The following is a 72,089-nucleotide window of genomic DNA, read 5'->3' as shown; positions in this document are numbered from 1 at the left end:
TAGACGGGGAGCTACCCGATGAAATTCAAAGACCTAGACGAGCGAATATTTGAAGAATCATGACCTCGCGATCGATCTGTATTGAAACAGCAATTTGCGGTGGCGAATTTCAAGTGCTTTCTTCAAGTGGTCAATTAGTTTGGTCACCGATTACGTCGATTGTTACTGGACTAGTCATTTTTATTTATTCACAGAAATGATTCCTAATTTTACCGTCTGAAATTATTTCACAAGTCTTGAATTTTTAATAGCTAATTAAATGATACAACAATTAAAGCATCAGCAGTATAGGCCTATAGGCCGACCCAAAGTATGCTAATGCAGACAATGTTTATATAAAGAACAGTGAAATGTTTAATTGGTTGAGTTGAAGAATAGTTTGGAACTTTGAGCGGAATCTTTATAGATATGAAAGATTTCTAATTAAAATACTTTTAGAACCTAAATATAAGGTGGGAATATTCATGATGTTGGATTTTTTTTAATAAAGAAATATAAGTGGTATTAGTTTTCTTCAACATGATCAAATAAAGCTATAGTACTATTTTAAAAATTAAATTTCAAAAGATATAACTATAATGTGAAAGACACGTTGACTTTCTTTAGACATTAATATTTTATCATGATTTGTTGTTAATAAGTCTCACAAGGTAAAGCAGTTTCAAATGTTTTCTTTTATATTTATACTTTTGACTGCAAAATGCAATTTCATGCGGTCAGTTTCCCTTTGTGTTGTCATAAGTGGTTTTGAGAAGTTATTGCCAATTATAACAATAGCATCGAGTACCGGCAATTTACAAGATCGATTCTCACAACGGGCGGTCATGATACTCATCTCAATTATCTGGTTTATGAATTGACCTTTGCATTCTTCAGTGATTCCAGAGGACGATGATGTATAGAACGCGGGACGATCAAGTGATTATCAATAATAATTTGATCAATAAACTTGACGTTAAACTTTTATAAAAGCCAACATTTTTACATTACATTTAAACGCGAGATTCTAATGAACTAGAAAGAGGGTATGTATGATATCTTTACGTGCAGCTTGCTTGCAATCACGTGATTGTAAACACCGAATCTGATTGGTTAATAAGCTGCACGTAACGAGAAAGAAGCTGCACGTAGCAGGCTCCACGTAATGAGCCGCTTAGCTTGCCATACTCGCCCACCCAAGAAAACCAGTGAGTCTAAATCGCATCCATCCCTTACACGATATGAGATACCACAGAGTTTCTATTCTACACGTTTTTACAATTTGCGCATGCTCAGTACCCCATATGATGTTGCCATTACAGGAAAATTCGATTTGTTGTCAGGTAACACCCAGGGTTTTTTTTTTCAATACACTAACTGGAAATTCAATACACTCAGCGGCGACTGCTGTTTTTATTAAACGCATATATATTACTGCATTTTCACCATAAGGATTTTTAAATCGTACATTAAAAATGTGATAAATTCACCTGTTTGAGAAATAGAAATAGAAAAGGAACACGCATAGCCCATTCAGCTCAGATCCACGTGCTGTATAGAATATTAAATCACAAGTCTATAAAACAATGCACTATATCGAGACACTGTGCAACTATCTGCGTCAATAATAGAATATTGATTTAAATATTGAATACATCTCTACATTTTGAGTTTGTACTTCATCACTGAGCGATCTAGTGATCGATTTCTAGCCAATCAGATAGGACACCTTTTCTTGCGTTCGGTGAAATACCAATCACCCGTCGCTCACCAACGGAGTATTAAGTTGCAGGGAAAAATATTTATAATACAGGGTGTCGACACTGTGCATTACACTCCCCATAATAATAATGTAAGTGCATAAAATTGGGAAATCTTAGTGGTGTTGCTTGTTACAATGCCAATTCTTCCAAGGAGGAATGACGCAGAGTGCTATAACATGTATCATAGTATCAACCGTGTCTCTCTTATATTCAGTCTAAACCGCTCTGAATCACATTCGATTTTCAGTCTATATCGCAATGAATATAGACGAATCCAAATCCACGCATTCCTACACCTGACTAGCAGCCTTTAGTTGGGTAGCCGTCGGCTACAATGCACCCAAAATGTGAAATGATTCGGCCTTGGCGGAAATTTTAAACTGCATTCCATCACCCGTTTTACACCTTCCGCGAAAACACAGGTAGACAAAAGAATGATTAAAGTTTACAACACAATAGGCCCTATAGTTCCCTTTGGCAAAACACACAGCTTCTACATGGTCTATTCGCTGTTGAAGTGACATAATAATCGGATTAACTACACCATATCAAACGCTACAAATGGATGTACTTGCGAACAAAAGGACTATGTATGAATAGATGCGACGGGATTACCTGTATATTATTCTATTAACCCTCATCGTCCTTGCATCTTCTCTAGGTGTTAGGCGGCTTTTATTTGCACAATGGGGCGCTCAAAACACCAGGTTGGTGCTAGCGGCTACCCAAAGATGGCCGACCAAATCCTGACCATGACTGGCTCGTTGGATTCGTCTATACGTCATAAATACGCCCTCTGTTGGGGCAATGTTACATTAAGGTTACTGTTGGTCAATGTTACATTAAGGTTACCTTTATCTCGAAATTAACCCCTCTGTTGGGCAATGTAACATTAAGGTTACTGTTGGTCAATGTTGCATTAAGGTTACTCTTGCTTTCTGGCCCTGTGGGCCCTTATATTAGGTCCCAATTGGAGTATTTATCATCGTATTAGTTGGCACCGGCCTCTGTCGTTATTGACAGCCAGCACCCATTTCACACTTTTTACTTTTTTTAAAACTTTTAACGCCATAATATTATTTCCCTCATTCTGGACGCCCTGCCCACTCTCTGGGGCTAATACCGTATATAGTTTAAGCTTGTTGGATATCCATATTTCGTGGTTAGTGATTCTTTGTAGCCATGCCATGTTGCATGCGGGGAAACTAGTTTGATATCCACATTTCGCGCTTGTGATTCTTGTTTTTACGGCCCGTAGCTACCCCAACCAGCCCCATACCCAGTAGCGTAGCCAGAATTTTAGTGCCCAATTTTGTCCCCATTTGTCAATTTTTTGTCCCATTTTTAGTCATTTTAAGACATCTTACTCTTTGCAGTCGCAATTTTATCCGTGAATATTTTCTGTTGGGGCAGTTTGCCCCCGGTTCCCCCGGCTACGCCCCTGTTAATATACCATTATCCCTAGTCCTCTTACCCATTGTGCACTGCATACTCTGGCTATTACATTATGCATAGAACTCTGATTTGCATTAATTTGTGTACAATTGATTGACTGATCTTTTCAGTCACGTACTCCCTCTGTTTGCTAGCTTCCAAAATGATATTTACTCGGGGATTCGCGATCCATAAGCTGGTTGATCCAAAAAATCAGAATTGTTCAGTAATTGAGCCCCCGGAGCTGAGCCCAAATTATAACTTTACTTTCATTGTCATTAGGTCTGGGTGCTTAATCTCGCCGATAAAGTCTGCGGCGTGCCCGCAACCCAAGACGCAGACCCAAGCCGATGCGCCTATGCTGAGAAATAAAATACTGTTGCGATATGCACTAACAAAATGTGTGTCTGCTCGATGAAAAGCCCTGTTCAGTCACCCGTTCATCGGCTTGATCGGCCCAACTCCTACATTTCTCGCAACCTGCTTATAACACTTGACAACAATACCCTTACAAATTAGTGTCCTTGAGTGCGTTGATTCTTTGCCGGATTATATCGACTGATCCGCAAATTGCTCACGGTGAGTAAACTCAAGTACGTACTACAATAAACATTAATATAAAGGTTTTGAGTAATGAATGGCAAACCGCAGAGCAAGAAGATGGCAAGATGTTGCGAACTCGATGCCCAAAACTGCTCGCGAATTCGCAACCAGGTATATGGCTACACTATATTAATTCGTCGGCGTGCTGCGGCTTGAAACTGCAAGACGCAGTAGAGCCATCGAAATGCTGCGAGACGACGCAGAGGTAATCGGCGAGATTAAGCACCGGGTCCTTATATAAACGTTTTATGACCATTTATTGAATACTTTAATTTTGTATAATTTCGAGTATAATTTCGAGTTCAACTGAATGCGTTTATCTTGATTATAACATATTTTTATTTATCAAAAATCGACTATGGCATAGTCTAACCCTTTGTATTACCCGACATTGAAATTGGTTTGCAAAATATTTGTGTTGCCCAAACTACAGATTGAAGAACCATGTATAACAATAGAGAGGCAAGTCAAACAGTAATTATGTTTTTCGACATAAAAAATAATTTTACAACGTTTTATTATTTTTTTACCATCTTCGCACGATGAAAAGGGATAAACTCATCGCATATATCCTGACCAAAAATGAACTCATTACAATGTCCCTGTGTCTTACAAAAGGACCAGGGGTTGTTACAATGTTTACTACTTCCGTGTATAAACAATTTGCCTAGTAAACATGGTAAATATATCACATAAAAACTTAATATAACCACTTACTCTGTGCACACAAACAATGTTTTATTCATGTTATTATCCATTTTTTATCTTCCTTTTACCAGTGTTGTAGTCGAGTCCTCAATGTCCGAGTCCGAGTCAGAGTCCTTGGTGTTTGAGTCCGAGTCCGAGTCCCTACCAATTTCTGATGTCCGAGTCCGAGTCCTTATGTATCAAATTCAAGCCCTAGGCTTTTCACCAAGTATATTAAAGGGATCAGCCGGTCATGTTATGTTTTGTCCTATTATCATTGTCATTGAATTAATAAACAACCTGGTTCGTTTAAAGTACAAAAAACCTCCCCGTTATAAAGAAATAAAATTAAAACAGCCCAAGTATCGATACAGTCGAGTGGGCAATGCTAGTTTTTCCTATGGAGGTTATCCACTTCACTCATGTGTGACTTCTAACAAAAGGAGCTGGTTCCTGTAGTATTCCTTATTCAAACCAATTCAATGCATGACCTCGGAGGCAACTGCATGACTTTGGCGGGCTATTTTGAAACAGTCATGGTTGCACATGTACGTTAAATGTTTTCAATTTTCTTGTTCCATTTCGCACTTTTACATCACATGATAGGTTTTTCTGGTATCTTGAACATGTAATGTTATTTATGTCTTTTTACGACTAACTTTACATGGTGGCTCAACATAATCGGCGCATGAGATATTGAGATATCACAATATCTCATTAACACTTTAATTAATGTTTAACGTTAATAATAGATTTGACGATAAAAACCTATTGATCTTCATTATCAGAAGAAGTGAGTGTTTACCCGATTTCTTTGGTTCCTTTGGATATGTCGAAACAAATCGGGGGACATGCCCCGGTTTCCCCACAAAACAAAGCGCAAACATTCACACACACACACCCCCCCCACACACACACCCCCACCCCCCCCACCCCCACACACACACCCCACCCCCCACATACTCCACCCCTAATTAATTGAAATATCAAGTCTAGAATCGCTCGGCGTCACCAACCCCCATATCCTCAAATTGTGTTCGCTAAAATGAGCACAAGGGATGGCCCTTAGATAGGCATGATCATTTGGTTGCTTATATGATAAGACAGTTTTCGTGTGATATGATTCTATAACAGCAGTGAGTTGAGACCAAAGCTGAAGAAAGTTGTCCATACCTATCTGATCTGAAATGTGTCGTTTATCAGAGTTGAGTGTTTACAATTTCATTGCCTTTATCTTCTATACATTAAGACATTACATCGTTGCTCAGAATACCTATATTCTGAATCTGGTACCAAATTCTAACCAATCATTACATGAGTTGGTTCTCTAATACAATAGAGGTAGTCATTGTGACGTCAACGCGTATTCGGGGGCGTAATGTCTAACGCGTGACATGCAGAACAGCAGTACCCACAAGATCCGCGGAAAAGGCTGACGGCCTCTATTCAGTTGAGTACAATTATTATAAATGTTCCGACTCAGTTGAAAGCACTTCAGTAGTTTCATCATTACCAATTGTGGTAGTGTTCGTTTCCAAAACGTTACAACTAATTGTCATTACTGTAGGTACTCTGGGTCTACTCTTAGGTCCAGCGAAGTAGACTCTTCCTTTATGTCTATATAAACAAAACACCACGACAATTCCTTCTCTAAATTGTTTGTATTTGAGACAGTAGACCACCGGATTGACCACAGAATTAGCAAGAGGAAAGACGAAGAATATTCTTCTTAATGTTGCACTAGCATCTAAGTATTGTAAACCAAAATGTGCTCCTACAAATATCAATTCTGTTGGAGTCCAAAATAGGATATACATAATAGTAACAATAAGTAGAATTCGTATAACTTTCCATTTTGCAGAAGATATTTCACTTCCGTTACCAAGCATTTGTCTCTGGTTTATCTCACTCTTTCGAATGGTGAGTATGATTCGAATATACATCATTATAAGCGCACATAGAGGTATAACGTGAGTTAAAGATAGCGCCCAAATTCCGACTAAAATTTGGACAGATTTCTCAGAGATATCGTAAACACAAATTTCTCTCGTAGAATCATAAAAAGTAAATATTATCAGATAGCTTTGTACAATAAACGCTGATATCCAAGCGACGCAAAACATTATTCTCACTCGACGAGATGTGTATATGGTGAGATAATGAAACGGAAATACAATGGCGATGAATCTTTCTAAAGTAACTCCAATAAGATTGTACGTTGACGCAATAGCAGTTGCCCAGAAGAGATATTTGTTGACAATAATCCGACAGAAAACTTCCCGCGCTAAAATATTTTCTGGTATAAATTTGAACACCAGAAGCATGACTTGGTTGTTGAAGATGAGCGCTAGAAAACACATAAGAAGATCAGCCACAGCTAAGGAAGAGATGAAGTAATTCGTTTTGTTATGGAGGATATTGGCGCCAAAAATGGTCACACAGACGAGTAAGTTTCCAATGATACCAGGTATTGCAAGAGTTAATTCCATTGTTAGGATTGTGATGTCGGCCAACCTTGTGTCATTATTAATTTCTGAAGTCAATTCCCACGTCTCCATGTTTTAATACTACTTTTATGTAAGAGAGCGTTGGTTGTCCATTAAATTAAAATGCGAGTATAACAGCTGTAAGAGACCAAAGCTGTGCAGAATATTCCATTCCTGATCTTGCCCTATCCTAGATAAATACCTTCGTTTATAAATTTACTTCCTTCTTAATGCGTAGAACTTACGAAAGCTCTATTCTAGGGTGTTTTTAATGTAAGACTTATAGCAACATGATTATTAGTGTTTGTATAGTAATTTATTAGCATCAAGTACCATTTTAGTTACATAACAAGAAACAGAGCTGCTAATTACGCATCACTGAGACCAATAAAACGTGCAAAGGTCGAAATCAGGCTCCAAAACTGTAAACCTACACTTTAAATTAATAAATAAATGAATAATGAAGATTATGATTATTACAGACGCGAATATAGTCCCACCTTGAAAATGAGGGAGTTTCGTAAAATTCTTATATTTCAAGAACGGTATGGTTAATTGTCACAATTCAAAAAAGTATGTGATAGCTGATTTATTTCTCAACCACACCAAATATTTAGTTATGTTTATTTGTGGCGTTAAAATACCCAAACAATTACGTTTCCGACGATACAGTTCTTTCATCAGAAACACCCTGTATAATAACCATCTGGCTTAGTTTTAATATGATTTGCAATTATCGTGAAATCGTGCTTTGTTGATTTCATGTATTCTTTTAGTTTTTTTAAATTGTTCTTATGTTGTTGACATTTAAAATGCAGAAGTTATTTTCTTTAAATGCTAATGTACAGCTTAATTGATCAGGCAGCACATACAGTAACATAGGTACACTTTCTACATTTGAAGTCACCCCTACTTGTATCATTGGTTTTGATATATACCCAGCAAACACAAAACGTTTTCGACATCATTCGCAAAAGGTTAAAAAAGGTTGTCAGAAATCGTTTAAATGTCGGGTTATATAAAGGGTATATTAAGGGTATAAAACGTTTTCATAACATTAAAAAACATTTTTTGATAATCTACTGCTCAGCAAACACATAATGTTTTACAGAAAACGTTTAAATGTCGGGTTATATAAATGTAGAAACGTTTTAATAAAATTCAAAAACATTTTTTTGAAAACATTCTGTTATTTTGGGGTTGAAAAAATATTTTGCGAAAAATGTTTGCCCAAAATATTTGCTATAACGTTTTAAAAACGTTTTCATGACCTTTATACAACCCGACATTTAAATGTTATTAAAAGGCTTTGTAAAAACATTTTAAGAACATTTCTGTATTTGCTGCGTGCAAATATTTTAAAATAATGTTATTTAAGTGTTGACAAAATATTTGGCAAAAAATGTTTGCAAAAATAGTTTACAATTAAAGTTTGAAAACATTTTAAAAATATTGTTGTAGTGTGTTTTCATACAAAACGTTTTAAAACGTTTTCATGACCTTTATATAACCCGACATTTTAATGTTATTAAAACGTTTTTACCTAAACCAAAAGCCAAAATATAACTTATTTAAAACGTTTTTAAAACGTTTTTGTGTTTGCTGGGTATGAGGATCAAATATCATCATATTATATCTTGATAAGAATATCACATCAGATATGCAACTGGTATCAACATTGTTATTACCAGTATCTTTACGTTGCATACATTTATGTTGAATAGATTTGTTACAAGTACTACATTTTAGTTATGTTGTGATTAGCATGAAGTTTCTTAGAGCAAGACAAACAAAAAGCATCAGAATTACTAAACATTTCAACCATTTATAACACAGATATTAAATGTACAATAATATACTTGATATAAATGTGATAATTATATAAAGTTATTACTGTTTTATATAATACATTTTGGCTTCCTGTATGTTGGCTTCTGTTTTGGCGTTTGTCTTACCAGTGTGTAAAATTCAGACAAAACACGACTATTATCCTGTCCGACCTGAAAGTATTCTGTCCATATATTATATAGGGTTCACAACTTATAAATTCCCCCGAAATACTTTTTGAAATAATTCGAAAAATAAAATATTTGACAAAATTCAAACGTGTAAAAAGGTATGGATAGCCGTATTTGTTTGACACATATGGACCCAAATTATAGCGTCACACGTCATTGCGTTCAGTCACAATGGTTCATTATGTAAAAAAGAGACCGTTTTAAACAGTGTTAAAAAGTTGCATCGAGTCCATATGAGTCAGCTCTCAAACAATACAGCAGACCAGGTCTATTTATGTGTTAATTAAAGGCCCATTCAGTGATTTGCTCATCCGGACGATCGTAAAAATCATCAAAATTCAGATTTTGGTACCTTTGTAATTGGCATAGATGTGCTAACATAGCCTGCTAGTGGTTCGGTCGAAAGCCGTGTATTTTAGACAAAATAAAGCATTCACATGAATCTGGACTTTTGATACTGACAGTACAAAAAGTCCGACTCGAGATCGAAAGAAGCTCACTCTCCACGTACCAACACGCGTTGAGTATTGTTTCTACTACTCATTACATCAGTAGCTACTATTTTAAACAAAATACACAATTTTAACTGTTTTTCATATTTGAATTGACCGTTAGTTTGCCTCGGTGACCTTTAATTGCTTATTTTGTTTTCTACTACAAAAATTAAGCGTCTGTCACAGTTTTAAATCAATTTAGACTCTACTGCCCCCGTGTTAGAAACACTGGACTAGGAAGTTTTTCCAGTCGATTGGTGGCGCACTGTACGAAAATCTCGATTTTCTCGAGTCGATCTGAGTTGAAGTAGAAAACCTTTCTAAAACTTCTGTTTTTGACTAATTTGTCGATGTATTCAGGGGAAAGTGGTTTAATGAAATTCTGTAGACTTATTCTTTATTTCTAAGCAACTCTGACAAATTTCCATTTTTTTAATGTTCCTGTGAAATCACTGAAAGGGCCTTTAAAGAAAACCTGACTGCTATCATAGCATGGAATCGGGTGCCACTTTTAAAACGGTCTCTTTTCTTACACAATTAACCATTGTGACTGAACGCAATGTCGTGTGACGCTATAAGTTGGTCCACATGTAAAAACAAATAGGGCTAAACATATCTTTTACATTTTTAGATTTTGTAAAGTATTTTTGACTAATTCTAAAAAGTATTAGGGAAACATAAGTTGTGGACCGTATATGTGTAACCTTGGTGTTTATCTATTTTATCTCTATCAGAGGACAAAGTTACCAAGATGGGCGAAATTGGAATATTGTCCTGCTAGTTACCCGCTATGACTTTACCGGGACGTGTGCGCGCAGAAATTTATTTCTTGCAATAGACCAAAGGGTAATTGTGGCATAAAAAGGCCAAAGATAAACATCATAAATATGGTCAATTTTGCCCTGGTATTCCAGCGGTCGGTAAGCTACGTCGGACGGGCTGGTTAGTAAAATCCACGTCCGAAGACCGGGCTGAAGACAAAGTAGAGAGATTGCGATTTCTAAACGCAGGTATCGGACGTACGTTGATCTATTCAAAACCACTCGCCTGTATCGAAGCAAGGTCACGTATTTAGCCAGTTTTGAAGATTTTCCAGGTGCGAAATCAACGTAGATACATCGTTGAAAATACACATTATTATTATGATCCTTTTTGTTTGTACAAATCATTATAATAAAGGTACAGCGATGTGTTAAAAATTGACCAAATTTATACGCGATGTCCATACGCAGAGATTGCCCATTAAAATGTGTGTGATACTTTGCGTATAAAAAATGACATTGCGATTTCACATTTTGGATACCAACGTCGTATAAAAAACGCAGGTGGTACGTAACAATATGCTGATTTTACGACATGTCGAAGTTCATGCAATGCGCCTTATTTTCAAGACGGAAAAGTCTCATTTTGAAAGTAAAGTCATGATATATGGATGTAGTGATCCTTAATCTACCAAAATATATGTTTTGGGGCAACTATAATATTTGGGAGCACAAAACTACAATTAAGTTTAAGTAGTATGTTAACCTTGGTTTTAGTCAAAATCAAAAGCGTGCTGTTTGAATTAGGCAGAGACTCGGTAGCCTGCGGTTACCATTATCTTTTCAATCACTATGCCCTCTATCGACCTAGATCAGATATTATAGTCTTTGTTCCAGCCGCCTTGTTCTCCTTCGTGACGAATGAGCACAATCCAGTTTGGAACCGAGACTAGCAGTATTTAACACCGTATTAACGTACGTAAAAACGTACGGTCCACGTGCTGCGTATGGAACATCGCAATTTCTCTAGAGTAGTGTATTTTACACATTGGTCTTAATCCACTCTATCACAAACTTGCTGTTTATGTCTATTGGATATGCTTGCTCTACTTTACGGTGACTTTTGTAGTACCGAAGAAACGCCATGCACCCACGTTTCCCTTGCTAAACAGGTAATCAAAAACACAAATTCAGGAAGAAAACGTAAGACTAAATACCAAGCAAACACAAAACATCATTCGCAAAAGGATAGAAAAGGTTGCCAGAAAACGTTTAAATGTCGCGTTTAAATTATAAAACATTAAAAAACAACCTTCTGCAAATATTCTAACATAATGTTATTTAAGTGTTAACAAAATATTTACCAAAAAATGTTTGCAAAAAATATTTTACAATAACATTTTCAAAATATTTTCAAAAATATTGCTGTAGTGTGTTTTCATACAAACCGTTTTAAAATGTTCCATGACCTTTATAAAACCCGACATTAAATGTTATCAAAACGTTTTTGTCTAAACCCAAACCCAAAATATAACATATTTAAAACGTTTTAAAAACATTTTTGTGTTTGCTGGGTACAGACCTTATCGATTAAATTCAACTGGAACGGTATAACGATTGAAATGGCAGACATTTTGGTTAGAAGTTCTAAGTGACATAAGGACAGGTTACTCGTTCGATTCCACAACCATTCATACCTATCATCACCTTTTTATTGTATTATCATACGAATTGCTCCGTTATACCTTGTAGCGGGCAGACTATTATTTTAATGAGGACAAGTGACGTAGTATTCGATAGGGCTAATATCTAATTAAATATTAAATTCACAATTTAAATATTTTTGTGGAATCAAAAAAAAAAATATCACGGATGAGCCCAATGATTGGGGCTTTTTTATTCTAGTAGTAATTTACAATACCTTAAGCATGTATTTCTATCTTCTTCGTCCATTTCTAAGTCAAAAGTACCGATGTATCCTGTATCAACGCCAATTGTCCTGGACAGATCATCACGCTAGAAAAAAGTAAACATTGCTATGTAATAATATAATATAATATAATATAATATAATATAATATAATATAATATAATATAATATAATATAATATAATATAATATAAATTATAATATAATGAGAATGATCCTGATATACACTTTTAGAGACCGGATACAGTGTGTTTTTGAAAGATTGATACTGCGTTCATTTGAAATGAAACTCAGAAACACAAAGTATGAGGCTTTACTAATATAACCCTTTTTAATGAATTCATCTGTCTACCAATGTTTTATACCATGAGGTGTTTGTATAAACCCTCTAGATTACTGCTATGGGGTAATCATCATGCAGTTATTGTTAACTACATGTATGCACACAACACAGGGGCACTCACAATAGGCAATTGAACCCTACTGGTAGCGCTGTGTTGTAGATATATGAGATGAACTAGTTAGCGTCATGAAAAAGTGTAAAAGCTATGATTTTAGTACTTTCTCTATGTTTCAATTACTTATTCTTTTCAAAATATCTGAATTTTTAACCCGGTACAAGCTTTAATAACGGGGGACCATACATTTGTATGAGAAAGAAATATACCATCTATATCCAAACTCTCATGTTATTCCAATGCACATTTTGCTTCACCGGGCCGCCCTGGCTTGGTCACATTTGCCAGAGGAGTGTCACGAAACCGTAAAAGGTACAAATTTAGTACTTTCTGTCAATCAAGTATGGTTTATTCTCTACATGTCACTCTTTAAATCATTAGCATAGTCCATAGTCAGTGGAGCTCCGCTCGTACATGTCAATAGCGTCATTCAGTCATTATCAATTGGATCGCTCATTGGATTAATATTATCACGTGGTAATAAATTTGCGTTGGACAATCGATTACTATAATGGTTTAGTACTGCATATCTCGGTTTAATCTTCACTAAGCGGGTTTATGGCGGGAAAGGTCACGTGGACATAAGTGCACTATGTGGACCCAATTGTAGAGTACGTTTTGCGCTAGAAGTCACAAAAGGTCACGCAGGGGTAAAAAAAACTGAAAATGCTACGATCTTGTTAAAAATCAAATTACTCGTCTGATGACAAGAATTAAGAAGAAAATGTATAGTTTGTGCTATCTACGACCTATCGTTATTGAGCTATCATACGACAACCTTAGCAGTGATCTAGGGTCTATCCCATCTCATGGTATTAAATATTGGTAGACATTGGTGTTGAACTCAATCCTTAATTAATGTCCATAATGAGATTTAGTTATATTTCAGTCGGACCGACTATTTCAACAAACGGAGTCTTTCGGGAAAACTCAGGGGCAGCAACAATATTATGTGAACTTACTTTGAAAAATGCTCTTTTAGAACTTAACATTATCATGGCGAGAACAGTAGAGAAATATCCTTTGAAATTTTTGATTTCTTTGCCAGCGAATCCTCGAAATACGTTTCTAAATTCAATTCCTCTACTTTCGGCATGTTTGGTCAACTCTCTGACAGAAAAAAAAACATAACATTTACACCTTCTTGCGTGTGGTTTCTTTTCAGAGTGGAGTTGAAAAGACGTATTTTTAGATTGAGATTTCTTTTTATAATAAATTGCTAAAATCGTGTAAAATCAGCCATTTTGATTAATTTTGGTTGAAAAGTTTAAAAATCTTTTTTCAGATTTGACATATTTTGGTGAAATTTTAGGGTAATTTTATCCTCTAGAAAAAAACCCAATACTTTCTGAAAAAGCATTTCTTTTTGAAAAAGGAAGACACCTTATCCCAGTGTCGAGGAGCTGAAAAATACCTTTTGCCAGCATTTTGGCACTTGTACCAACTCTTTCCATCTATGCTGGAATTTTACAAAATGGGTACCTATACCTTGTCCCATACTCCTACCTACACTACTCTATATTTTCCTTTTTTCAACCTGTCCACTACCTTCTCTACCTTGAAAGTTCCTTTCGTAACACAGCTGGTTAGGAAAGGTGAGCCAAATTAGTTGGCTTGGTAGCTTGTTTTTTTGTCTGGTGTTGTTTTTGGATAGGCACTTTCGTCCTAAGTTTCGTAGAGGATGGGAGTTCTTATTCCACTACTAGGGTAAAGGCGCTGAAATCCAGCACAGATGGGCACATAATCCATTTCACACTGGTGGTACAGGACACAGGTCACCAGTGTGAAGGTGACGGCGCAACCCCACACTGACATGACTGACATCAGGAAATCAGTGATGCTGTCAAATTAAACCCGGACTGCGGACTAAAAAATTGTCCACAGATGGACAACATCGTCCTTATCCTTCGTCGGGTAAAAGCTAGTGTGGGTGCGAGCTTGTGTTTAGTGTAGGAATTTGGATACATATGGTGGTTTTTTTTTATATTATCACTCAGGGGGCGCTGAGACCTCCTGTCAGTATAATAGCAAGAGCTGACTACAAGAATCCGAAATTGGAACTGTGTTACTTTCAGTAGTGTACTGCCATCAAAAGAAAATAAAAGGAGCACTTGCGTAGTATGACAGATACCTAGACCACCCTGCTATCCAGAACGAAGGACAACATCTGCATCCTAGATGGTGATTTTAACTGTCACCATCGGCAGCAGATCTCCAACTGATGAAGAAGGCAGGATTGCACTGAATCTGTGTAATTCTCATGGACTGACTCAAATTGTCAATGGACCAACCTACCAACTGGGAAATCGTCTTGACCTCATCATGACTGATGCACTAAACCTATTCACACCAACTGAGATCGAGTGCAACATGGGTACTTTAAACCATCTCCTTGTCAAAACTGCCTTAGAGATTTCTCCTCTCTCTCTGAACCATCCCCTCCAAGACATGTATGGATGTACAAAAAGGCTGGCTGGATCAACTTAAGAAACGACCTGGCTGCCGTCCCGTGGAATGTGCTTTTAAATATTAAAAAACTAATTTCATGTTATTTAAAAATAAACATACTAGCTTTCCCCCGTCAACTATTAAAATTTGCAATGATGATAAGTTAATTGAACAAGTTAATGTAACTAAATTTCTTGGCATTCTAATAGACGACGACTTGTCGTGGAAATCACACACATCCCATGTTACAATTATTATCTCGAAATACAATGGTATCATTAGGAAGGTTAGACAAGAACAATTCCCATCTCCATACACCTTTTTTTTAATGCAGAAGAAAATTATCAGAACATGTACCTATTCAGTTTGGCTCGCCAAGTCTCTCCGGACGCTTAAAATCCAAGACCTTTACATTTTCCAAACTGCCCAATTTATGTTCAACTACCTTCATGACCAACTACCATCTCGTACTACTGACCCAGACTATTTTATAACCAACAAAGACATCCACACCCATGACACCCGTTTTTCGAATGACCTTCATGTAAGCCTTACCAATACCAGGCTGGCTGAAAATATCCTTCGGATTCAGGGTGGCCTGCTCTGGAACTCACTCGATCAATCATTGAAACAGTCTCCAACATTGGCTATTTTCAAACTATCCATCTCACTTGGGTCTGTCCCGTCCTGTCCTGTCTTGTACTGTTCAGTCTGTCCCCATTAATTTATTTGGCACAATATATTTGATTCCGATCTTGTCCAAATTATCATTTAATTTATGTGATTGAATCATCATACGCTTCTCCTTTCATTCAGCTTTGTGTCAAATATTTTTTTTTTTTTTTATTATACTTTTTAGTATTATATATTATCTGATTTGATGATTCCGTTCAATTAAATTTCATTGATTCTTATTCGGCCACAAGATATCATCATTGTAGTACATATTAATATTGTAGCGGAAGTTAAATTTCCATCTTGTTCAGATTGGGTGCCACAAGCTTCACGCTCTGCGTCTTTGCGGCATCAACATCTCTTCACTTCCCATGTTCTTATATTGTGTTTCTATAAGTAATTATCATTAAGTATTTCTTATCTTGCATTTCCATTTGTATAACTTTTTGTGAATTGAGATGAAAACAAATAAACTTGAACTTGAACTTGATCTAAAGAACCGATCCATCTTGTATACAGATGATGTCATCTGCCCTCCGTCGAATCCAGTGAGAATGGTCTTCCTACTGAAGCATCTCTCAATCGGGATTTAGCTAAGATTGAGACATGGGCTAAGACATGGAATGTCCTGTTTGGTGCTGCCAAATGTAAAACCACTACCATCTTCAATCGGAGAGATGCTGATGGCAACCATCCACCACGTCACTTTTTCGGTGTTACCCTTGAAGAAGTTGACAGCTTGGACCTTCTAGGTCTTACATTGAATAACAACTTGTCCTGGAACCAAGTAGTCACTAAAATATCCAAGACAGCGACTAGGACTCCTCAGAAGAGCTTCGCCTTACATTCTACCTGCCCAGAGAGCCATCATCTACAAGGCCATGATACGATCAAAATGGAATGCAGTGCTTGCTGCTCCTCACCTCACCAGCTCAGCACATTGCATCTCACTAGCTCAGCTTGACTCCATCAAGAATAGAGCTAAGCATGTCACTGGTCTGCCAATGAATGAGTATGAAGATCATCCTATTCAGCCATTGAGCCACCGCAGGGCAGTTGGAGCAGCCACCCCTCTTCTATTGTATGTTCTACAAGGAGGCCCCTGAGTTGTTATGCCAGCTGATGCTAGACATCCATGTCAATGACCCCAGGTTGCGATGGTCTGTGAGATTATGAAATTATGGAATTCTTTTCCTGCCCCAATTTCCAGCAATTAGATCAAGGACCAGCTTCAACAAGGAGATTAATCGCTTTCTGGTGGTGCCTCGTCAACAGATTGTTTGTCTCTGTTGTTGATGCCCAGTTATGCCATGTCGTAAAGAAACAAAAAATAACAAAAACCAAGATAACTCGAAAAATAAGCAAGCAAAAGGTGAACTTGTTGCACTATCGTTTAAAGTACATCAAAGTCTAGGGAACGTTTTCTCATTTTTCCAAAATATTTCTTTTAGTAAATATACAGCATTATCAAGATTATGTTCAATAGAGGGAATCAAGGACCAGCTTCGACAAGGTTAATCGCTTTCTGGTGGTTCCTCGCCAACAGCTTCTAAATGATTGTTTGTCTCTGTTGTTGATGCTGAATAGAGTGACAAAAAAAAGCAAAGCCATTTTGTTTGGTATTGCATTTTCGAACAGTTTTGTTTACATCTGACATTGCCATAGGATTACTCGACCGTTTCCATTCCAAAAAATGTATAGTTTTATATACTTTGGAAAATTATCAAAGTTAAAGTTTTTTTATAGCCAACTCTGTGGTGTCCGGTCACAAAACCCGGGATTCAATTGCATCGTGTTTTATAACGAAATTGTTCAAGTTTCATGAACACTCAATGTAGCTGCAGCGTAGCCAGCAAGAGGGGGGGTGGTTAGGTGGGACAGGGTGACCCTGACAAGAAATGTAAGAGAAAATCGTGACGGCAAAGGTAAAGAAAAGTGATAAGAAGCCCGTTTTCCACCAATGGACCAAAATAGTGTAAAATACCAAATTATGGCGCGCTACACGCGCATCGATGTCCCAATAAAGTGGAAAGTTAGAAGACATTACATCACATGCAGTGTATCTATATAAAACAAAACCACCCAACTGGTATGATATTTGTATCCCACTGATAATACCGGGCAAAATGATCCAACCATCTTTCCGATTTTCTTATTTGCCCCCCCCACCACCAACAAATATGGCTACGCCCCTAACTCAGTTATTATTACCTGATCCAGTGCACATTTAAAAGCATCTTTCGGTATCGTGTCTTTCTGAACATCGGTATGTTTACCCAATAGCTTAAAGAAAGCTGTCATAGCGTTGACAAGGTCCGCATGTTCTTGCCGTGCTGCATCTACTCTATACATTTTTTTCTTGCGATCCCTACATAATAAGTTAAATGGAACAGAATAGTAAGTTAAATGGAACAGAAAAAAGGAAGAGTCTTACGCATCATACACTGACATTATAACATTCAAACATAATACAAGCCAGCGCACGAGTAATATTAATATTAATCTTAATATATCACTATACAGGGGAAAGAAGAACCAGAACAATTATTAACCATGGAATCACAATGAATACATAACATGCAAAGCCAGAAAAACCAAAGAAAAAACGCCGGACATACAGTTTGTCCCAGAATGATTTATACCGGGAAAGTTGTATTTTTTAAGGTATGAAGGGCATTAGTATTGATAGTATTGTTTTAAATTCTAAAAATCCTCTTCGTTCTACGAGGTAGACAGAAGCTTAGATGGACTAATGGAATTAAACAATTAACAGGCCTTTCTCTCGTCGCAGCCCACCGTCTGGCTCAAGACAGAAGCTGCTGGAATACCATCATCAACAGGGTCACAAAGGGTCAGTCATGACCCATAGGACCACGACGACGACGATTCTTAGGAATTTTAGATTTTAGAAATTGGTCGTTTCTAATATGAGCCACAGGATATTACGTAAAAATGTTGAATTCCAAGTTTTGACAAAACTACCTATTTTAAAAACCTGTAAAATTACTAACCGTTCAGCACAAAGTTATTTCGAAAATGTTATGCAGTATATTTGTTGTACCCTCTTCTTATTTCTACTAAATAGTCGATATCTGTCGATTATGTTACGAAGCAATCCTTGTACGGAATAAAGGAATTGTTTCGATTGAGTGACCTTAAACTGTTCTTTCATTGCATTGACGGCAGTTTTGAAGACAATTATTCCAGTGTGTGAGTTTCATCATTTGAAATGCCGGCAGAGATGGCTTTTTTATAAAAGTATTGAGAGGGTTCGTCCTTAGTGTCAGCATGTATGTTCGTCCACAGTATATTGGCAAACCCATCGCTAAGTAACGGAGAAGATTAAAATTTACTGCGGAGGATACTTTGAAGAAGTTCTATCCTCTGTAATAATGACATTTTTGAGTAAACATTGTGGTAAAAATCACATAAAAAGTACGTTTTTCAACCTAAATATCTGAAGTCATATTGAAATGTTTCACTTAATCCAATATCAAGAATTAGTCAGCATTTTACGCTCTACATCTATTGTGTCCGATTTGAGCGCTGACATATTAGTGCTATTGATTTCAGTTAGCATGCACTACAATCGTGCGATTCATTTGTCATATTTGGAAGAAGAATAGTACTTATAGTGCTAATTAATCTAGGCTATGGAGGATGGAGGCATTTTAACACAGTACCCTCATCCTAGTAGAAAAAGGTCAATGTACTTTGCACAGCGGTACAAATTCAAAACTAATCAGACCTGTTCAGAAAAATTATACTTTGACCTATCTATGATGTACGGAGTAACATTATGACGTCATAATGTCCAATTTCCCCCCCCCCCGTTTATAACGGTATAAAACATAAGTTTTACCTTGCTAGCTCTGTCTTTTTGGCATTTCGGGTGTTGCATTTGGAGCATGTTCCTTTGCCCTCCTGTTCAACTCTTCCTTGAACAACTCTTTTTCATTAGCAGAGTACTGAATGGTAAAATAAATTTAGTGGTTATACAAATATTTAGTACAATGAAATATAAGGTTTTTAAACATTGTGTTATACTTCCCACTTCACCCACCACACTCAGAGACAATAATATTATAGGTTAATATAAATTATATACCAGCACAACACCGATGGTTTTTCCATTTGGTTGGTCTCCAAATTGGGTATTTGGGTCCCAAGCAGCCGCAAGATTGCCAAATTCTGGAATTCGTATGAGGAAATTGTCTTGTGGTTTCATTGACAGGTACCAACCTGAAAATATATCAAATAAATTTTTCATTCATATTAGATAACGTCCATTTTTATAAATAAGCAATGGTAAGAAAGATACATATGCCTCAAATCTTGCACCATTAGTTATCAATGAAGGGGGCTGGGTAGTTTTTTTGAAAAAAAATTGCCTCGCCATCTGAACCTTCCCCCAAAAAAAAAATGCTCCAACTCGAACCAGAAAAAAGTTTTGGTGCCAGGGGTGAAAAAAAATGTCACATACAGTTACTGAGTTAGTAAAGAAAAAATAACCTCGTAGCTTTTAAATTGCAAATTTGTACGCGCTTCCATTTTTCATCATATTCATGTTTACGAACTGGTAAGTATTTATACGTGAAAAGCACTTGATTCACTCTACTTCACAGATTTTCACCAATGTCCACCCAATATCAAAAATAAATCTATGCCATATGACTGATGGGAGGCTTACGTGCGCACATTGTTCCATATATGCGCAATGAACACAAATACAATGGTAACATACCATCAAAAACTCGTATTGGATAATTATTGATCAACCCACCATCGACAAAGTATTGATCTTTATGTTTCACTGGGAATAGCACACCTGTAAAGAAAAGACAAAAGACAATTATTAACTTAGTGCAGTTTTATAGACGAATCCAACGAGCCAAGTCATGGTCAGGATTTGGTCGGCCATTACTGAGTCCCCGCAGCACCAAACTGGTGTTGTGACTGCCCAATTGGGTGGAATAAGCCGCTTAAAATTCGATGTTAGATTCTTTTGTGTTGTAAACTGTCTTCATTCTTTTGTCTACGTGTACCACGGGTATTAGAATACAGTTTAAAATACCCTCCAAGGCCGCATCATTTCACATTTTAGGTGAGATGGAGCTGACGGGGGTAGACGAATCCAATTTCACGCATTCCTACACCTCAATGGCAGCCATAGCTGGATCCCCCCTTAGGTCTATCCCACCTAAAATGTGAAATGATGTGGCCTTGGCGGGGATAGTAAACTGAATTCCATTACCCGTGTTACACGCAGACAAAAGAATGACGAAAATTCACGCAGACAAAGAATGATGAAAATTCACAACACAATACTATTATTCAACATCGATTTTTAAGCGGATTGAATCCACCCAATTGGGCAGTAACAACACCAGTTTGTTGCAGACGGGACCCAGTAATGGCCGACTTAATTCTGACCATCACTTGGCTCGTTAGATTCGTTTATAGTCAGTGGCGCCCTTCGGTGACGCGTTCTATGCCCGGTTCTCATGAATTTATTAACTCGGATAAACAGGAATTTATTAGCTTAGATACTTCTCAGTATATTTTCGTTATCAAACTGTGAGAAGAATGATTACCTGGAATTGAGATTGACATGCGCACTGCTTCTTTGATTTTCATACAAGGTGTAGTCTTAACATGGCAATAGAGACAGTCCAGTTGATTTACATTGCTCACCACAACACAGAGTTCACGGTTGTACTTCTTATAAAGCTGAAAAGATGAAGTAGTTAAATCAAGGAGCTTATGATAAACATGAAGAGGCAATACATTAACGTACGGTATTGTTCCTTTGATGCTGAATTGATTTGCCGACAAGCTAGTGGTACCTTTTGTTTCGGACTAAATGATAACGTCATAAAATTGGTAATTGACCTGACAACGTATTAACGCTTTACCTGGAAGGCTACTGCCAATATGCGATCAAAAGAAAGTCATGTGAAAGCGCCCTCTTGAGAAACAACGCTGTGTTGGAGTCGTCGCACTGCACAAAACACACTTTATGTGGCCCATACACGATCAATTCGTCAGGTGCATCACATACTGGTCATCTTGAATTTATGACTTTTCTGAGAAAATTGGTATATGGTTCTTTTTATGGAGCTCGAAAAAAAAACACACGCATTTCTAGAAAATCGCAATTGAAAATCTTCGTATTAAGATTACCTTTCTATAATTTAGTTAGACTATGGCTTTTAATGAAAGTGGTTTTAAATTAAAGCATAAACTTAACAGATTTATTTAAGTGGAATCTTTAATTATATCCGTATGCAATATTGCTTAAAATTAAACTAAAGTTGTAGTTCTGTATGTGAAATTGTTAATTTTCCGATATCGTATTTCATTTCATATCTCGAGATAGACCAGTATGTGATGCGTCCAAAGTCACGTCACCGTTCGTGAAATCGAGATAGCCCCGAAGATAGACCATTATGAATTGCACTTCATCTAACTGCAGAGGAGGCTTAAAGGCATTCCTACAATGCACTATAATTGGGAAATTACACACACAAAATGGTAATTTTAAAACTGCAGCCAACGAGGTAATAGTTGAGACTTATAATTTATATTTGAATTTCTTACAGGAAACATTCATATTGTCCCACTGCAATAATTTTATTCATAAATCTCAATGTTTTGAATGTTAAATAAAAGGATGAAAACACCAGATATTTGCACACAATCCCAATGCAAGGTATGGTCAACTATGCCATTTGTGTACAAAAGGCAGACATACCAAGGTCAGAAACCCCATTGGGTTATGGGAATGCCTTTAAACATCCTCTGCTCTAACTGTGTCCTCTAACCAGCAGCGTAGCTGCTTCCCCCTTTGTATCATCTTAACCTTGGCCCGCTTTGCCGTACATATACTCCTATCCTAGGACACCCAGTAAAAATGTATCTCATTTTGCCGTACCTACACCTATCCTAGGACACTCAGTAAAATGTATCTCATTTAGGTTATTGTTTCGAACTCGCACACCTTTTCAGTGTAGTGCTCTAGGTATGATATTCGCTGGATGTTTCACCTACTTTCTTTTATATATTTAGTTCCTATCTTACGTCTTCAAATGTTGCGTTAGCGTTCCCAAGCTTTTCTTTCAGTACCTCTCCAATCCCCTTCTCCATCTATTTTCCAGGATGCCAGCCATAATGTGTCAACATATTTGGCAAGAATGCGAGATATTTGCAAGTAGCATCTTGTAATGATAAACAATAATAATAATAATAATAATAATAATAATAATAATAATAATAATAATAATAATAATAATAATAATAATAATAACAATAGTAATAACACTAATAATATTTATAATAATAATAATAATAATAATATTTATAATAATAATAATAATATTTATAATAATAATAATAATAATAATAATAATAATAATAATAATAATAATAATAATAATAATAATAATAATAACATTCGCTTTTTCTTTGCTCGTACAATTTAAATAATATTTGTTACAACGAAAAAGGTAAGAATTTATATTTTGTATCATCAATTTGACGATGATGAAGCGTTTATGTCTTACCAAATACTTTTGCTTGGACCTCCATCAGCCATTTTCTGCTCCATTTCATGCGAGTCATAGCCTAGTGCACCACACATTGCAACCATAGCACCAGCGCTAGTACCAGCAAAACGTTTCAAATTTTTCCACACTCCAATTTCTTCCAAAACCTGAGGATGGCAATAATGCGAAACAAAAATTTTATCTTATTATTATGGTACATACTATCGGAAGGATCATATGAAGCATCCGAATACTCCGTCCTTTGCGGGACACGTTAAAGGCCCATCAGTGATTTATTCATCGGGAGGATCGTAAAAATTAAGGTTCTGGCACCTTTGATATAATAGTGTCATAGCCTGCTAGTGGTGAAACTGAAAGTCGTGTATTCAAGAAAATAGGAGACATTTTATTCAAATCTGCAATTTCTCCACTTAAGTAGAGAAATTAGCTATGATGTATTTGAATGTGGCTTCAACTATGTCGATACTGATGTTTTCTTCGTTTTTGCCAAATGTTTAATTTCAAAAATACCCAATGACAATTTGAATGACTTATCCTTCACTTTCAGACAATTTATTTACAATTTGATTTTTTTAAACATACGATGCATGGGATCACTGAAAGGTCATTTAAGGTCATCGATTCTGGATGCAGGAATGGTCCTGATGGGTACTTTATGATAAAATGTTGATGATATGCAAATTTGTGTTTCTATCCTACTGTGCTATATAATAAACATATTGAATGGGTGCACATCATGCGGGTACTTTTTGGGGGGCTTTGGGATCGCGAACCCCCGGGGTAAAAGCAGGGGCGGCAAAAAAAATGGGCGGCGGAAGATGAAGGGACGGCAATAAGAATTATGAAAGAAAAAAGGGCGGGCAGAATGGGCGGTAAAAAGAATTATTAATTAAAAGGGCGGACAATTATGAAAACTAATGTAACTATGCGGTACCTTTTTGGTCGCTAACAGAGCCACATTGGGGTAATTGGGGGAGGGGAGGGTAACACTGTAATACTTAGTCTTCGAGAGCCATTCTAGCTGGGAAAAAAATTGGGTCAACCTTAATCACTCAAAAAGGCGCTTTTGCATAGTCCTATCGAGAGGGTAAGACTAGGGTATTATTTGCCTGTCCACGGCCCACCAGAAATAACTTCATTGTCGTTGAAATCGTAACCTCTCAATTGCTGGCACATTAAACATGCTAAACATTAGCTAACGATGGTAAAAATTATACGTCTCTTCTTTGCTTTATATCAGGCTCTTTCTTGTGGACATTTGAAAGCCACTTCTTGCACCAGCTAAAGCAGTTACCAAATGTATAACCCATAGTTAATAGTAGGCTATTCTAAATCATTTTCGCAATAACTTACCCTAACAGCTCCAATATGCGCAGTGCCTTTGCTACCTCCTCCTTCAAATGCGATATTTTCAAAAGGAAATTTGTCGTTTTCAAATTCCTTCAATTCTCCTGGAGTTAAGATGTTAGGTATGTGGGTTGGTATGGAGGTAGGTTGGTGGTTCTGGTCACAAAAATGTGTTTTGCTTACGGCTAGTTCCCGTAAAATTACAGAAAATTTCGAAATACGGACGTCCGATAATTTACGTTCCTTTTTTGGGTCATTCTTCGGTAAGGAGCACAATTGCAGTCCCTCCACTTTCAGGAGTCATAACTAAAATATGAAACATGATTTCGAATTTTATTTTTTGCAGTTGTTTAGTATTGACGTTCCAATGTTGCGTTAGCGTTCCCAAGCTTTTCTTTCAGTACCTCTCCAATCCACTTCTCCATCTTTTTTCCAGGATGCCAGCCATAATGTGTCAACATATTTGGCAAGAATGCGAGATATTTGCAAGTAGCATCTTGTAATGATAAACAATAATAATAATAATAATAATAATAATAATAATAATAATAATAATAATAATAATAATAATAATAATAACAATAGTAATAACACTAATAATATTTATAATAATAATAATAATAATAATATTTATAATAATAATAATAATATTTATAATAATAATAATAATAATAATAATAATAATAATAATAATAATAATAATAATAATAATAATAATAATAATAACATTCGCTTTTTCTTTGCTCGTACAATTTAAATAATATTTGTTACAACGAAAAAAGGTAAGAATTTATATTTTGTATCATCAATTTGACGATGATGAAGCGTTTATGTCTTACCAAATACTTTTGCTTGGACCTCCATCAGCCATTTTCTGCTCCATTTCATGCGAGTCATAGCCTAGTGCACCACACATTGCAACCATAGCACCAGCGCTAGTACCAGCAAAACGTTTCAAATTTTTCCACACTCCAATTTCTTCCAAAACCTGAGGATGGCAATAATGCGAAACAAAAATTTTATCTTATTATTATGGTACATACTATCGGAAGGATCATATGAAGCATCCGAATACTCCGTCCTTTGCGGGACACGTTAAAGGCCCATCAGTGATTTATTCATCGGGAAGATCGTAAAAATTAAGGTTCTGGCACCTTTGATATAATAGTGTCATAGCCTGCTAGTGGTGAAACTGAAAGTCGTGTATTCAAGAAAATAGGAGACATTTTATTCAAATCTGCAATTTCTCCACTTAAGTAGAGAAATTAGCTATGATGTATTTGAATGTGGCTTCAACTATGTCGATACTGATGTTTTCTTCGTTTTTTGCCAAATGTTTAATTTCAAAAATACCCAATGACAATTTGAATGACTTATCCTTCACTTTCAGACAATTTATTTACAATTTGATTTTTTAAACATACGATGCATGGGATCACTGAAAGGTCATTTAAGGTCATCGATTCTGGATGCAGGAATGGTCCTGATGGGTACTTTATGATAAAATGTTGATGATATGCAAATTTGTGTTTCTATCCTACTGTGCTATATAATAAACATATTGAATGGGTGCACATCATGCGGGTACTGTTTGGGGGGCTTTGGGATCGCGAACCCCCGGGGTAAAAGCAGGGGCGGCAACAAAAATGGGCGGCGGAAGATGAAGGGACGGCAATAAGAATTATGAAAGAAAAAAAAGGGCGGGCAGAATGGGCGGTAAAAAGAATTATTAATTAAAAGGGCGGACAATTATGAAAACTAATGTAACTATGCGGTACCTTTTGGTCGCTAACAGAGCCACATTGGGGTAATTGGGGGAGGGGAGGGTAACACTGTAATACTTAGTCTTCGAGAGCCATTCTAGCTGGGAAAAAAATTGGGTCAACCTTAATCACTCAAAAAGGCGCTTTTGCATAGTCCTATCGAGAGGGTAAGGCTAGGGTATTAGTTGCCTGTCCACGGCCCACCAGAAATAACTTCATTGTCGTTGAAATCGTAACCTCTCAATTGCTGGCACATTAAACATGCTAAACATTAGCTAACGATGGTAAAAATTATACGTCTCTTCTTTGCTTTATATCAGGCTCTTTCTTGTGGACATTTGAAAGCCACTTCTTGCACCAGCTAAAGCAGTTACCAAATGTATAACCCATAGTTAATAGTAGGCCTATTCTAAATCATTTTCGCAATAACTTACCCTAACAGCTCCAATATGCGCAGTGCCTTTGCTACCTCCTCCTTCAAATGCGATATTTTCAAAAGGAAATTTGTCGTTTTCAAATTCCTTCAATTCTCCTGGAGTTAAGATGTTTCTTTTCTCCATCATGGAAACCATCAATGCCATTTGTTACGTTATCGTTAGACAAAAGTAGACACAAGGACACAAAGTCATTGGAATGCTTTGCGCCCGGGGCTTTGAGAAAGAATTGCTTAAAAGGGCATTTCGTGATCCACAGCCTCATCCCCCTCCCCACTTTTTTCAAAAAAAGCTGAGATTTTTATACCACTGGAAACCTCTGGCTACATAATGTTTATGTACCAAAAATTTCTTGCAGATTAATTCGTTTAGCAAAAATATCGTCAAATTTGAATTTCGTTCTGGTAATTACAACAGTGGCCTATGGAGCAGTGTAATACACATATTCATTCATAACTCGCGAACTCAAAATCGGGATCAACTGAAATTTTGGGAATAAGCTTTTTTCGTGGATATCTACTGAAAAATGTCACAAAAAGAGGATGCTAGGATCACGAAATCCTCCTTTAAGATAGCACATTATTTTTGTCTTTACTCACAGCGCCCTCATTGACGTGCAGCATTTTGTTGATTGAAAAAATAGCATATGCTAATAGAAATTAGTACTCTTTTTATAGACTGCATATCATATTTATTTCATTCAATTGGAAACAAATATAAAATATAATCAGTACATTAAGGGCTGGGGTATGAGCGACCTTGAAGTTCCGGTATCTGGAGAGGGGAAGCAATGAGTTACCCCAAATCACAGCGGCAGGTAGTGACTGGGCCGCCGAGTGCTAATATATATTTATTTTGGAAGGTTCGTGTTTGTTTTAAATTTTGGGGCGTTTTTCCAAAATTTGATATTTTTGGTCATATTTCAAAAAAAGCGACATGCCAAAGACAACTCTTTGGGCACATAGTTTGTTATTGTTATTGCAGTTCTTTTCCACATACCTACGTTAACATTCGATTGGGTGATTTACTAATATTATATATTTTATGACTGCAATTTGGCGTTTTCAATGCGTTTTACACGTATCATGAAATTAACGCAAATATCTAGTCACGCTGCTTTTAGAAATTTTACCTGATCGTCGGCTTTTGCAGGCAACAGAATGCAGATTGGCTCACGATAGATGTCGTATTCCTCTATGTGGTTCACTCATTGATAAAATGAGTTTGCATTCCTTGTAACAACACACACATTGCCGTCTGGAAACCGGGTCTGGTACTGATTTTGGGACAGCCAATAGACTTCAGCGCCGTATCAAATCTCATAAAAACCACACGACTGACGACTATGTGTTTATGTTTCCCGCACGAAAGCTTGTGTCTACACATCTATTACTATACTTCTTTGGAAACGTTGACCTTTGACCATTCTTTGTATAACGCCCTGATATGACCTTGATATGTTCGCTTGATTGGGTACGTTATAGCATCCATTTCATTGAGGTGTTAGGACTTGGTCAGTACTATACTTGCAGGGATACAATACTTTAACATGGTGTGTGAGCATGGTGAAAGACTCATTATTGATTAGGCGCGGACATATTAAAGGCACAGGTCCTTTGCGTGTATAGCAGAAAATTATAATAGAATGTGTGAATAGAATGTTTGGAATTTTGCAACTAAAATACTAACTGCATTCTGCATTATGTATTTATTTATTTATTTAGGCCTATGCCTATTTATTTATTTACTGACTTATTTATTTATTTTATTTATTTGGTATATTAGTTAGTAGGCCTAGTTAGTAATATTCCATGATAGGCCTACGTCGGTTTATTATTGATTGTTGATAACTTGACAACTTGATTGATTGATCGATTGATAGTCATTTCACATTATATTCCTAGTTTATAGGCCAATTTGAATAACATCGTACATTAGATAAATAGACCTATCAGTATTGATTTATTCTATTCAGCAATATCAAGGATTACTATCAAACTTCTCATAGCTGATTGTAAGTTGGCTCAGTGGTAACGCAGTAGGTTTTACAACACCGAGGTCCCGGGTTCGATTCCCACCTCTGCCTATTTTTTGCAAGGCTGAGAATAAAATGAAATTTCTGGACTGCAAACTTATTTGGCGCGCGATCTGAGCTGGTCCTTTTCTGGTGGCTGTGTCTGTTACAGGCACACTCCCTCTGCATCCAAACCAGGTTCACGCTCATTACACCTCCCTTAAGTGTAGCAAAAATAATAGAAAATCATGTCTGATAACTACTGTCAAAATGCTGTATGTAATAATCAGCAATAGCTAAATCTATATATATTAAACCAGGAAAGTTGAAAAAGAAGGAGGAAGAACGGAATTATATCCTTGAGATAATCCCGTAGGTTATCCTGTCGCACCTATTCATAGTCCTTTATTCTCAAGTAGTTACACATCTACTTGAAAGTAGCCTTTGATGTGATGTGCCTTGCCGACTACGGTTGATTAATTTTCCGAACCATATCCAATGTTTCTATAGATAATTCCTTGAAAGTATGACACGTGTGTGTTAAGAACCTGGTGTTGCTCTGCAGGGATACCGCACGTGGATACTATAAGAAAGAAATGTAGTTTTGTAAAGATTCCAAAAAAATCCGCCCATTTTGGAATATATATTAATTATTTAGGAGAGTGTTTTAGGATTTTGTTAGAAACGGATGATTTTTGATCATCTATATTTTATTGTTTTAATGTATTTTCCTGTCATTTCCTGCAAACCTAATAAAGATATTTTGATAATTGAAAATAGTCTGTATCATAAATCGTAGAGGTTGAAAGCGTAATCAAGCGTGCAAAATTATTATTTGCCATGGAACTTCGGTCATATTTTATTTGAAATAAACTGGATGTTAGGATCTGCATGCATGGTATGCATGGTATTGATGGTATACAGACACTGACCTTTCCCTAAAACCAGTAAGCAGCAACTTGTGTATCACACCCGTCGTGGGTTCGAACCCTTTTGTTGTATTTTATTGTTAAACCTAAATAGCGTGATTGCTTTTGAATGAGCGGCAACACACATATTTTGTTTGAGGATAGCTGGATCTATCTCCTTCTTTTACATCTTCTCTGATTAAACATATGACAGGGCTTAGAATCAATATGCCCTCTTGTACTCAGTCACAGGTCAATGCAATATCAGTTTATGTTCACGTTCACTATACTCATTAATTAATCTCCCATAATATGACAGATAACCTGATAAGCTACATGTGATGATGATGGGATATTTGGACATTGAACACGTTACTTTTCTTTTAACTTTACAAATGTGTTAATTGATATACGACGAGCTCCCATATCAATCTTTAGGGAAAATGTGATTGATGGCGGTATGATTGGATTATTTACATTAATTGTGAATCAACTTCAGGGATAATGTCCGCTGTATATTTCTTATCAACGTAGATTATTCGATGCAATACCTTCCCCCGGGGGGGGGGGGCACTCAAGTTTCACAGTGTACACAAGCGTGACCACACATTTTCAAAACATACCCTAAACAGGATTTGCCCTTTTGGGTAAGAAACACCCCTAAACAGAAATTTCGCGCGGTTTTATAACAAATTTTACCCCCTAAAACAGGATTGCACACTGTAAAAGGGTCATTCTTCGGTAAGGTCCACGTTTGAAGGTTTGGAAAATAGACATTTCAAAATGATTTTTCTGTTATTTTTTTACAGATTAAGAAAGAGACATGTCTCCAGTGTAGTAAAAAAGTGTTTGGCTCAATCTTTATTAACAGCTTGATGTAATTTTTTGGCTTTTTCTGCAGCTAATGTCATCTCCATCACCGTCGTCATCTCCGTCACAATTGCAACGAAGTTCAACTGATACCAAAAATGTGTCGCACATTGAACATTTTGTTTTTTACCTACAGAGGAATGGAGTATAACCAAGATTATGCAACATATCATTACATTTCCATTTTACCAGTTTTAAGGTCAAAGCAGGGCATTATCTGTAGAGTGGCGGAGATGATGTCAAGGAATGGAAATTCTGCTGTTTCATCTCCGTCACGTGACGGAAATGATTCTCTCATAGTGAAAATCACCTCCAAACGTCATATCCATCACAAAATTGTGATGGATATGACGTGACGGTATATTACGAAATTAACAAACTTACGACCCTAGTGGTACAACTATAACATACACATGGTCAATAAAGGAGGTGAAAAGAAATAAACGTACAACTGTTGTAATTTTGACAAAAGTAAAATAAATAATGCGAACATTTTAGGTATCAGAAGCGTTCGGAGATGATGATTAATAAAGGTACCCACCCGTATGAGTGAAGAAATGGTTATAGTTTTGATAAAGTTATTGCGCCAACATGAGGAATAAATGTCTAAATGAATTTACTGCATATTGACTTGTACTCTCTAGGTCAAATAAATGACCTTACAAAATTAGTATTTTTCTCCAGGCGCTTCTAAATTTTCGTGACGGTAGATGACGCAGAAATAGGGACAGGAAATTTTAGACATATAGGGTGAAATTATTTTTACTCCTGGCTATGAAAGATGTGTTACAATAACTTTTTCTACAATATACAATAAATAACTTGTATTTTGTACTTGGATTTTGGGGGTTGTGACACCCTGTATAAGCAATTTTCTCGAAAATAAGAACTTCTTTTAATATTTTGATGTTTTGAGATATAAAAGGAACGTCAATACTAAACAACTGCAAAAATTAAAATTCGAAATCATGTTTCATATTTTAGTTATGACTCCTGAAAGTGGAGGGACTGCAATTGTGCACCTTACCGAAGAATGACCCAAAAAAGGAACGTAAATTATCGGACGTCCGTATTTCGAAATTTCCTGTAATTTTACGGGAACTAGCCGGAAACAAAACACATTTTTGTGACCAGAACCACCAACCTACCTCAATACCAACCCACATACCTAAAATCTACATGTAATACTACAAACCCAGTATGTCCCTAACTCACGCTGGAAGTAAAATTTAAATTCTGTAATTTTACTCCTCCCCGTAAAAGTAAGAGAAAACTCCTGGCAGCAAATTTTCCGGTTATCCCGTAATTACAACAAATTACGGGCCACGTCAGCAGTAGCGTAGCTAGCAGGGGAAGGCAGGGGGGAAGAGTGCCCCCTGACAAAGAAATGAAAGAGAAAATCTGGAGGGCAAAGGAAAATAAACTTTTCATCCCGATCATGGGCCAAATTATTTTAAAATACCAAATACCGTCCCAATAATCGTCCAATTCTTGGAAGCCCGAAAACATGTACAGCAAAAACAAAACCGGTATATGTATTTATTTATTTATTTTATTCATATTTATCCAGGGTAGCCCAATTCAGCCGATAGCTGGTCTTACATGGGGCCCTGCAATACATTTACATAACATTAAAAGGCAACAATTTTCAACATGCAATTTATATAAAATATACAACTATTAGATACAAAATTAAAATACAGAAATGTATACAATTTTCAAAGTAAAATAGAAATACATCATTAAAAAGTACATGCTCAATTTTTTTAAGACTTAAATCTTTGCTTGAAAATCTGCACATTTATTGAACTTCTTACATCATTACTCAGTTTATTCCAAACCTCAACCCCACTGTATGAAAAAGATGATTTAAAGTACCCAGTGTCATAACCATTTGTGCAAGGCGGTAGAGCCAATAAATTGGACGCAGCTTGTCTGGTGTTCACATTATGCTTTTCATGTACATAAGAAAACCTGTTGATAAGGTACTGTGGTGATATATCGTTAAGACGTTTAAACATTAACAGTGATTTGAAATACATTGCACGATTTGGAAGTGATTCCCATCCTAATATAGGAAACATTATATCAGAAGACGTAAGGTAGTTGGCACGCAATATTATTCTAGTACATCGCTTTTGTAAAACACATAATTTACGTACATCTTCATTGAAGCGACCAAACCAAACTACACTGCAATGATGATAGTCGAACTGCGGTTGGATAAGAGCCTTATATAAAACATTAAGAGTGCGAACGTCAAGAAATGTTTTTAGACGTCTCAAGAGTCCTATTTTACAAAATAATTTATGTATGACTGAATTAACATGATCGTGCCAAAGTAACTTAGAATCTATCTTTACACCAAGACATTTGGCACTATGAACTCTTACAAGTTTACAATCATCAATGGAAACTGAAAAAGCAGAGCATTTATCATTACGTAACTTAGGCTCACTACCAATGAGCATAACATTTGTCTTATCAGTATGTATGTATGTAATGCAACTGCAATTTTACGTCTGTGCCCCCGAAATTTTATTTTGCTCCCCTCACCACCCCCCCAACAAAGAAAGCTGGCTACGCCCCTGCACATCGGGAGCTGTTTTGGTGCTAGATGGTATACTATTCAGCAAATTACTTCAGTGGTGTCCGTCTGCTCTGTCTGATTATCGCGTAACAAGAACTAGGTCACGCGATGTTACGCAGTTTGACTAGCGAATGTTAAATTCGCCTGGTCGATTTTTTGTAGGGTAGCTAATAACAATAACTAAATCTGGGGAATATATTTAACAACGTTTTATGTTCAAAATATCAGATACGACGGTAATAATAATAGTAGTAATGTCGCACTTATTATTGTCTAATTAATGATCTCGCATTTAGTTCGCGGTCAGGCAATCAATTTATTTTGATTGAATCACAGGCTTCGCGTATATTATTAATGAGGTTGTGAATTATAGGTTAATAACTGCGCATTAGTTATTTGGAGGGCATTTTGAAATTGTGAAAATTAAATATCCCTCAGGACGCCATGTGCAAATATGGTAGTTTCTAGAGTTTCTGGCTGGCGAGTTATATAAGCTTCATGGCAATCATGGCTGTGATATAGACATAGAATGTGTCAACTTGGACCTGTAGCACACCATGAATAATAAATTGAAGTGCTAAAACTGCCTACTTTGTTCCCTGTAGGTGGCTTATAAACCTATATAAATGTAAAATAAGGGTTTCAAAAAATAGTCAGAATGTAGGTATCATTATGCCTCAAATCACTTGTCATTGTCAAATCACTGCAGAGTAGGTTATGATATGAAAATTGAAAGTTGAATAAATACCCCTGATCCGTGAATTCTTGTTTATATTGCCCCTGAGGGCATAGTCATGGTTTTGACATCACCGAGGGCCTATAATTTTAAACTGTACCCCGAATATTAAGCAGTCAATATTTGTTTTATATACCGAATAATATAGACTCTTCTCATTTGATTGGTTGAAAGATTTCCTGAACTGACAAGACCTACAAGCTTTTAGACTTTATAGAAACACCATAACCATCCATGTGTGTAGAAGACAATAAGCCAGTCACTACTGCCTGAGGATGGTAACAGATCGTTACCGAAAATATTTAAGGTAATTGAAAATTTTCCTTCATTAGTTTCCGTTGAAAGTTTCAAAACTACTTTTGTTTATTCAACTACCGGAACTTATGAGCCTTCACTATTGCAATGTGATAAGTATAAGTTATTACATTTTCATAATACACCATGACTTCCTCTGTGTTGGCTTCTGTCTTGGCGATACTTCCACATTATCACAATCTTGTTTATCGATGGCCATACTTTTATTCACAGGATATGGGAAGCGTTTATTCTGCTTGCCATGCTTGCTGTACGTGACGTTGGCTTTTGTAGTACCGGAGAAACGCCATGCACCCACGTTTTCCTTGCTAAACAGGGGATGAAAAAAAAAAACAATTCAGGAAGAAAATATTAGACTAAATATAGCGAATCAAAGCAAAGGTAAAGGAGTCGAACCTGCACTTTTTTACAGGGTGGAGTGACTATCCCTCTTTCGTTAGCGATTAGGCCAGAATCCACCGTGAAATGTTGCTGTGGAGGGATCGCCACACTTCCTCCATAGCGAGTCCCAGCATTTAAGAATGCCGGTACCCATTTATACACCTATTTATGAATTTCATTTCATTTCATTTTATTAGAAAAAGCATCGTGGCCCTAAGGCCAAATTGGGCAATTTTTACAATCGAGATAAATTGCCTTACTTAAGGACACAATACGATGGCGCCACCGGGGCTCGAACCCACAACCTTCCGATTATGACTCGGAGCCAGTTCCGTTCGGCCACCTTGCTCCCATGAATTCTATTTGGAATTTTCTTGTGGAATCATCAGCTACCGTACGAATGAGACCAATGAGGGGGTTTTGATTCTAGTAATACTTTACGATACCTTGAGCATGTATTCTCTATCCTCTTCGTCCAATTCTAAGTCAAGAGCATCTATGTATCCTGTATCAACGCCAATTGTCCTGGACAGATCATCACGCTATAAAAAAAGTAAACATTGCTATTAATACATTCCCCGTTCACTGTCAGAGGAGGTTTCACCTTGGTTTGGGGTGGATATTTTATAAATTAATTTAGAAGAGCAGCAACGAAAGCACTTACATTACATTCCAGATGTTTAATCTACATCATATGCAAAATTTCAGGAAAAATTAACGAGGCATTTTTATTTTAGGGCCGTTTTTCTATAACTGGTGTTTACCAGTGGAGAGAGTGCCCGTTGAGGGCGCTATAACCCCCCCATTTTAAGAACAAAAATGTGATTAAAAAACTGACACGTGCTAATTTTCTATAATTTTGAGAGTATGTAGTATGAACATGTAGAATATAATCAAGTAGTTGCCCTACCTGCTCTTTTTCGAAAAAAATCAAAAGTCCTATACCTCAATGATAATGAAACCTATGTGTTTAGTGTAAAAACAGTCGAACAAATAAACATGTCGAGTGTTCAGAACCAGAAAGCCTTAACTCACTTTTTGGCCATTTTGACATTTTGGTACCAAAATAATCACCAGTACCCACAGATTCTTCCAATCGTAAAAACTTTAACCCAATCAAACTTCGTATTGCAGATTTCTCTTTCAGTCTGACCGTGTAATGTAGGGGCTAGCTACAATATTCTACCATTTACAGCCTATTTAAACAACGGAAAACTCTATGGGGAAACTCTGGGGAAACTACAATATTACCACGAAAACTTAATTACCTTGTATAAGACTCTTTTTGAGTTTAACATCACCATGTCCAATATAGTAGTGAAATATCCAGCAAGGTTTTTGATTTCTTTGCCCGTGAATCCACGAAATACGTTTCTGGCGTCAATACCTCTACTTTCGGCATATTTGGTTATCTCCCTGTGGGAGAGCTGCAAAACATTCAAAAGTTGTTCAAAATAATTATCAAATTCGTTATCATCATAATCATCATCTTCATTATCATCGTCATCGTCATCATCGTCTTCATCGTCATCATCATCATCATCGTCATCATCATCATCATCATCATCATCATCGTTGATCATCGTCCTCCTCGTCGTCATCGTCATCATTGTTAACGTCATCATCGTCATCAACATCAGCAGCAGCACTTGTTATCAATCATCCACATTACATGCACAGTGCCTTAAAAATCGGAGCAGAAAAACCTGTGAAGAAACCATAATCGCTGGTCATATATTCTTAATCATTCACCTGCTTTCCAGGTGAACGATTAAGAAGACGTATATGTAGTTATAGGTAAACGCGTATTACTTGTAGGAGAGAAATAAAAATGCACGCGCGATGATGTTGATGCGTCTAATGCACGAGCCCCGAAGGGGGAGTGCATTAGACTCATCAACATCAGCACAAGTTCATTTTTTGTTGCCTAATTTTTGAGCAACAAGTAATATGCGTTCATTAACCTATTTCATACACGAGAAAAAAAAAACAATTTTTGCTGTTTTTATAACAAAATTATCACTAAAAATGTTGGAAATAGAACGAAATATTAATGCATCAACCCACCCGAAAACGAATCAAGCCTACGCGACGCGAACGCGTGCGAAACACTACGCAAAGTACACGGAGTACACATTATAACAATAAATGCACTCCACGTCCTTTTCTAACAGCTTTTCTGATTGGTTGCTTTGATATAGGAGTGTATGAATAATAATAATAATCCTCATCTTCATCGTCATCGTCGTCGTCGTCGACATCGTCATTATCATTGCCATTGTCAATATAAATTTACAACCACATTAATATACGCGATGTGCTTAATCCAATCACAGATAATAACTTTAAATTACGCGGACGCAAATGCAGGTTGTTGAAAAAAAGTAATGACCGCGTCTCGTGACGTTGCTAAAAGTACGCTTAACAATGACCGCGTTACGTGACGTCTTATGCATTCGAATAATTTACGCGGGCGCTGGCCGCCATATTTGGACATCGCCTGATTGCGCACTAGTGTGATTGGTTGCTAATTTGACGTATATTGAATTTAAAAAGTGGAAAGTGACGGTTATGAATGAGCAAGGTTAATGACTTTGCATCAGTTATTTTTCGGGTATTGTGATAAAACATGATATAGTTCTTTGGACCTTGAAATATCCCTCGGGGCTGCGCCCGAGGGATATTCTTCGGTTCCAAAGCACAATGTTTAGATATTTCACAATCCCCTCAAAACAACAGTTACTGATGCGCAGTCATTAACCACTAAATGTCTTTACCTGACCATCTTGGTCTGTATCGATGGCGTTGACTATCTGGGCATTTGTTTTGCCCTCTCCAAAAATGATTGCTTTCTGCTCCTTTGTGAATTCGTCTCCAGCCTATAGATTTGTGTTAAGTAAAAAAAAAATAAAACCCATTACACTTATACCTTCCAGCGTTATGTTTTAAGTGGACGTTGAAAAGACATGTTTTGAGAGGTTGCGATTTCTGTACACCTTGGTGCTTATGCATATGTAACAGAATTAATTTGGGCACCTGAATTTGGGAAGCAAGTATGGGGCCCAACATGAAATTAATAATTATTGCCACAATCTTGTGTTCGCCGAGTATTTGTTTATGTAATTTCAGTACATATTCGGGGTTCGTGCTGCTCTTTGTGCTATAGTAATGGGAGTATTTCTTTGTGACATTTGTTCTGAAATGATCGGAACAGTTATTAGCCAGCAGGCTCATAGCACTCAAGTTGTGACGGTGCCACACTGGTCGAGTACTGTATTCTATTTATTTATTATTTATTATTTATTATTATTATTATTATTATTATTATTATTATTATTATTATTATTATTATTATTATTATTATTATTATTATTATTATTATTAGGTATTATATAGCTGAGCAAGCCCTTTAAAAGGGATTTTTTTTATATGTATTTGGGGTACCGTTACAAAACCCGGAGTTCAATTTTATCCTGTCTCATAACTAAACGGGTTCCCGAGAACTCCGTGTCAAGAAATTGGAATACTGATCAATAATAACCTGATCTAGTGCACGTTTAAAAGCATCTTTCGGTACCGTGCCTTTCTCCACATCAGCGTGTTTACCCAACAGCTTAATAAAAGCTGTCATAGCGTTGACTAGGTCCCCATGTTCCTGTTGTGCTGCATCTATTCTGTCCATCTTTTGCTTTCGTTCCCTACATAATAAGTTAAATGAAATAGAAACGTCAAATACTCAGAACCAATATAATGCATGGACAAAGGTTAGATCCAACTCTCGAGATTCACAATACGATGCGCCGCCAGCGGTTGGATTTGCCAGTCCAACTTTTTGCCACCATTTGTGATGTGATCAAGCAAAATCAGTCGGAACTCGAAAATATTACATTTTCAGTTTCTTATAAGATAGTAAAAATCATTTACAAAGCTGCATTTTGCATAAAACCCAATTGTAATTGATCGTCGCTTCCAAAAAAAGAAGAAACACAAGGACATATTTCCTTTGTTTGCCTATATCTCAAAATTCATGTATCCGAGTTCCGACTGTTTGATCGCATCACATTTGATTTTCACAGTGTTTAATAATAATGGTGAAAACAGCTCCATGGAGAATTCCGTCAGGTAAGTTGAATGCATTATGGGAAGGTCGAGTGGAATTACGTCACGATTGTAGAATATGTATCCTAGGTGTATACAATAGGCACCACCAGCGGCCATTTGGCTTGGTGTTATTCACGTGTCCAGGGGAAACTTGTGCCGGCGTTACCCATTGTAGAGGAACTGGAAAATGACCAGAAGGCCCTTCTCAAATGTAACTGTTTTTATTGTTAGAGTCTAAGCATTTAGACTTATAAGTGAAGTCGCTGGAGTAAAATCGCGGAGGATAGTATGGACACAAGGTTAATCAAATACAAAAGGAGTAAATTAATTATTATTTTCCCGTCTTTTCCATTTTTAGGACTGAGGAACACGGTATCTATTTCGGACTATATATAGAACCGTGTTGCATTTTCTGACAACGGAATTTTTAACTTTTTTCTACATTCGGACGACTGACCCTAGATATGTCCTCTCCAGTTCCCCATGTATTTGAATAGTACACTGTTGTTATGATCTTCTAGCAAATATAAAACTATAGTTTTACCTGGCTAATTCTGTCTTTTTTGGCATTTCGGGTGTTGTATTTGGAGCATGCTCCTTTGCTCTTCTGTTGAATTCTTCCTTGAACATTTCTTTTTCATCCGCAGAGTACTGAATAGGAAAATAAACTCACTGGTTAAGGGATGGGGTATGAACGTTTGGACAGTATTTATTGTGGGACATTAGAGCACATCAGACATATCGAATTGCATTCTGAATACGAAGAATGTCCTTCTGATATCAAATAATTTTGATTTTTTGAAATTCACAATGATACACATTTTATGGCAAATCATTAAAAATTGATATTTTTTATATTTAACAGTACTCGAAGTAAACTTTATAAATCTGATGATTTATACTTAAAGTATATGTAGGTGGGATGAAAAGCCGACGATCAATTGAAAATTTTGACCTTTCGTATTGAAGATATGGATTTTTTTTTCCAAAACACCAAAAAAATAGGTCTTTGGGGGAAAAATCCATATCTTCAATATGAAAAGTCACAATTTTCAATTGATCGTCGGCTTTTCATCCCACCTACACACACTTTAAGTATAAATCATCAGATTTATAAAGTTTACTTCGAGTACTGTTTTCCTCCCAGCTACATACACTATAAGAATATATCATTAGATTTATAAAATTTACTTCGAGGACTGTTTTATATCAAAAATGTGATATATAACAAATTTTAATAATTTGTCATAAAATTTGTATTATATCGTGAATTTCAAAAAATGAACATTATTTGATATCAGAAAGACATTCTTCGTATTCAGAATGCAATTCGATATGTCTAATGTGCTCTCATGTCCCATAAAAAAATACTGTCGAAACGCTTAAAACACTTAATGGTTACGCAAGTATTTAGTGCAATGAAATATTTGCATTTGTCACGCTTTTTGAACATTACAATATACTCCCCACCTCACCCACCACACACAGTGTATATATACCAGCACAACACCGATGGTTTTTCCATTTGGTTGGTCTCCAAATTGGCTATTTGGGTCCCAAGCAGCCGCAAGATCGCCAAATTCTGGAATTCGTATAAGGAAATTGTCTTGTGGTTTCAATGACAGATACCAACCTGCAAAAATATCAAATTAATTTTTCATTCATTTTAGATCATTTCATTTTAATAAATAAGCAATGTTTTGACAGATACATTTGCCTCAAATCTGCGGGTTATTTTCTATATATATGTATATATAAAATATATAAATATACACGTTAATTAAACATTTTGTGCTACTCGGAGTTTCACGCACGTACGATCAGTACGGCGATCATCAGGCAACTAATGCTTGATAACACAGATCATTTTTTCTTTTTTTTGTTTCGGTCGGGCGGTTTGCGTCGATGGTTAGGCGTAATGAGCTTGTTTCTATCTGTCATGGTAACCATCGCAAACCGCCCGACCGAAACAAAAAAAGAAAAAATGATCTGTGTTATCAAGCATTAGTTGCTTGATGATCGCCGTACTGATCGTACGTGCGTGAAACTCCGAGTAGCACAAAATGTTTAATTAACGTGTATATTTATATATTTTATTAGGCTCTACACCAGTTGTATTGAGCACTCTCACTGCATTTCTGTGACTCTTATATTATATGTATATATATATATATATGAGTTGACTTGTGACGTCATTGCCAGTCGGCAATTCCCATTGTTATCTGTCAGTATGCGCGCGCATCATATTTTGTTTAGGACCTGTGATTTTAAAACTCCCACCACATCACAATAAGACTATTGAACAGTGTAGTGGTTGTATGCAGTTCGCTCAAGCATATAGATATACAGTGGCGTAACAAGGGGGACAAGGGAGGGCACGTGCCTTGGGCGCTACCATGTAGGGGACACCGAATCGCCGCTGATTAAAACAAATTTGGGTGAACCATTAACAATTTTTTGTGTACTGATATAATATGTTGCCAAAATTTGCGAATTGCTTCATCCCTTATCTGTTTGAATAATAATGAACCAAATTTGCCATATTGAAGTATTAAGGGCTCTGGTATGAGCGTTTGGACAGTATTTTTTGTGGGACATGAAAGCACATCAGACATATCGAATTACATAGTGCCAGAAGTGGGTAAGTGCAATAGCTGCCGTGTGTAGCTGCCATGTGTAAATGAGTACAACATACTGTGTGTAAATTGCCAATATTTTCACAGAGCAGCTATTGCACTTAACCCACTTCTGGCAATATGCAGTCGATATAATTAATGTCTCCTAGTTACACCTAATTTTCATTATTTTTTTTCCCTGGCGCGATATGAGTTCATTCTTTTCTGCATGCAGTTTCTGTTATAAACATCGTCCTCCGGGAATCAAACACCTGGAATAAAAACCCTAACAATTCTGTTTCGTCCCATTATACCGTTTCAAATATTTTTCTCAAATTAAAATTTTTTCTTCGTTTTAAAAATATACCTTAAAATATCCAACATTTTGGTCAAACTTAAAAAAAGTAAAATTTTGATTCTTTTTGACCCATATTTTTAAATGAAGGAAAAATTCAAAAATTTGAGAAAATTCTTTCTAGATTTGTGTCTTTAGAACACAAATGTGCAATTTTTGTCAATGGTGGACCGAAAAAAATTCGCATGGAAAATCAAACTTGGCGCTTTTCTCGAAAACTGCTCATTTTCGATATAAAAAAATTCTGATTGGATGAAGGGAACATTCGGAGTTTTGTCAAAACCAATCACAGATGCCGTATTTTCCATTAGTCACCAGCTAGAAGCTCACACAGCTCTTATGATGCTGTGCACTCAACCATGTAGTGTAAACATAGACTGTATAGAGACAATGTACTGTTTGCTTGGACGAAATTGTGTGCTCAGGTGTATCGAGGTGGAAACTGTGCACAGATGCGTTTATAAGAGAATCGTTTTGTAGACACACTTTCCGTATGTCCCACTTTGAGTGATCCTGCCTGCCCCCTTGAAGTGTAAAGTGTATGTAGCTTGGAGAAAAAGTGTTTTATATCGCGAATTTCAAAAAGTCGCAATTATTTGATATTAGAAGGACATGCAATTCGATATGTATGATGTGCTCTCAGGTTCCACAAAAATACGTGAAAACGTCGCTATCCGAGCCCTTAATAGTAACTATAGAAACAGTTTTAATTTATATGGCTATTAATGAGTAATGGCATCGGATCTCATGTGCAGCTGCGGATTATATTGTACGTTGAACAGCAGACAAGAAAGCTAATACATTTCCCTATGTGCACTAATGTAACCATAGGAACACGTAAACAGTTCATGGCATGAATGTTCATGACATTATGTGGGCATATCAATGTCGATTAATGCTATTGATCGCTATTGTAAATTTTGAACATTAATAATATGTTTTGCCTTGCTATGTTAGAATTCAACACAGACACAATAATTATTTGATGTGTATCATTGAAAACTGATTTGATGTCATGACAGAAAATGTATTACTGTTTTCGCCTAAAACAGGTCGGACCTAACATGATTTCTACACAGCAGCAAAAATTATTCCCTGTTCGTGATACAATTTTATTCATTTAATATTGTTTAGACCACCTAGGGGCCAAACCCTTTGAAGTGAAAATGCGTGTTATAAAAGGTTGGCATATATAGGTGTTTTTTATGGGTCAAAGGCAGTAACTTCTAGGTGGCCAAATAAATCGATCTTCTACAGGGGGTCCCAGCATGGGGTCAAAGTTTATTTATTGTTTTATTGTTTTTTATCCCCACCAAAGTATTCCTCTGGTCAGAAGGATATCCAAAAGGTGAAGGGTCAACATCATAAAAATGCTCCGATTTGAACCAATGTGTCAAATTGTTCCTCTTGCCAAAACAAATTAAGTTTGCACATCTTGGATGTCTTGTGTTTGACAAACATGCTCCTGGAGCATGTTTCTTATTCAAACATGCTCCTGGAGCATGTATTTAAATGGAAAATACTAAGTAGTCAAATATGCTCCTGGAGCATTTACTTAAATTGAAAATATTTACAAGTCAAACATGCTCCTGTACCATACGGGGCAGGACCATAATGGTGCAGGACCATATGGTCCAGGCTAAAATCGCACAAAAACGCGACGAATACATGGCTTTCTAGTAGTTGCTAGTGGCCAAGCATACAGCTCGGCGCGATGACGAGCTATTTTACTATCACAAGGACATTCCTCGTATTCAGAATGCAATTTGTGGCTGATGTTCCACAAAAATACTGTGCAAACGTTTCTATATGATCCTTAAGGAGTCTGTGGCGTAATGTCTATCGGTTACAGCACAAGCAATTTGCAGACATTTTACGTGCCTTATATGCAAAATTAACCCAAACACAATGATAACATACCATCAAAAACTCGTATTGGATAATTATTGGTCAATCCACCGTCGACAAAGTATTGATCTTTATGTTTCACTGGGAATAGTACACCTGTAAAGAAACAAAAATACCAAGAAAAAACTTTGGTCTAAGACCACGAACACAGCCTTAGTATAACCCTTTAATGAACTTTGACTCCAAAATCTATGAACCTTCCACAGACTTTGGCTAATGTCAATACAATGTCGTATACACGTCGCATCACTCTAGTTGAATCATTTTCTTACGATCCGTGACCATTCATAGCATACCTTTGTTTCTCTGTGGATTTGACTAGATGGACATATTATAAGAAAAAATAGCTCCTATGTCCCTCCCAAAAATGGCGGAAAAATCTATTTTATAGCTCATTTTTCAAAATGGCCGCCGGTGACATTTTGAAAAACATGAATGTCTATATACCATGTTCAAAGTGTTGAGAGGTCATCTTGACCCCTAAATCCAAGATGGCTGCCAGTTCCATATTGAAAAACATGAAAATCGATATATCATGAAGTGGATAGGCTCTAATAACAAACAATGTGTCGTTTTCAACTATATTTGGCATGCAAAACCGTTTAAGATCATATTCATAGAGTTTGGGGTCACATTGACCCCTAAATCCAAGATGGCCGCCAGCGCCATATTCACAAAAACATGAAAATCTATATACCATGAAGTGGATAGGCTATACTGACAAACAATGTGTCGTTTTCCACTATTTTTGGCATGCCAAATCTTTTTTTGTCAAATTCAAAGTGTTTGGGGATCATCTTGAACCCTAAATCCAAGATGGCCGCCAGCGCCATATTGAAAAACATGAAAATCGATATTTATCATGAAGTGAATTGACTATAATAACCAACAATGTGTCGTTTTCAACTATTTGTGGCATGCAAAACCATTTAAGATCATATTCAAAGAGTTTGGGGTCACCTTGACCCCTAAATCCAAGATGGCCGCGAGCACCATATTGACAAAAACATGAAGTGGATAGGCTATACTGACAAATATTCCACTCTATTTGGCATGCCAAACCTTTTCATGTCGTATTCAAAGTGTTTGGGGGCATCTTGACCCCTAAATCCAAGATGACTGTCTAAACCATGTCGAAAAACATGAACATCGATATTTAAGATGTGACACACATGAGGCCAATACTTATTTTTACATAAGACACTGAGTAATGGCAATACATGTGTACAAGTTGCGTCACCGTCCTACTTAATTTGTAGGAGAGTTAGCATTTTGAAGTTATTTCGTTTTATACCGGAAGTTATATATACCTTAATTACCTTTGACCCCAAATAAAAATTGATTCTCTTTGGATCATAGCGCTAGGTTAATAATGTTTCCAATTTTTCTATCATCCTTAACAATGGTCAAATAAAAGTCTAAGCATACTGTTGTTTATCTTGGTCTAGAACTTAATCAGTTTCTTGGTTGTGAGGAAATTGCAACCGAAAATTTGAAACAAGTTAACTCTCGTTTGAAATTTCTCTACAGGCAAACAAATTTTTTAAATCAAAAAGTGAAGAAAATGGTCTGCTCAGCTTTTGTTTTGTATTTTGTTTGACTATTCTATTTTCTCCTGGTATTGCGCCATTTCTAAATATCATTCGATCAGATTGCAGCGTGCTCAGATCAAAGTTATCAGATTTATTCTGGGCAAAGATAGCTAAAGATCACATGTATCATATTTAAAAAAAGCTGACTTTCAGAATTTAGGCATTTCAAACATCAGGATAATGGCCGTTTGAACCATGTTTTTATTATTTATCATGATTTTTGCCCCAGCTATATGAATGAAAATTTTGTCAAATTATCTAATCTTCATCGTTATAACACTAAGGGTAGCAATTTTAACTTTCAAGTTCCAGAAATTAAACAGCAGATTCTGCTTTCTTTTTTTACAATGTAATTCATAATTGCAACAAACTTCCTGATGATGTAAAATTGTGCAATACAAAATCAATGTTTAAAAAAGGATGTCAACATTAAGCTTTTAGACCACATGGAAGAAGAAGAAGAAAAAAAAAAAAAAAAAAAGAAAAAGAAAAAGAAAAAGAAAAAGAAAAAAAAAAGAAAAAGAAAAAGAAAAGAAAAAAAAAAAAAGAAAAAGAAAAAGAAAAAGAAAAGAAAAAGAAAAAGAAAATTAAAATCCTGTAGAAAAAAACACAGCCTTGACTGCATGTGTAAAGATAATTAATTAATGCCGTGACACGCTTCGGTGCGCGTTCTATGTTCATAATTTCAACAAGAACTTATTAAGGGGGTACTACACCCCTCGATAAATTTGGGTCTATTTTTGCATTTTTCTCAAAAACTAATAACAAACTGGTAACGAAAGTTACGTATAATATAGGGACAAGGAATCCAATTACTACACTGGAATTTCAGTGACCCAAGACAAGCGGTTCGTTATTTATGATAAGAAATAAGGTACCGCTAGGATGTACCTCATTTCCTGTCATATATACTGAACCGCTTGTCTTGAGTCACTGAAATTTCAGCGTAGTAATTGGACCCCTTGCCCCAATAATATACATAACTTTTGTTACAAGTGTGTTATTATTTTTTGAGAAAAATGCAAAATAGCCACGAATTTACCACAAGGGTGTAGTACCCCCTTAAAGCAATAATGTCATGATATTGATCTTTATTTTTCATTGGGAATAGCACATATGTTAAGAACAAAATAAGGACAATTAGTGCAGTGACACGCTTCGGTGCGAGTTCTATCTATGTTCATGACTTATTAAAGCAATAATGTCATGATGTGTGATTTCCATGCTTATTTGTTTTCCACGAAATGTTAGTTTTCACTGATAAAATTATGTTCTTTTTAATTTCGACCCAATGAAATGAGGTAAAACAAAGAAAATTGCAATTTCATTCCAGCGCCACAATTATCGTCAATGTGGGTATTAGCTCGCCGATTGAGTGGAACGTCACGCAACTGGGATGTATGAATAAGACGTATAATAGCGATATTCACACAGCTTATGTCAATAATTCGATGATACACATGCAGAAGACGTGTCAACCATCACTCGATCATCACTAAATATACCATTTTGGACGAATTTTGGTTAATATTTTTTTAACATTGTTACGTTTTGTAGCACCTAATTTCGTGTACCATAAAAAGTATCATTATTTTTAGGGCAAGAAGAGTTCACATGTTCTCACGCGTAGCAGGGAACTTAAAATGTCTCAAAGGAGATACATTTCTTTAAATCGTACACTTATGTGTAAGGATCCCATCCGTGTGCCAACCACCCTGGACATCCTGGACATCAATTTTTTTCAGCTCCGAGGTGGAGAAATTTTATTTTTGGATGGGAGAGAGGGATCAGGTAGAGCAACATTTTTGTTTTTGCTCAGATAGCGAGACAATTTTTTCTTCAAAAGAAAACCCAGTCCCCCTTGGTATATAATAGTGCGTCCCTTATTAAACTGTGAGGAGAGAAAAATGATTTACCTGGATGTGAGAGTGACATGCGCACGGCATCTTTGATTTTCATACATGGAGTAGTCTTAACATGACAATATAGGCAGTCCAGTTGGCTTAAATTGCTGACAACAACACAGAGTTCTCGCTTGTTACACTTCTTGTAGAGCTGAAAAGAAGCAGTGGTTAATTTGTTATCACTGTTGCATGTTTAGAGATAAAGCCGGGACATAAAGTGTAGGCCTACGAAAGAATAAGAGAAGAAAGGGGTAACAAACGAGTGAATGAATAAATTGAATAATAATTATTATAGAAAATAAACACATAACAACACTAGGCAGCTATTGGATGAAGCCAAAGCCTTTATGCGTTACGTAATTAAAGGAGGATTTCGTGATCCTAGCATCCTCTTTATATCATGACATTTTTCAGTAGATGTGCACGAAAAAAGCTTATTCCCAAAATTTCAGTTGATTCCGATTTTGCGTTTGCGAGTTATGCATGATTATGTGTATTGCACTGCACCATAGCCCACTGTTGTAATTTCGTTCTGTTATACCAGAACGAAATTCAAATTTGACAGTATTTTTGCCAAACGAATTTCAGTGGTATAAAAATTTCAACTTTTTTTTTGAAAAAAGTGGGGGGATGAGGCTGTGGATCACGAAATGTCCTTTTATTTTACATCTGTCTAACACAAGTCCAGGTAAGAGGTCAACTAATTTCGAGAACTGGGCCTTGATTTCACAATCTCCTGAATATTGATTGACAACTTTTCCCAATATGTCAGTGCTTACAATGGACACAATATAATTATGAACAAAGTGTCAGTCCGTTGATTACAAAATGTGCTGCATTATCTTGCCTTTCCGTAGGCCCTGTAATGTATCGGCGTGGTGGCCTAGTGTTTAGAGCGTCCGCCTCACGATCGGGAGGTCGCGGGTTCGAAACTCGGCCGGGCCATACCAAAGGCTTTAAAAATGGTACCTACTGCCTTCTTGCCAGGCTTTCGGCATTGAAAGAATGGAGTAGGGAAAGTTAAACACATGGCTACCAGTGGACTAACCCCCTACTGTACCTTATCTGCTTGCAGACATGTGGCCTAGGGTTATGAAACGGAGATAGGCGCCGCCCAATGGGCCGAAAGGATTTAACTTTTTTCCTTTGTAATGTATCGCGCCGAAAGTCCTGAGAAGGCGCGTGACAAACTAAAGTAACCTCATTTAGGGGCCTGATTATTCTTTCGAACTCAAAAATCTTTTCAGCAAGATTGAGTATCCTGCTCTGGGTAATAAAATGTTCTCAGGATGTTTGAAACCCAGGGGAAGATTCTTCATGGTTAACGGTATACGGATGTGCTTTTTTTTTGGGGGGTTTTTTGTCTGTGTGGGGGATGTGTATGTGTGTGAAAACTTGGTATACCGATTGGTGGCCAAAACAGCAAAAAGCAGGTATAGAGAAAGTCAGCATCCAAAAGTCTGCGTAGCACATCCTTGTACAAAAAAATGTTCGAAGACCCCCCCCCCGGGCCTTAAAACATGCTTCACATACATTGTTTACGATTTATTTCATATGTATCTTACGTCTTCGAATGTGGCGTTAGCGTTCCCAAGCCTTTTCTTCAACACCTGTCCAATCCATTTCTCCACCTTTTTGCCAGGATGTAAGCCATAGTGTGTCAATAAATTTGGCAAGAGTGCGCAGCAACAAGCATCTTGTAAATAATAATAATAATAATAATAATAATAATAATAATAATAATAATAATAATAATAATAATAATAATAATAATAATAATAATAATAATATATAATTAATTTGACAATGATGAAGCGTTTTTGTCTCACCTAAAGGTTTGCTTAAACCTCCATCGGCCATTTTCTTCTCCATTACATGCGAGTCACAGCCTAGAGCACCAGCCATTGCTACCAAAGCACCAGCGCTAGTCCCAGCAAAACGTTTCATATTTGTCCATACTCCTATTTCTTCCAAAACCTGAGGATGGGAATATGCGAAAAATGATTACCGATAAGAACGATCTCGGAGTGTATTATTCTTATGGTACATACTATTGAAAGGGTCACATGCACTATGGACCACAATGGCCTAATCCTAATGGCATAATTCAATAACCTCAATTAAACAGTATTAATTCAAAAAATAGCCCAATCCAAATCGTACAAACAGACCCGGGCGATACATAAAAATACGACGAGGAACTATTTGTTTGTGGGCCATCTGAAACGGATGCTTTAAAAACACTGATATTTACCAAGTTATATAGCAAAAAAAGTACTTTTGGTTTTTGGTGCTTTGAGATGGTATATCTTCTCTTATTATCATATTAATTTGTTGAAATACTGCCAAAATTCATCCGCACGGCATCGATTTTATGTACCTAGTTTTCAGCTTCAAGGGCGCGCAGCTATTTTAAAGTATTTACGGTGTTTGATCATTTGACATCTAAAATCATCTAGTTACTTCTGGTACTGTTAGCATTTACCTGAGAGAGTTCTAAGTATGTGATGCGATCAGGCAAAATCAGTCGGAAATCGGCAAGCCTAGTTTTGAGATATGTGTCAAATAATGTACAAATTCAAAGTATAGACCTCTGGAAAAGGCAACCGTTACTACTAGTTTCACAGCATACCCTCACTTACGATCATTGGGTATACCGATCATCAGACGGATAATTTGTCATGGTTTCAACTTAACAGTAATGCATATACAGGTATATACATTCTGTGATGTCAAATAATGTATGTAGGGGTGGAAAATCGAAATTGACTTTTTTTTGCAAAAATGGAAGAGAAAAACATTCTTATTTTGATGAAATTCCGATGGAAAAATGTTAAAAAGTGAACAAAGAAAGAGACACGAGATCAAATTAATGATGCTTAATCGTTATTCTTAATATATAAGTCCCCGCACAGGCAGGCATGTCCGGAGTTTTTACTCTGGTATATCTGCCTATGCATGTTATGTTTCCATTTGTAAATTCATGCGTAATTCTTCTTTCCCCTGTATATTAAAAAAGTGAATTTTTTAATATACATATTAAAGGTACTATTTTCCCCTGTTTTGTCATACGGTTGTATATTCAATGAACCACGACTTTGCAAAAGAGCGCTTACAAATTGATATGATCCACTTCTTCCACTACCAAGCAGCTATAAAATGTACAATCAATACGTAGTCGCATTCTAAATAATTTCCGCAATAAACTTACCCTAACAGCTCCAATATGCGCAGTGCCTTGGCTGCCTCCTCCTTCGAATGCGATATTTTCAAAAGGAAATTTGTCATTTTCAAATTCCTTTAATTCCTCTGGAGTTAGGATTTTTCTCTTCTCCATCATATTTGCCAATGCTAACAGTTACTTTATCGTTATACCATAGTGTTATACTGAATGTGTCTCAATTCATGAAGATACAATGCGGCTCATTATTATATGAGGTGAAATACGTTGGTGATGTAGGTGGTGATTCAACATATTTCAAACGCCCCCTGGACAGGTTGGATACAAACGGAATAAATGCCTGCCAAAGTCAAAATGTATTTGAACCATTTAATCCCAGCGAAGCCAACGGTTTATTATCCAACTTTATTATCATCATCATTATTATTATTATTATTATTATTATTATTATTATTATTATTATTATTATTATTATTATTATAATAATAATAATAATAATAATAATAATAATAATAATAATAATAATAATAATAATAATAATAATAATAATAATAATAATAATAATAATATAGTCCTAACCCTAACCCATAACCCTAAACCCTAAACTCTAAACCCTAACCGTAAACACTAACCCTAACCTTAAACCCTAACCCTAATTCTTAACTTAAAATTTCTCCCCGTATAAGCGGCCATTTTGGATTTATGCAAATTAGGCACTGTTCCTTTACTTGGATTTTTGGGGACTTTTGATATGTTTTTATGCAAGCTTTTGTGAGATGTATTCAGGTAAAATGGATTCTGTGGATGGATTAGTGGTGGTTAATTTCCTTTATTTGATTGGCCTAATATGGATCCAGAACGTAATGAAACAACCTACACAATCCATTTTCTGAATTGTGTTTCCATGATAAACAATTTGAGTAAATTTTGGTGTAACTCGGAGCATTTTTCAGGTTTTGACCCTTGTGGAGTCCAAAATGTGACCTTCGAACATTTATAACTTTTATAGCTAAACTTATACTTTTTCTAAATCCTAAATCAGAGGAACGTTGAAAATCTATATTTTAAGGGGAGGGGCAATCTTGTTTCAAATAGACGAGAATCGAGAGAAATTTGCCATGTTTGCTGTGATGTTTTACCTAGCAATATTGACCACAGGATCAAAATTGATGGTGCACATCAATGACCAATCGCTCTAGTTTTAGATTTGAGCATGGTCACTTGTGTAAGGTCATAGGAAATTATGTAAATAGGCCTGTATATATAATGTTCCACATCGGCTCACGCACTTTTTTCACTCAGTCGAGATTTCATAACCTTCCCTCGGGCCGATCTCCGTGTCATTTGGATAGAATATGTTGGACACCCCCTAGAAAGAATTATGATACTTATTTGGGTCTTCGGACCTCAACATATGCCTTAATATATTTTGTCTAGGCAGACAATGTGATGCGATTTTGCAGGGTCAGAAACGATAATGTCTACATGCTATTTTGTCAATCAAAATTCACGAATTTCCCCACGTAAGAAGCCCAACACAAGCCTTGCACTGTGGTTACAATAATATTTCCGATTGATATCTTCTGTTAGATATATTCCATATTTTGTTGGCAAAAGCTCCTCGCAATACTTCGTAAATGGCACCAACTGTCAGTATGACAAGTTATTCAATCTCAATTTCATCATTTCAATGGTTCTCATTGTATGTTGTCCATGTACGCTTAATGTGACTGAACTTAGTATCTGGTGGTGATACTAAAAAAAAAGATTAGAAATATTTGCTTACAGCATTGCGACTGACACAGCGACTCATCGCGCGGGACCGTCGTATTCTATACAGTTACTGTGATATGTGCCAAGGAACAATGGGAAAGCGGTTTTTTTTAAATATCGCTTTGAAGATCTATTCAAGTATAAACCGCCCGATCTAAATCAGTGAGTGAGAAGGACAGAGATGCTAGTTTAAAACGGCAGTAAAATTCCGTATTTCATCATGTATAATTATTTTGTGAGTTTTTAGTGACGAGTTATTAGTAGAGTTAGAGCAGAGTGGGGGTATTTGGGGATAGGAGTGTGTTTGTCGATGGACTGTGGATTTGTTGATGTAGGTGTTGCGGGGTATGTGAGGTACACGTGCGTGTGTTTCAGGGGACTGGCATTTTCTTCGGAACGGGGGGGGGTCCCAAATATGTCGGTGAGCGGAGTCAATTTTTATGACACCCCTATATATCGCGGGCAAAAGTTTTTTACGACCCCCCCCCCCCCATCTTGGGTCGAAAATGTTTGTGGTCCCCCCCCCCCTCCCCCTTTCACCTACAAAGACTCAGGACAAATTATTCATCCATAACTTACTGGCACTGTCTTGATCTTCATGAATGTTTCATTCACTCAAACAGTTAACCTCAATCACTCCACGAAAGTAATGCCACAACGCAAAGGCAAAAATTAAGAAAATGTACATTATTCGGAAGGCATTATAGATGACGTTTTAACGTGATATTTGTACAATATTTCCCAACCTAATTTTTGGACATTGTATTATTTTTACACATGCCTCGGCAGCCAGATGACCTTTTTTAATACCTCATTATTTTGCCTTAAAATGGACAGAAACCTTTCGTGATAGTTATTACGTAAGGAATTCTACATTATGACGTCAAATGTCAATATGCATAATTATCATGTGGGAATAAATGAAGGTGAAACTGCTTCTGCTATACGTCGTTGTTATTGTTTTATTGATGATGTTTTAAAGGAACATACACTCTGTATTTTACCAATATGTCCTAAATCTTAACTTACAAATAACAAGAAACAAAATGTAAGGCATCCACTTCGCACAGACCCTGTGCTATTTCACAAAGGGTACATCATACAGATAAGCGCACCCTAAAACAAGCACCCCGCGCCCATACACACCCATCACCATTTATAGGCCCTACGCCACACTATATGTACATGCTACACACATAATACCGCCGTATTTTATTTTTAAAACGTAGTTTAAAAACTCTGCAAAGTAAATCACAACTCGCCAATACTATATTCCACAAAATTGGACATTAATGTATTCGGATCACTGAAGTGTGTCCAAATGTATCAATCAATTGTTATACCGTTACGGTTGGTGCATTCGGGGATAGACATGGAATAGTTTTAAGGTGACAGAGAACAGGTGTGTAGTTCGATTCCAAAACCATTCATACCTATCACCTGTTTTTATCTGTATTATCATGCGATTGGCCCGTGGTACCTTATACGACTGTCAAAATTTTATTTCAATGAATATGATGAGATTGACTCTGCCATGAGTGACATTGTATTGTATACCCTCTATTGCTTTAGACTTGACCAAGTCTTTTGACATGGTTAGAACTTATTAATTTTCAGTGAAAATTCATGTAGACTGTATTATAATAGGCCTATGCCTAAATTACTAAAATTATAATGGGTGTGCGACATTATCATTACCAAGATATCATAGGCCTATTATTTTGTATTTAACATAGGCTCTACTTTACAGTTAACATAGTAGGCCTACTTTATGAAGTAGTGTCAATGAATCATCAAAAATGAAAATTCATGTAGGTCTATACCAAAATCTTCCAAACAAGATATAAAAGGTATAACTTACGAGGGCACTATTTTGGTGCCACAGCTGCATGCATGTAATCTAAGACCAATTGTAGGATATTGAGTTTGGATCTATGATTTGGTCAGTTTCCTAAAACTTGTGAGTACACTATTTTTGGTCCTACATGTATGTAATCTAACAGTATGGAAAGTGGTGCCAGGTGCAATGCTAGCCATTTACATGTAAACACTAAAGAAACCACCATGAAGCAATTGTTGAATAGGCCTATATTGTGTGCTTTCCTGTGACTTATAGACCCAAAGCCTTGGGCCAAGGCTACTATAATTGCTTTAAGCAATGCGTAATGTAAAGCCAAAATAGTTATTATTCAAGGTCTGACCGTCAACGACATGACAACAGACACGCCCCCGGTGCAAATAGTTGTAGCTTGTAAAAGATATTGTTTATGGCAAAAAACATTTTAAAAAATGATACTTTAAGGTATTGTTTTGTTAATTTTTGTATGGTATATCATACATACACATGTGCTGAGGTCAAAAAGGTAACAATTTTGTTTTTGACCCCTGACTCACCTGCCATTCCAAAACACCCCTTAAATTGCTCAATGCTGACTTAGAGCCAGCAATTATTTTTGAAAGTGGCTGTCCTGAGAAGCAAAATCAAGAACAATATATTGGTAGAGGGATGATCATTCCAATAATCCCGGTTGACGCCTGTATGCGAAATTAACCTCATATTTGGCCACTGTAGACTAAAATTCCCATTTTTTCCCAAAAAACTTTTCCAACACCATCCCCCATGTCAAAAAGAAATCTACCGATGATTGCACCGGACGCAAGAACAAGCCCAATCGCCATTGTAACTTCCGGTTTTTGAGAGCAGTTTTGGGATACTTTGACCTCTGACATATCGCGGAAATTGCAGTAATTATTACCAATTAATTTATTATTGTCATAATGAATATCATTAAAAATACTTAAATATTTTATTTATTCAATAATAATGTTTTTTGGGTTTATTTTCATTCTTGTATTAAAAAAATTATATTTTGTACGCACAAAAACGAATTTTTCTGAATTTTCCCAACAGGTCAGAGCCGAGGGCAAAGTGTCCCAAAACTGCAAAAAGTGTCCCACAATGCATTGCAAATTTCCAATGCCGATTTGGCTTATACACCAGAATAGGTCTTCTGCAATCTGTCAATTCATCTTCAGCCTTATAGGAAAACACTCAGCATCTTATTGAGTTGTCCTGATTGATGCAAACATAATATCATCTGCAGTAGCGTGTCAGGCTGGAGCCGGGGTGGAGGGGAGGGAGTACCCCCGGCGGCCATTACAGAGCTGACCAGCTCCATCCACCGGGTAGTAATCGACCATGCAGAATCGTAATAAAACACAAAATTTCACCTTGATTTACCATAAAACAGTGCAAAATTGTCGCGGTAAAACCGGGCCAAAATGATACACACCACGATTTTCTTACACCTCCTCCCTCCTCCCCCACCCCTTCCTCCCTCTCCTGACAATTGACAATGATACGCCACTGATTATCTGTATTAGGCCTACTTGACCTGAATTTATTGATATATATGCATGTATTTGACTTGATATAGTTATAGTAACGCTAATCAATTATATAGAAACAAACAAAAATAAGGCTGCTACTAATCGTAAAAATCTGTGTACTATTTCAATGTTTTGATTCCCAAATTTTAAGATAAGTATTGCACTAGCGGTTTTGATATCATTATAGTTTTATATTCATCTTGTCTTCCTGCACCTGTTAGAAGTGATCAACTATGTCCATGATAATTCTCGCGTTTCACATTACGATGCGCCACCAGCGGTTGCTTTTGGCAGTCAAATTTTCGACTTCAGAGTCGACATCGCCGTTCTAGCTGCTATTGAATTTTCACGCGAGTGTGATAATAGATATGTGGAAAACAGCTCCACGAAGGATTCCCTGTGATCAATAGATAGAAAATGGATCTACTATAGTTGTAAATTGTTGTTTTAGTGTGCATTCGCATGTAACATCATTATAATGACATTTAAACCCACAATGATGCATGTTCCTGTATTGTATTCGTATTACGCGGGCTTTGGATGTCGACTCATTTTCCCATGATGCACTGTGTATTTTGGGCTCGACCCAGCGACCGCTGGAGGCGCATCGTATTGTAAAACGCGAGAATTGAAAGAACACGTAAGATGATGGGCTAAAACAGGATTCCACGCAGTCCTACAATAATGTACATAGCAGCCACCAACCAAAATTTTGAAAACGATTCAGATTACGACTCGTCTGCAGAATAGTTAAGGAAGACGAGGAACTTGTTGCTTTTTTAATCGAAATATATGGTGATGAAATGAAGAAGTGTGCCATTGACCCGTTTGAAAACATACATATACCTGCAAAAAGACAAAACACAATATTGACTTGATTTAAGGGAGATAGTTATACATGTTTTCAGGTAATATTATCTCCATTCCCCCTTTCAGGCAGATCGCTACTGATATGTTCTTTTGTTATTACCAGTGCACAGTGTCGACACCCTATATTATAAATATAAACTTAATACTCCGTTGGTGAGCGACGGGCGATTGGTATTTCACCGAACGCAAGAAAAGGAGTCCCATCTGAGTGGCTAGAAATCGATCGCTAGATCGCTCAGTGGTGGAGTACAAACTCATAATGGAGAGAAGTATTCAATTCGATTGAAATCAATATTCTATTATTGACGCAGATAAAGAAAGTGGTATAGTATGTTGATATAGTACATTGTATTGACTTGTGCTTTAATATTCTGTACACGTGTTCCTTTATATAATCATGATAATTGTAATTCTCAAACAGTTTAATATATCACAATTTTGAAGAATGATTTCAAAATCGTTACAGATAAAATGCAGTAAAATATATCCACAGCAAACAGCAATCCCCGCTAATTAGTGTATTGCATTTCCAGTTAGTGTATTGGAAACAAAACCTGGGGTTTACCTGACAAAAATCGAATTTTCTTGTAATGGCAATATCATATGGGGTACTTGATCATGCGCAAATCGCAAAAACATAGAATAGAAACTCTGTTGCAGGCTATGTGGTATCTCATATCATGTGCATATGAGTCGTTTGGCCTAATCTCGAACAAAATCGCCATGCGTAGCTTTTGAAAAACGAGAGGATTCGCCGTACTATCACGGCAATTTTTGACCTGAAGATATAGGGATGATGACGCTGTGCAGTGATAACCATGCATTTAAATGTGACTTATGAATAGTTGTTCATTCAAAACGTTTTAATAACATCTAAATGTTGGGTTATATAAAGGTCACGAAAACGTTATTGTAAAATGTATCAGGCAAACAGTTTTGCAAAACATTTTGTCAACACTAATGAATAACATTCTGTTATATGACCCAATATGTATAACGCCAATGACTACACCGTTCCCCCCATCCCACCAAATTCTTTCTGAACGCATGCACACCCAGATGTTGTTCAATCATTATAGCGATTGATCACTGGTGATTATGAATCTGTCACTCGCTACCACTATGATATTTATGTATTTGTAACTGCGATACCCCTCAAGCTTACCGAATTGCGCCAATGAGGCCATCGTCCTGATGGTAGGCAGTCGAAATACCATCTTCCCAAACCTCGCCGTTATTGTCACCGAATGCACTAACAGTTAATGTTATCCGATCAATATGATTGCTTTTGAACCAAGTGAACCATTCGTTCTTCATATCTGAAAAAACACCAACATAATGTCATAAGCACGCAGAAAGTTAGATGTTCAGTTTCAGACCGTGAACATTCAATATACAAACGAATAATGTGCATTGTGCAAGTCCCGTTACTCTCCTACTTAATTTGTGATGCGATCAAGCAAAATCAGTCGGAATATTGATTTTGAGATATAGCCAAACAAAGGCAATATTTCCCTTTGTTTTCTTTTGTTTAAGGAACTCTTTAATTGCTCATATCTTTGGAACTAGTTGTTCAATTTCATTTGGGGTTTCTTCAAAACGCAATTTTGTAAATGCTTTTTACTATTCCATAAGAAACTGAAAATTTAATATTTCCGAGTTCCGACTGATTTTGCTTGATCGCATCACATTTGTGGAGAAGAGTCCTTTTGAGCTCAAAATAAAATTTTGATCCATATAAGACCTATGTGATCTTTGACCACACGTGTGTGGAAATGATATACATGCCGCACCAAATTGAGGTACCTATGAATACGACCTTCACGCACATTTTACACTGTAACTCAGAATACAATTTGCCGATTTTGCGACTCATTCGTAGTGTACGGCCACATATAAAGCATCAAATGGGCCTCATTACTACATCTTTGATAATGGTTACTCTAAAGTAAGTAAGTATAATGGAATCAATGCATGGCCGAAATACAACGGTATTAGCAAAGAAAATGAGAACGTGTCCTGATTTTGCTGCAGCGAAAAAACATATAGACGTCGGACTATGCGCTGAGCGTTAAGCTTCTTAGACTTTCCTTCAAATTTGGAAGTGCCATTTGCCAGTATTCATTATTTCAAATGAGGTAGAACCAACGTTTACCTGCGGACAAGTCGCTGTGCACCCGGCAAACTCTATCGAAAGTGCGTTTTCTTTCAGAGAGTTGTGCCAAAAATGCACACGAAATAATGAGTACGCAAACCCTATGTTGCGCTCAAGCTTAAATATGCATATTATCTTTCGATTTCGGAGACCTGCCAAAAAACGTCAGAGGTACACTATTGCCCTCCATGCACGACAAACAAAAAGGACGGATTTCCCATAGCATTACAAATAGATCAATTTTGATTCAACTTTAGTTGTCAAGTAATTTAAATGTTTACCTTCTTTCCCAAATACAGGTGCTTGTCCATTGACGATATTGATACAATCGTCAGTGAAGAACTCTTCAACGATGGCCGGATAATCACCGTTTGCGGCCAATCCTGTTATTCTCGCGTTAATTGCATTGATCTCGTCTTCAAGGGAGAGACTGCCTTTGTTAGGTGCTGAAAAGAAACGGGAATACGACGTCCAAGAGAATTCTGGATGAAAGGTTCCTCTCGATAAGCAATTAATAGTTTGTGGGACATAAGAAAAGTTAAACAAGAAAAGGCAATTTTTCTTTCCAATTATTCAAGATAATGTCAACTTGTATACATAAAGATCCGCAACGATCAAATCATTATTTAAACAAAATACTTTACAAATGCCAAAAATGACATTCACTGATTTCAATGACATTCTTGAAAGCACTTGCGGCTCCGTCTCAATTAGGGTTGAAGGTATGTTGCAAATATCCTTAACAATGAAGGTTCTAGAATTCATCAGAAGTTAATGTATTTTAGGGTGCGGACATGATTGATTAAAGTTTTCCCCGTTCATTGTGTGGCAGGTAAAGATATGTCATTTTCTTCATAGAATGGATATAAATTCATATTACTAAAGATAATGTAAGTTCTGTATAGACTCTCTCCGTGCTCTGTATTCGCCGTAGAAGTAGTGATGTAACCATGGTAATTTATGGCAGGATAACCATAGCGATAGGTGAATACAATTTTTGAATGTATCGCCCCGCACTAGACGTACGCTGTCAGTCTGCATCGCACCGCTGATTATCAAAGAATATGGAAATTACCTGGATCGCAATTCTATAGATATTGCACATTATGCTGATATCACACGTACCTGAACGATAAGAGCGGTATTGTATTTAATCTATGATTGCCCATATACACAGACATGACAGGTGATAAGTGCAGCCTACTTGAAGTATAGGCAAGGGGGTGACACTAAACTCACGGTTGTTCAATTAAACACGCAAAGCAATGACAAATCCCGCTGGTTTGCTTGGTAGAAAATGAGTCCAGTTATTGATCGGTTATGAATATTCATGTTCGACCCCTTGATCATGTTAATTACGGTTGACAAATAAAGCCGCCATTCAGTATGCGAACTTTGTCTGTTCAATGCGAGTACCAAGCTTGAAAGTGTGCCCGCTATACGAGCTGAGACCACTGACCTCTGCACCCGTAATGGCGGACTGGTATTTCCATTAGGCACCAGAGATATGTTTTTTATTGAAAGTCTGCTAATTTGAGAAGGGAATGACTTTTTACAATAGCAATGTCGAAATTAGGACTTGCTGTCAATAATGCGATGGAAATTGAGAAGGTATGAAATACAAGTAGTATTTCAAGTCAAAATCTTTTCACCACATCTGACCGATCAGAAATGAAGACCACTTCATCCCTTATTCATAGGTCTATCACCAAACGCCGTTGTGGAAATTACGTAACCAATGTCCTTGAACATTTTAAGATCTACGGCTGTTTTGACATAATATAATGACATTGTGATACTCGATTATATATCTTTGGGAATTAACATTTCTTTTCAAAAGCAGACCAATGGTGTTTGCTTGAAATGAATCTGATATAATAGAGGTTATCCATGTTCTATAAGCTGCATATCCTATCAACGACTGCTGGCCCATTCCATGTCAACTCCAGGGATGTGCACCCAGACCTCTTCAATTTTTTTTTTTTCTGGTGGTGGTAGATATTGATGAAAGTAAAATCCGAAATTTGAGCTTCATGCTCTATTTCGTTTTCCCGTGGCATCAATTTGAAATTTAGAGGGTCAGCGTAAAAATGTGTCTCCGCGATACGATGTTTGAGGTCCATGAATGTATAAAGGAACCATTTACAACTTTGAAAAGTAATGGCAACTGTGTATTTCAAATAGGCATCAGAAATTGTTCCTTTACTTTAAAGATCTAGGGCTCAAAATGCAACTTCGTCCATCCAGGACCATGACTTTTTCAAAACTCCAAAAGTAAAAAAAAATTATTGACCATTGCTGTCAGAGCCCTTTGAATTGGGGTTTTGGACAAAATCTTAACCAATATTGAGCCTATTACCAGTAATATTTTAGCTGAAATATTACCCATGGACAAAAAATTATTGTACTTTTTGTAAATTTTGACCCCCCTCTGTTGGTCCAATGTCAAGGCATTTTGATCCCTTATCATAGGTTTCAAAGTATGTTGAAATTACGTAACCAATGTCCTTGAACATTTGAGATTCTACACTGTTTTGACTCCATAATTACATACATGAGTAAGTTGTGATGGTCTCCATACATTATGGACACCAATCATTTGAATTAACATTTTTTGCAACTTCAAAATTTCAAATTGACCAAATAGTGTATGAAGCTTTTCGGTTTTACTTTCTCATCAATATCTACCAAAGAAAAGTTAAGAGGTTCTATAAGCTGCATATCCTGATCAAATGACTGCTATACCTTGTTTAGGACATTATAAAGAAGTACCTGCATGTGCAACCATGACTGTTTCAAAATAGCCCGCCAAAGTCATGCAGTTAACTCCGAGGTCGTGCATTGAATTAGTTTGAATGATGAATACTACGTCCGGGAACCAGTGCCTTTTCTTAGAAGTCACACATGAGTGAAGTGGATAACCTCTATTCAATATTATTGGAATTTAATTCTACATGCAGCCAGGGACGGCCACGCTGGCACCATCCATAGCTTCAAGCTGCTTCAGTCGGCGGAGCTCTGCACTACAGACAATAAAAAGGCACGTAAATGTCACATTTTATAAACTTAATACATTTAATATCACCCCCATTGTTGCATTAAGAAATCGTGTACAAATATACCAGCTTATACCTATATACAGAACAGTGATTTATGCATCAATTAAACATGCCTGTACACTTCCACTGGTTCGAACAAGCTCCGTCTGCATGCCATGACTAGCGCCATCTATACGAGCTGAGGCCAAATTTAAATAACAATACGCTATTTAAATAACAATGCAGCTCATGCTAATGAGATAGTGCCGTTTCCTACCAATTATTCCATGGTATAGGGCAATACATTAAAAAATTTTATTCACCTAATGCTATGGTAATTAATCCTGTTACATCACTACTTCTACGGTGAATAGGTAGGAAATGTAGGAGGTGAGGACAAGACAACAATTTGGGACATGTGCAATGCAGTTAGCAGCCTGGACAACCGATTCTTTTGTTTAGCAAGGCTCACTCAGTCATTTAATGTGGCAATACAAACGATCGAATTTGGTGTTGAAACGAGCTAAATTTTGAGTTACACCTTTTCAATGTAAAATTAATTTTCTCGGCCAAATGAAATTTTTTTCAGTAAATGTCAGGTCAAATTGTAGTGCTTGATACTTATTTTTTTTTTCAAATCCTAGAGTTAAACTTAGGCGTGAAATTCAGTCATTTCGTGTAAGATTTTCGATTTTGATAGGCTTAAACTCTGCCCGCGAGCCTTTTCTTGGATCAACCTTTTAGCTTTTCAAAGTAATATAGTACGCTAATGAAGGATTTTTCCCAACTTTCTAACGCACATCACCGTGAGCGATATATCATAGTTTTGTCAGAATTTACGTTTTGATTTCACCATTTTTTCACCGGCTGAAATTTTTCAAAATCAACGCGTGAAATATAAGGCTAATAATACTAGCATTGTGGATCGATATCCCTGGGTTTAATAGGAATACCGGCATGATACAGTGTTGCCAGAACTTCAATATAGCAACGAAATTCCCAGGCCTAATAGCGCTCCTATACTGATCATGTTTATAGCACGATGAGGATATTTCATCATCACGTGAGTGATTCGGACCAATGTGTTGAAATTTGCTTCTCCTTAAAACAACTTTGCCCGAAGGCTTACATGCAATTGGGCAATATTTTAAACAAAACTTTCTTTTACAAAACATTATATTACGCTGTATGTTTTATGATCAAGCAAACTGTTTGGAACACACTTCCAAAGAAATAACCTTCGTAACGCCCTGGCGTAACGCCCCAGACTTTCGTTATTTAAACGCCAGAAATAGATTGTCCTTATAAGAACCATCAGAGATTGTGGCTTATAAGAACCGTTCATTATCATTGTTAACTTAAACAGGTTTTTGTTTTTAAACATCTTTATAAATTGATTGTTTTTATGTTTGTTTGTAAATTTCGTGCTTTACGCGCTTTGAGGTCCTCATCAGAGATTGTGCCTTATAAGAACCATTCATTTTCATTGTTAACTTAAACAGGTTTTTGTTTTTAAACAAAAACCTGTTCAAGCAATTATTTAAAATTGCTTGCCTAAAAACAGAATAACTTGGATGTTAATACTTGACGTAGTGTTTCAATTGTCATGAAGGTGACTGGGTATGGTGCCTTTTGTTTGTGTTTGTTTGAAACTGCTTTTGGAAACCCACCGAAAGTCATAGGCCCTAATGAAGCAGCCAAAACAATACCAGGTTAAACATGGAAGTTTATAAAAACTTATTAAATAACCTTAAGGAAAAAAAAACATTTGTGGCAACAATAAGCCTTGCATTGAAAGTCATGGTTAAAGTGTGTTGATTACCACACCAAAGTTTCCCTATATACATACACCCCCACTACCCACCTTACACACCTCTGCACCCACCCCACCCTATAGGCCTACATGTACATGATATTACATAATAATATATAGCATAGCTATACATTTAGGTATAGCGCTTAATTATGACAAATATGGTTAGGCCTATAGGCCTACATGTCAAATTAAAAACAAACCTGAACACTGATGAATCTCTACAGAAACCCGAACACAAGTCTGAAGGGTGTAATGAGAATGGCAACCCGCGATGGGGGGGGGGTCATACAAAATTCACATGGAGATAGGAGGGACAGAAGATTAAAATCCCCTATAATAACACGCTAATTTTTCTAGGTTTGGACCGTGGATTTTCATGAACCTCAAGCGTGCGTCTCTTAATACGGACTAACCTAGGTAAACAAACACACAGACAGACAAAATGGTTTTCATAATCATGGAATCCATATAAATTGAAATTGCAGGCTATCACGGGAGCAAATTTTTAAAATTCACCTCATTTACCAATTGGGGATTTGGGCTACCAAATCGCTAGTCGGGCAATCTTCATGATCTTTGCTTTTCAATGGAAAATTGCCCTGGATGACAACAATGAAAATATCGACATTTCTGCTGGTTGCGCACGAGATAAAAGCACCGAGTTTGACATTTTCAGAGCATGAACGGAAAAAGGGTAAAATAAAAACGGAAATTCTGACAAAACTATAATATATAGACCCACACGATGTGCTTTACAGAGGTAGGAAATATCTTTCTTTAGCAAACTATATTAGTTTGAGACGCTAAAAAATCAATTCCGTAAAAAGCTCGCAGGCGAACTCAAGGCCTATAAAAATCAAAAATATCACACTAAAAGATATAATTTGATGCTTAATTTTAACACCAGGATTTTTTAAAAATGTATATCCAAGCACCAAGTTTTTAACTGACATTACTGAAGAAAAAAAAATATTGCTTTATATTTGACCGAGAAAATTAATTTCATAGCAAAAGGTGTATCTCTGAATTGTGCTGATTTTAACATGTATCGATCGACTTTTAGCGCGACTAAGCATTTCTAAAGAATCGGTTGTCCAGGTAGGTGACTGAATGTGGCATCTAATCGTGGATAGTATTCACTATACCTCAAGGTTACAATTGATGAACAGAAGTGGTCCAATAGGTTTTGCTCGCGATTATCGGAACTTGATATCACATACCTATAGTCATGATAGTACTTTAACCATCCACTAGATCAGTACACACCGACATCGCCTGGCTAATAATTATTTGATGCAGCAGAGATATTAAAATAAATACACGGGATCGATACACGTGAATTGCTATGCACGATTTTGATATCAGACGAAAATCTTCGGATACCGGGTTGGAAAATGATGAATATCTCCCGTAAATGATTTTTTCTCAAGAAACCAGATGAAAAATACGTGTTGAACAGATATGATAGTCGTTAGTTTGCGCTTTGAAAAACTAGCGTGCGTCTTGAGCTGAAAAAGTGACCAAAATTCAGATTTTATATAGCGCAGCGTAGACCCTCGTGGAGGTAGTCTCGGGCCAGACTGTATGTGGCTATGACGAACATACAGGATCGACGAGTGTCAGACCGACTGACACAAACTGACTGCATAGGAGACTATCGTAAAGGCAGTTTAAAAGCATATGACAATGGCGTATGTATGCTCGCTGACCGTACAGAGGTCAGTCACAGGCTAATGTCACTAGCCTTAGTCGGATGTCCTTCAGCCTATTATGTGTTTAAAAACTATTAAACAGGTGGGAATACAATGGCCATTCGTGGCTGTGGATTCACCCTACCATGGCATTTTCTGCCAGGAAGATATCGGGGCGATGACATTGTGCAGTATAGGTTTTAGTTTGTTTGTTTGTTCGTATTTTCTAGTAAGAAATCTCTGATTGGAAAGATAAACTGGAATGTGTTACAAAAATACAAACATTTACCTGTTAATTTCGAGCACGACATTTTCCCATTGTCATTCTGCTTGAGTTCCTCACAATGCTTAGTGCAGCCCATATGGGTTAGTGTGTCCGAAACATCAGCACATTGATCACAAAGAGCGATACAGTCTACCGATTCGGAGTTTGCAGGGTTGCAACACATGATGAAAATACCAGCAATTAAGACGAGTAGGTTCATCTTTGACTGAGTTTTTACCTGTAATATGGTGTCATGAATGTGACATTCATGGATTAGTGTATTATTTTCAAACAGCTCCTTTAACGAATACAACGAATACAAACATACAGAAATAGTACAGGGTGTCCCAGAAAAATTACCGGGCAAATAAATTTGGTCGTAAGTCAAAAAATAGACATCAGAATCCAAAAGTCTAAACATCAGCGTGTAGCCCATCTTATTCTGCATCTTATATGCCAATTGTATTGGAATCGGTTGACTAATCGCGAAGAAATGGGCGATTACATAACGCATGTGTCAATTCACTTCATTCCAAGTTTGAAAGAAAGATCATTCAACACAATGCGCACTAGTGGTTAAACTGTCAGTGGGCTTCATATTTTGTTCTGTGAAATCCTTTTTGTTCTTTTTTATACAACATGTTTCTTGCACAACATTCAATAAGGTTTTGTTCAAATTTATATTGAAAATGAAAGCTTGCATGTTAGATAATGCCCGGTATTTGTAAATATCTTAATGTTAATATACATGTTGCATAAAGAATTACTACATAAAGAATTCCAGCTGGCTTATAAATTTCTCACACACATTAATGTTTTCGGAATATTTCCAAGAAATTATAATGCAAAGTTAAAATCTTCTAAAACTTTCAACATTAATGTTGCGTGGTATCAAAAATCACACGTAAAGCTGTAAGCACTTGATCATTGTCATTCTTGACTCAAATGTTCTTTGTAAAGTATATTTACACAACCTAAAGATTTAAAGTTGGAGAACTTCTAATTGCTGAAATCTAAGTTTTCTTGGACAAACTGTTATTCATCTTCAGTGAAAGCATGAATGACATAACACCGTCGGATTTTAAAAGATAATGTAGACTAAATTTAATGAGATACACAAACTTTAGGAAGCGGTGAGCGAGTATGAAAAAACGCCTGTTGATCAAACTTGGAATGAACTGCATTGATGCACGCATTATGCAATCGTTGATTTCTCCGGAACCAGTCAACCGAATCAAATAAAATTTTCGTATTTGATGCACAACAAAATAGGCGATGCGCTACATTTTTTTGATTCTGATGTCTACTTCTCGACTTGCGTTCAATTTTATTCACTCGGTAATTTTTTCTGGGACACCCTGTATATAGGCCTACGCACGAAGCTGTGAAGGCTAAAGCCATCTACAGTGTCAGAGCTTCTGCAGGTTCTTGGTATCCAGGCTGTATTGTTACCTGGTTACCCACCAGTTTCACCAGTTTCTTTATGTCCAATGATCTCCCATCAAAATACATCACATGTCATAGGTCATGTCTCGTCATTGCAGGAGGATCCAATGTTGCATTTCAAGAAACAGACCTTGGCCATTTTCTTTTTATATTTGAACTCAAGAAAGATTTTAAAATTAAGAAAAAAGAAAAAGAAAAGCAAAAAAGCTCAAAACGGGGCTAGAACCATTTACACTATCAGCGAAAGCACCCAGGAAGCATTGCAACCCTTCATGATAACGGGAATAACTGAAACATGGCAGCGACAAACACACAAATACGTGGCTCATGTTGCGCATTGCAGTTTCTTGTATTTAAAATCAAAATCAAAAAACGCGTTGCGCATCGATTTTTTTTTTACCTGCAACTACGAGACTAAACTTATTATTACCGCATGTGACGCTATCCAAGAAAATGCTCTGGTGAAATAAAATTCATTGGTAACCTTCTTAAAGCCTTAATGTACGATCTTTTAAATTTTTAGATTTTTCTTTTTTTCTTCTAAAATGATAATATGCAATCATTATGAAAGTTCCCAATACATTTGGACGCGAAAAACATTGGGAATTTGTAAAGAAACAACATCATAAACTTCATCTCTATCACTCGAAACATCTCGCACTATTTGGATTAGGACAGCGAGTGCGGCCTCAGAGTTGGTCTCCTACACTGCCAGTTTGGTTACGCTCCCTCCACATGTGGAGGGAGCGTAACCAAGCTAGTTTTGTACGAGACTACGGTTTGCGATCGTGGCCGACATAAAGTCATAATCTAAAAAATTATGACTTTATGTCGGACCAACAGAAAATCGTCCTGTTTTACTACAAATAGGACGAATTTGACAGTTTGCTCATAGATTTAAGTTAGAACATGTGTAAGTATTACAAATATGCCAAAAAATCGGTTTAAAAAAAAAAATAAAGGTAAATTCTGAAAAAAGATCGTACATTATGACTTTAAATTAGTAAAATCGGTAGATTTGAAAAATCATAATTTTCTTGATCGCGTCTGTACTTACTGATAGCTTTTCCGTGTAAACTTTGATGATTTTGTTTGTGAGGTTGTCCTGTTCAATGGTGCAGAACGTTGTGAGGCTGTCCTCTTCAATGGTGCAGAACGTTGTGTAAACGTTGTGTCGATGCATCAACAGATGCGCATTCTAACTAGTTATTTCAAAAAGTGTGTAGCAGCCCCGCCCCATAACAAAATGACAATTGTCTGGCATAAATCCACACCACTCCACGCCATACATAAATTCTGCCAGTCACATTTCCCCAATATGAAATTTTTGTAAAGTAAAATTTTAATTTTAATTTTAATTTTACTTCATTAAAGTTTGGCGGAGGCGGGGTTCGAACTCACGGCGGCGGACTGCTTTGGACACACTATGAACCCAACGCCTTAGACCACTCGACCACTTGTCTTGTTAGAATTCATTTGAAACTTATTTGAAGATATAATCGCAACTTCAACATAGGCCTACCACGTGACAAGCAAAGGCAGAAAACGTACCATATTTTGGAATTTTATTTGCCTAAAAACATTTATGTGTATTATTAGCGCTCAATTGCGTGTTTTATACAAAAGAATCCAACAATAAACATGATAACTGGGCGTCTATATGTACAATACATTATATCGATTTTGACACGTGCTTGTGTCTCAGTACATTTCCATGGTCAGTAAAATACTATAGAGGAAAACCTACCATTTTCTTGTATACACGTTCGATGTTTTGATCAAGTACGTGAATATTCGACATTAGACCCAAAATGTTTTTTCAGGAAATAAAAGATTAGATTACCATAAAAACGAAACAGTAATCTTTGGTTGGGCCTAATGTAATATTCATATAGCATTTTCAACGTTTTTTCTATCATTATTCTTGCTCAATTAAAAAATATTTTGGCGTATATAAAATTGAAATAAAATTCTCTGCCTCTTAAACGACATCAAATGTGCCACAATTGGGTATCACGAATCGTTATATGATGTGCAGTTAATATTCATATTTTCTTTTATACAGAGGATGCTTCAGTTTTGACAGGGAAAATATTTTCTTGAAAACCCTCTCACTCGGTTATTTTAAAAAGGTAACCACGCTTCCCTATTATGGCGAAATGTGGTGTAGCATAAATCATGTAAATGGTTTGATCATTTGATTATTATAATAATTTATTGGTTTGTATTTATTTCTTTTGTATACAGAGAAGCATGTCACTAAAGGCTGAACATCGGATAGTAACGTTTGTGCTGTATTTCTTGAGTGACCTGCAGATTGTATGTTTTTTAATGATGGAAAAAAAATAACTATGAACTATGAAATATTTCTTTAAGGTAATGATATTTTAGAGGTATTGCGTTAGGGTAATTTTGCATCATGCAACGAGGCAAGGCAATGGACATCTGTTTAGCATTACACTGCGTAAAGAACGACTCGTTTCTACTTGGTATCGCTGAAAATACACCCCCCCCCCCCCCCACCACCACCACCACCACTTTGGGGCTCGTTCATTCGACGCATTAGCATCTCATTACGCGTGCATTATTTTGTACAATTTCACTCTCAACAAGTGATTAATTAACCTAAGCCTAAATGTTGTCTTTTTGTTTTCACCTAGCTTTAGCTCTATGAAAGTACACAGCTGGTTGAACTGCTTCACTGATTGAGTTATTTAGAATGGTAGGTTTTCGCAGGCGGCGAGTGGCATGATAGAGAGAGACAGACGGGAAAACCGCTCAGCCGATGGTATTTTCCATACACTCGGTTCGTTTCTGGGGTTCATTATCGAACCCCAACGATTTTAGCTTGTATTTATATTATTTATTAACATAGGCCTACTTGTCTGTAATATTTTAAGCGTTTTAAAATGTCAAAATAATCCCATTCAATTACACGGTTGACAACGGAAATGTACTGAATTTAGAGAATTCGTGGCGTTCACCACATGGGTTTTCGTTTAAAATGTAAATCCATTTAATTGGTTTGTGATTTTGTTACGTAGCTACAACTCCATGAAAGTACACTCGTTCGTTGTCAAGTTAAACGGTATAATGTTTATAAAATAGAAAAATGTTAATAAAAATGTTATTTAGAATGGTAGGTTTTCATTCAAAATGTAATCCATTTAATTGGTTTGTCATTTTTTACGTAGCTGCAGCTGTATGAAAGTAGGGCATACATAGTTAGTTCAAGTTAAAAGTTATGAAAATGTCATGAAAAATGTTAGTCAGAATATTTTTTATATCATTTAGGAATAGATGAATACAACTTTTGACTATATCGCGCTGCACTACAACGTTAACGCGATACCTATGCATTGAACCATTTCATGCTGATTACTCGCACCTGTTATAGTATCTTTGAAAAGAGCGGGATTGTATTCAATCTTTGATTGCAGACATAAACATGTGATGAGTGCAACCTGCTTGTAGTGCAGGCCGATATTGTCAAAAATTGTATTCATCTATTGCTATGGTAGTTAATCCGATTATGACGTCACTTCTACAGCGAATAGAGTGCTGTAAATTACTAGTTAGACACAAAGGGGTTGAGGTAGTTTAGTGTGTTTTCTACACGAGCTTAACAATAGCAGGATTTAGGCCTACCTATCTATCCCCGTTCTGTGACAGTATGTATGCATATAGCAAAGTTCTGTAAACGGGCTGCGATACAACCACTTCCGTTCATATAATGACGTCATCACTCTGTTGCATTGGAAATCAATGTTTCAAACGCTGAAAAGGGGCCAGAACTTTAGCAACACAATTGCAACAAGTATCAACAAGTATTGTTATGTAATAAGTATTTTCTTTCAATAGATTTAAACTTGTTCAGCAATGTATATGCCCATTAAGATAAATGTTCTTCATTGTAGTGGATTGGGCTATTGTAATTGAAATCCATACACCATCTATGGAAGCCATGGCCTCAATTTCCCACACCGGGGTATAAATTTCAAAATGGAGTCACCCATTCAAGTAACCCCATTTTAACTTCAGGTCATGTCTTCCATAGGGGTGTAAGGATTTAAAGAAGATTTAGACTTTGCAGATGATATACCTTTTATCATTTAACATTAACCGCGTGCAGACTAAAGGCAACAAAAACACATACATGAATAAAGATAAACACCAAGAAAACTGAAGTGCTGAGAATAAACAGCAAATATAGCAACATTTCAGCAGTTAGTATATGCTGCATCTTCACGTGCATCATGGGAGATCTCCGGTCAATGTTGTTTGTTAGGAAACTGTTTATTGTAACGGGTACAAGGTTAAAGTTTATACAGGGTCAAAATTCTACTCAAAAACTGCTCAATGAATGTTACAACTCTGGATTTCTCTGATTCCGAAAATGAATAGTTTGACCTAACTTCGACTTATCGTGCCTATTCTTCTATTTTAACTCATGCACTTTCATTGAACCTTCTTTAAGTTAATCAATGCCAACTCATTGCTGTAAAGTGATCTCCTTTGAGTAAACACTAATGGGTAAGTCTTAACGTGGATGCATCGTGTGTAACGTGTGGCATGTATAGCCATTTTTAACGTGGAGGTAATGTGGAGTCCATTAAATTTTAAGTGCTAACTCCAACATAGCACGTCGTGTACACGTTAAACTGACGTTCCCATACAAAACCCAGCAAAAAATCTTTCATCTCTAATATCTCATATAGGTTTTAACCCCGGGGGGCACTCACATGTTTAGGTGGTACGGGTATGTGCGGCGCTCAAGGGTCCCTTTTTCAGGCTCTCCGGCAGTTCCTAAAGCCCCACATTTGGATTTGCTCCAGTTCTTTGAGCCTCAAACTCTGACAATATTGTAGCTCTTTAAGCTCAAATTTGGAAATAATTTAGACATTTTTAGCTCAACAGCCTATAATTTGGCCCTAATTTCAGTTCTTCAAGCCCCTATTTTGCCCGAAAATCAGTTCTTATAGTTCCCAAAGTTCCCGCACACCCCTACCAAAATTTAAGTTGAGTGCCCCGGGGGTTAACATGTTTAATGAGGAAAATATAAAGTTTCCAATAATACTAAAATCCACATTTTGACGGACGGAGAAAACCACATAAACCAAACGAAAGCGGCAAACATTTGATAAACAGCATGCCGGGGCGGTCCATTTTCTCCATTGTCAGTATTCATCAACAAAGAAGCAAAGCTATAGAAGATCAATGAAGTAAGTTTTATACGATCGAAAGGTTCAATAATTAGATCTTGTGCCGATCAAACTTTATGTTATGACTGCCGGGAAGTTCAGGAATTGCTGTTAGGCTACCACTATTCTTT

General features: G+C 36.6%; 4 protein-coding genes across 4 annotated transcripts; all 4 read right to left on the bottom strand.

Moving 5' to 3' along the window:
- Positions 1–5,929: 5,929 nt before the first annotated feature.
- On the bottom strand, positions 5,930–7,024 carry LOC140166685 (adenosine receptor A2b-like). The gene has a single exon (XM_072190182.1). It carries the CDS (start codon positions 7,022–7,024, stop codon positions 5,930–5,932), a length of 1,095 nt encoding a protein of 364 aa, XP_072046283.1.
- Positions 7,025–12,121: 5,097 nt separating this feature from the next.
- LOC140166684 (uncharacterized) lies at positions 12,122–26,990 on the bottom strand. The gene is made up of 11 exons (XM_072190181.1): positions 26,844–26,990; positions 25,493–25,634; positions 25,051–25,142; positions 22,815–22,859; positions 21,329–21,464; positions 20,479–20,562; positions 19,843–19,976; positions 19,602–19,702; positions 14,122–14,193; positions 13,574–13,721; positions 12,122–12,241 (listed from the first exon to the last, which is right to left on the bottom strand). The coding sequence occupies exons 1-11, from the start codon at positions 26,988–26,990 to the stop codon at positions 12,122–12,124; spliced, it is 1,221 nt and encodes a 406-aa protein (XP_072046282.1).
- A 6,212-nt stretch (positions 26,991–33,202) lies between these two features.
- On the bottom strand, positions 33,203–50,565 carry LOC140165899 (uncharacterized). The gene is made up of 12 exons (XM_072189243.1): positions 50,344–50,565; positions 48,962–49,109; positions 48,698–48,828; positions 47,145–47,283; positions 43,649–43,732; positions 40,258–40,391; positions 39,303–39,409; positions 38,199–38,355; positions 37,435–37,536; positions 35,926–36,084; positions 35,104–35,199; positions 33,203–34,584 (listed from the first exon to the last, which is right to left on the bottom strand). The coding sequence occupies exons 1-12, from the start codon at positions 50,470–50,472 to the stop codon at positions 34,504–34,506; spliced, it is 1,467 nt and encodes a 488-aa protein (XP_072045344.1). The 5' UTR covers positions 50,473–50,565; the 3' UTR covers positions 33,203–34,503.
- A 4,918-nt stretch (positions 50,566–55,483) lies between these two features.
- LOC140165898 (uncharacterized) lies at positions 55,484–68,000 on the bottom strand. The gene is made up of 5 exons (XM_072189242.1): positions 67,815–68,000; positions 65,336–65,549; positions 58,783–58,947; positions 57,512–57,665; positions 55,484–56,322 (listed from the first exon to the last, which is right to left on the bottom strand). The coding sequence occupies exons 1-5, from the start codon at positions 67,938–67,940 to the stop codon at positions 56,256–56,258; spliced, it is 726 nt and encodes a 241-aa protein (XP_072045343.1). The 5' UTR covers positions 67,941–68,000; the 3' UTR covers positions 55,484–56,255.
- Positions 68,001–72,089: the final 4,089 nt, after the last annotated feature.

This window comes from Amphiura filiformis, chromosome 12, assembly GCF_039555335.1.
Source record: "Amphiura filiformis chromosome 12, Afil_fr2py, whole genome shotgun sequence".
Taxonomy (NCBI): Eukaryota; Metazoa; Echinodermata; class Ophiuroidea; order Amphilepidida; family Amphiuridae; genus Amphiura; species Amphiura filiformis.
Note: the sequence above shows the minus strand (reverse complement) of the source record. Positions and strands in the feature narration are given on the sequence as shown.

Excerpts from the sequence above, each read along its gene's own strand:
- LOC140166685 (XM_072190182.1), bottom strand. The coding sequence starts at position 7,024 with ATGGAGACGTGGGAATTGACTTCAGAAATTAATAATGACACAAGGTTG.
- LOC140166684 (XM_072190181.1), bottom strand. The coding sequence starts at position 26,990 with ATGGCATTGATGGTTTCCATGATGGAGAAAAGAAACATCTTAACTCCA. Across the intron at positions 25,635-26,843 it reads CGCATATTGGAGCTGTTAGG|GTTTTGGAAGAAATTGGAGT; the intron begins GTAAGTTATTGC and ends TGCCATCCTCAG. Across the intron at positions 25,143-25,492 it reads TGATGGAGGTCCAAGCAAAA|ATGCTACTTGCAAATATCTC; the intron begins GTATTTGGTAAG and ends TATCATTACAAG.
- LOC140165899 (XM_072189243.1), bottom strand. The coding sequence starts at position 50,472 with ATGATGGAGAAGAGAAAAATCCTAACTCCAGAGGAATTAAAGGAATTT. Across the intron at positions 48,829-48,961 it reads AGGTTTAAGCAAACCTTTAG|ATGCTTGTTGCTGCGCACTC; the intron begins GTGAGACAAAAA and ends ATTATTTACAAG. Across the intron at positions 40,392-43,648 it reads TCCAATACGAGTTTTTGATG|GTTGGTATCTGTCATTGAAA; the intron begins GTATGTTATCAT and ends ATATTTTTGCAG.
- LOC140165898 (XM_072189242.1), bottom strand. The coding sequence starts at position 67,940 with ATGCATCGACACAACGTTTACACAACGTTCTGCACCATTGAAGAGGAC. Across the intron at positions 65,550-67,814 it reads TTTACACGGAAAAGCTATCA|GTAAAAACTCAGTCAAAGAT; the intron begins GTAAGTACAGAC and ends ACCATATTACAG. Across the intron at positions 57,666-58,782 it reads ACCTGTATTTGGGAAAGAAG|ATATGAAGAACGAATGGTTC; the intron begins GTAAACATTTAA and ends GTGTTTTTTCAG.